The sequence below is a fragment of the Arachis hypogaea genome, chromosome 1, assembly GCF_003086295.3.
Source record: "Arachis hypogaea cultivar Tifrunner chromosome 1, arahy.Tifrunner.gnm2.J5K5, whole genome shotgun sequence".
NCBI lineage: Eukaryota > Viridiplantae > Streptophyta > Magnoliopsida > Fabales > Fabaceae > Arachis > Arachis hypogaea.
Genome location: NC_092036.1, coordinates 92,014,778 through 92,086,866, shown reverse-complemented (window position 1 = coordinate 92,086,866; position 72,089 = coordinate 92,014,778). Strand labels below are relative to the sequence as shown.

Sequence of the window (72,089 nt, the reverse complement as noted above, 5' to 3'; positions counted from 1 at the left end):
AACTAAAATGTAATGAATTAAATTAGATAACAGCAAAATGGGTTTTTGCAAAAACCTGGAAATTGAAGAACAGAGTAACAAGGCAGGGGTGAGGAGGTTACACTTGAGGGTTGGTCGCCGTGTTGCCAGAGCAATAGACCAGCGGAGGGGTGGTCGCTGTGTTGCGTCAAAGCTCGCCAGTGAAATAGAGGTTGCTATGATTCTGCATGCATCTCCGGTTCGCGAAGAGGAGGATGCGAGAAAAGAGAAGAAGAGGAAGAATGAAAAGAGAAAGGATAGGGGTTTCTCGCCGGAGGTGGTTCAGCGCAGAACGAGGAGCGCACCGCACTGTCGCCATGGAGAAGCCTGCATGGAGAAGAGCACCTCACCGTCGCCATGGAGGAGTGCACCGCGCCATCGCCGTGGAGGAGTGCACTGCACCGTCGCCATGGAGGAGCTGCTGGCACCATTAGTGTCGTTGATTATTGGAGGTGACAGTGGAGAAAGGAGAGAAACGGATTGTGCGTGGGTGTTACTAGCTTCAGTGGCTTGGTTATTTAGGGCTTAGGGTATTCTCTTTTCACGTATAAACAAATTTGTTTTTTTAAATTATTTGATAGGAAAAATAATTGGCTAGAAAATGTTTTAAAAGTTTTTTCTAAAATTTTTAACTATGAATAATTTTAGGCAACTTTTTATAAATGTTATTTGTTAAATTTTTTTGACAATCCTTATAAAATGTTGTATTTTTATTTAAAAGTGTTGTCTTAAAGTTTTTATATTGCAACATTTTGTAAACGTTGTTTTAGATATCAAAGGGAACTTTTTTTATGGGTGACCAAAAATTTTGTTATCTTTACCTTATTCAAAAGTAACTCGTAAAAAATGTTGTCTTTATCTATCTAAGGCAACTTTTGTTAAATGTTGGTTCGAATAAGGGTTACCTTAGGGAAAAAATGTTGTAGTGTTACACTTCACTTCATCTTCTTCCATCTCTTGTACTTTTCTCTAAGCTACGAGTAGCTAAACTCCCTCTCATTAGGAGAGGAAAATCTGTTGTACTTGATGGATTAATGATAGTGAATTTCTTTTCTTTTCATCTCTCTTTGATTTGCTAGAAGGAATTTTGTTTCTCAAGTCTAGTATTCAATCATCTTGGAAAAGAGGTTGAATGCTATTTGGGTTCCATGGGAACCTTGGAAAAGGAAACATGGAATCGTACTTGAAATCCCTTCTCACACTTGAGTAGATTTGGGTTTTGGGATAGATATGGTGACATGAAATCCACCCACTATTTGGATCTATGAGGATGTGTGGTATAATCAAGAACCAAGCTTATCTCTCTTTATGAGTAATTAGATCAAGGAATTGACTGATTATCAAGATTTGAGAGATTGAATAACCAAGAATTAGGGTTTAGTCAATCATGATTGCCAAGAGGTCAATGAGTTGCATAATTGGAGAAGAGATGATCTAGATTTGATCCAAAGAGAGCAACATCTCCTGATCCCAATAAATTTTTCCTATTCTTATCTTCCATATTCTTTATAGCTTTCTTTAATTTCTGCTACTACCCACTTCCCATTTACAATTCAGTCATTTATGTTTCTACAATTTACTTTCATGCTCTTTATGTTTTTGCACTTAACCGCTTTCCTTTATCTTTAATTAATTTATCATTCTGCCATTTAGAATTCTGCACTCGACAATTCCTATTGATTAGCTTGACTAAATCATTACTAAACTTGCTCAATCAATCAATCTCTGTGGGATTCGACCTCACTCTACTGTGAGTTATTACTTGAAGACAATTTGGTATACATGCGAAGGGCGAATTCATTATATTGATATAGTGAAAATTCAGTCATCAATTGTTCCGATAGTAAATCCCACGCTCAATTTGGCACCTATTTACCCCATTTTCCCTCCAAGTATTACCGGCAAATTTACCGTCAAAGAAAAGAATCCGCCAATAACGATTTGACCAAATACATTCCAAGTCAAAACAATCGGTAAATCCATTGGTAAAGCCGATGCTAATGTGTGACGGTAAATCCGATGGTACTCAGCATTTTTCTTGTAGTGTCCTCAGCTCCAGTTCGTTGTTTTCCAACGAGCTTTGTTGTACTGCTTCTCGCTTGCTTGCCGCTGCTCACCACTTGCCATCCATCATCGGCATCCTCGTCATTTTGCAGTTTCTTCCTTCTACTTATGCTTCTCTAGTGCAGATATGCTTCATTTCATTTCTAAATTAGGGTTCCAATTTTCTTTATTTTGTTGACTCTTTGGTATTTGATATGCAGATTTGTTGATTCTTTGGTATTGGTTTCTGCTTCTGTTTCTTGTTTATTACATTTGATGAGTTTGGAAAACTCTAATTTATTTGGATGATGAACAAACATTATTGAAATAACTAATTACAAAATTTTTAATTTGTTTTTTATCTAACATATGTTGATTAATAATTTTGTGCTGCAGATTTTGCATTGGGCCGAATAGTAAAGAAAAGATACGAAGCCCAGTATGAAATCAAAATTCAGCCTTTTGCAAATTATGATATGAATATTTGCTGAATTGTTTAGATGGGCCAGATTCTATTAACATTATTATTGGCCCATATTTAACTAAAGATCCAATGCTTGGTCCGAAACCGATTGAGAGAGAAAGCAAATATTTTGCTTCATGCTTCCAACGGATTCTATTTCCATCATGTGATGGATTTTAAATTCATTTAACTTGAATTAAACTTGCATTGGAAACATGAGAGAGAGTTAGCTGTTGATTTGATGGACATCATCAATGCTACACGCTACCTAAAGCAAGGGAAGTGGGAAACATAATTCACTTGATCACATTCATTAATTATTTCAAGTTTCTCTTTCTTTACTCTCATCTCTCTTTTCCTACTTTAGTTATATCAACAGAGAAAGCATGGAAGCTAAAGCTAGCCACCGAAGAGATGAAGATTCAAGCAACAAGACCATCACAATGATGGCAAAAAAAAGAAAACAAAAAATATGTTGTAGCTAAGATCTTCAACCAAGAAAGGAAAGATTTGGTGAAGAGATCTCAGCTTCTCTATACCAAAAATGGTTGATGAAGATTTCGGTCAGTAGAGGAAGATTTCTTGGAGGTATGGCTCATCTCTGCTTTTGGGTTCACTCATCACAGAAGGTAGCTAGGGTGGCTACGTGAAGGAGGAAGCAAAAGTGGAACAGGAGGAGCTGTCATCATCAAGCATGCATCAAGGGCTAGGAGTTCATGTTGGAGTGCAAGACAAGATGGAAGGCTCGAATTGATGATTGTTGGTGACCAAGGAAGATCCAGAGGTAATTTCATGTTGGTTTTAACATTCAGTTATCTCTCCTCTCTCTCTGGCCGAACTGGTTTGCATGAAGAAGAAGAAGTTTGGCTTGGTTCAACACTTCAACCGTGGAGGCTTCCCCTTCTATAAATAAGGGAGAACAACCAGGGCTTGAAGCAAGGAGAATGGAGTGATAGTGCAAGGCATAGAGTTCTCAGAGCTACCTAAGCTAACAAAAGTTCTTTTCCTTCAATGTATCTCATTTTGTATTTTTCTGTTTAATTTTGTCTGTATTGAGTCTCATGCAAAAAGGCAAACAGTGAGGTTTGTATGAAAAAGCCATAGAGCGGAAAAAGGCAAAGTGCACAAAATTAAAAGAAAAAGCCATAGATGTCCTTAGAGTTCCTTTGTACATCTGTGTTGTGTTTCATAATTTTGTTGGAATCCCCTTGCAAGTTGGGTTAACACTTAGCAGTTGAAAGCTTGGCTGTGACCAAGTCAAGTTTAATTTTGGGTTTAGATTCTGGACTTGTCCCGGATAGGAAGGGTAGTTCCTAGGGAGAATTGGTGTTTGTAATTAAAGATGATTATTGTGAAATTCCATCATTTTTGTGATGGAGACTGGATGTAGGCTGCACTGCACTTAGCAGCTAAACCAGGATATATCTGGGTGTATTTTTCTTTATCTTCTACTCCATTTCTATTTCTGCTACACAGGAGATAAAATTGGAAAATACCTCGTGCCGGGTCACGAGATAAAATAAAAAGTCTCGTGGCTAGGTATGAGACAAAAATCAAAAAGTCTCCAGAAGTTGTTTCAAAGACTAGCAAGTGTTATTAAGTGAAAAGGGGCTAAGATTCAACCCCCCTTCTCTTATTCACTGAAACCATCAATTGGTATCAGAGCTTGGTCTCAAAGAGATCAAGTTTTGCAGCTTGGAGAAAAGATCCAGAAGGCAGAAAGTAGTGGCTCAAATCTGGTTTCCTATAACCTAACAGAGGAACAGTCAAGCAACAAACCTCCTCTTTTCAATGGAAAAAACTACACCTATTGGAAGGAGAGAATGAAGATTGTTGTGCAAGCAGTAGACTACAGACTTTGGAAGATCATCCTGGAGGGTCCCGATTCCCAACCACCACAAGTGCAGAAGGAGTAATCTCTCTCAAACATGAAGCAACATGGACTGAAGAAGATAGAAAGAAGGTGGAGCTCAATGTCAAGGCTATCAATCTGCTCAACTGTGCTATCAGTTTTGAGGAATACCGACGGGTATCACGATGCACAACGGCAAAGGAAATATGGGACAAACTTCAAATCACCAATGAAGGAACCACCATAGTGAAGAAGACCCGGATAGATATGTTGAACAGATAGTATGAAATGTTTGCAATGAAAGAAGGAGAATCTATTGATGAGCTGTTCGAAAGATTCAACATCATCATTGTTGGCTTGGATGCTATGGGAATTATGTATCCTGATTCTGTGCTTGTGAGAAGAGTGTTGAGATGTCTCACTAAAGAGTAAGAAACTAAAGCATTAATCATTTCTGAGAGCAGTAGTTTAGATTCCATGACATATGATGACTTGATAGGAAACCTACTTGCTTTTGAAAATACTTATTTGAAAAAAGATTCAAAAAAGAAAGAAATTGCTTTTACATCTGTTACTAACCCCCTGGATGATGAATCCAGTGATAACTTGGTGCAAGAAATTGTGATCATCAACAATGGCGCCAAAAACTTGGTAGCGCTCTCAAACGTGAATCACACTTTGTCACAACTCCGCACAACTAACCAGCAAGTGCACTGGGTCATCCAAGTAATACCTTACGTGAGTAAGGGTTGATCCCACGGAGATTGTTGGTATGAAGCAAGCTATGGTCATCTTGTAAATCTCAGTTAGGCGGATAATAAATGGTTATGGAGTTTTCGAAAATAATAATAAATAAAGCATAAAATAAGATAGAGATACTTATGTAAATCATTGGTAGGAATTTCAGATAAGTGTATGGAGATGCTGTGTTCCTTCTGAATCTCTGCTTTCCTACTGCTTTCATCCAATCCTTCTTACTCCTTTCCATGGCAAGCTGTATGTAGGGCATCACCGTTGTCAATGGCTACTTCCCATCCTCTCAGTGAAAATGGTCAAATGCTCTTGTCACAGCACGGCTAATCATCTGTCAGTTCTCGATCATGTCGAAATAGAATCCATTTATTCTTTTGCGTTTGTCATCACGCCCAACAATCGCGAGTTTGAAGCTCGTCACAGCCATTCAATCCCTGAATCCTACTCGGAATACCACAGACAAGGTTTAGACTTTCTAGATCCTCAAAAGTGGCCGTCAAAGGATTCTATCTTATACTACGAAGATTCTGATTAAGGAATCCAAGAGATACACGCTCGTTCTAAGGTAGAACAGAAGTGGTTGTCAATCACGCATTCATAGGTGAGAATGATGATGAGTGTCACGGATCATCACATTCATCATGTTGAAGTGCAACGAATATCTTAGAATAAGAATAAGCTGAATTGAATAGAAAATAGTAGTAATTGCATTAAAACTCGAGGTACAACAGTGCTCCACACCCTTAATCTATGGTGTGTAGAAACTCCAACGTTGAAAATACATAAGTGATCAAGGTTCAGGCATGGCCGAATGGCCAACCCCCAAAGTCTAAGAACTAAACGTCCAAAGATGGATGCTAAGATAAAAGACAAAACCAAGATGTCTAATACAATAGTAAAATGTCCTATTTATATTAGACTAGCTACTAGGGTTTACAGAAATAAGTAATTAATGCAGAAATCAACTTCTGGGGCCCACTTGGTGTGTGCTTGGGCTGAGCTTGAGCTTTACACGTGCAGAAGCTTCTCTTGGAGTTAAACACCAAGTTGTAACGTGTTTTTGGCGTTTAACTCTGGTTTATGACGTGTTTCTGGCGTTTGACTCCAGAATGCAGCATGGAACTGGCGTTGAATGCTAGTTTGCGTCATCTAAGCTCGAATAAAGTATGAACGATTATATATTTCTGGAAAGCTCTGGATGTCTACATTCCAACGCCGTTGAGAGCGCGCCATTTGGAGTTTTGTAGCTCTAGAAAATCCATTTCGAGTGCAGGGAGGTCAAAATCCAACAGCATCAGCAGTCCTTTGTCAGCCTCCTATCAGATTTTTGCTCAGGTCCCTCAATTTCAGCTAGAAGATACTTGAAATAATAGAAAAATACACAAACTCATAGTAAAGTCTAGAAATGTGAATTTTGCATAAAAACTAATGAAAACATCCCTAAAAGTAGCTAGATCCTACTAAAAACTACCTAAAAACAATGCCAAAAAGTGTATAAATTATCCGCTCATCACAACACTAAACTTAAATTGTTGCTTGTCCCCAAGCAACTGAAAATCAAATAGGATAAAAAGAAGAGAATATACTATAAATCTCAAAATATCAATGAATTTTAGTTTTAATTAGATGAGCGGGACTTGTAGCTTTTTGCTTCTGAACAGTTTTGGCATCTCACTTTATCCTTTGAAGTTAAGAATGATTAACATCTCTAGGAATTCAGAGTTCAGATATTGTTATTGATTCTCCTAGTTAAGTATGTTAATTCTTGAACACAGCTACTTTTATGAGTCTTGGTCGTGGCCCTAAGCACTTTGTTTTCCAGTATTACCACCGGATACATAAATGCCACAAACACATGACTGAGTGAACCTTTTCAGATTGTGACTTAGCTTTGCTAAAGTCCCCAGTTAGAGGTGTCCAGAGCTCTTAAGCACACTCTTTTTGCACTGTTCAAGCATTCATTCAGAAAACAAAAAGTATTGTCACCACATCAATATAATTAAACTAATTTCAAGGATAAATTCAAAACTCATGTACTTTTTGTTCTTTTGAATTAGAAACATTTTTCATTTAAGAGAGGTGAAGGATTCATGGAATTATTCATAGCCTTAAGATATAGTTACTAGAAACTAATGATATGTAATAAAGACACAAACATAGATAAACATGAAGCTTAAAAACCGAAAAACAGAGAATTAAGAACAAGGAATGAGTCCACCTTAGTGATGGTGGCACCTTCTCCTTGAAGGACCAATGATGTCCTTGAGCTCTTCTATGTCTCTTCCTTGCCTTTGTTGCTCCTCCCTCATTGCTCTTTGATCTTCTCTAATCTAATGGAGAATGATGGAGTGCTCTTGATTTTCCACCCTTAATTGATCCATGTTGTAACTCAAGTCTTCTAGCAAAGTGTTGAGTTATTCCCAATAGTTGTTGGGAGAAACGTGCATCCCTTGAGGCATCTCTGGGATTTGGTGATGAGCTTCCTCATGCGTCTCTTGGGATCCATGAGTAAGCTCTCTTGTTTGCTCCATCCTCTTCTTAGGGATGGCTTGTCCTCTTCAATGAGGATGTCTCCATCTATAACAACTCCAGCTAAGTAGCATAGATGGCAAATGAGATGAGGAAAAGCTAGCCTTTCCAAGGTAGAGGTCTTTTCGGCTACTTTGTAGAATTCAAGAGAGATGACTTCATGAACTTCTACTTCCTCTCCAATCATAATGCTATGGATCATGATGGCCCGATCCACAGTAACTTCAGATCGGTTGCTAGTGGGGATGATGGAGCGTTGAATGAACTCCAACCATCCTCTAGCCACAGGATTGAGGTCTAGTCTTCTCAATTGAACCGGCTTGCCTCTTGAGTCTCTTTTCCATTGAGCTCCTTCCACACATATGTCCATACGGACTTGGTCCAACCTTTGATCAAAGTTGACCCTTCTAGAGTAGGGGCGTGCATCTTCATGCATCATAGGCAAGTTGAATGCCAACCTCAAATTTTTCGGACTGAAATCTAAGTATTTCCCCCGAACCATTGTAAGATAATTCTTTGGATTCAGTTTCATACTTTGATCATGGTTCCTAGTGATTTATGCATTGGCATAGAACTCTTGAACTATTAAGATTCTGACTTGTTGAATGGGATTGGTAAGAACTTCCCAACCTCTTCTTTGAATCTCATGTCGGATCTCCGGATACTCATTTTTCTTGAGCTTGAAAGGGACATCAGGGATCACCTTCTTCTTGGCCACAACTTCATAGAAGTGGTCTTGATGGGCTTTAGAGATGAATCTCTCCATCTCCCATGACTCGGAGGTGGAAGATTTTGTCTTCCCTTTCCCTTTTCTAGAGGTTTCTCCAGCCTTAGGTGCCATAAGTGGTTATGGAAAAACAAAAAGCTATCCTTTTACCACACCAAACTTAGAATATTGCTCGCCCTCGAGCAAAAGAAGAAAGAAAAAGAAGAAGAAGAAGAAAATATGGAGGAGAGGGAGAGAGATGTGTATTCGGCCAAGGGGGAGAAGAGAGGGTTGTGTTGTATGAAAATGAAGAAGGATGGAGGGGTTTATATAGTGAAGGGAGAGGGAGTTGGTTCGGCCATTTAGGGTGGGTTTGGGTGAGAAAGAGATTTTGAATTATGAAGGTAGGTGGGGTTTATGTGGAAGAGTGGATGGATGTGAGTGGTGAAGAGGTGATGGGGAAGAGAGATTGAGGTAGGTAGGGATCCCGTGGGGTCCACAGATCCTAAGGTGTCAAGTATTTACATCCCTGCACCAATGAGACATGTAAAATGCCCTCTGCATGCAATCCTGGCGTTTAACGCCAGATTGATGCTTGTTTCTGGCGTTAAACGCCAGTTCTATGCTTGTTTTGGGCGTTCAACGCCAGTCTGTAGCATGTTTCTGACGTTGAACACCAGCTTTCCTCAGGGTGCAATCCTGGCATTTAAACGCCAGACTGCTACATGTTTCTGGCGTTCAACGCCAGATTGCTGCATGTTTCTGGCGTTCAACGCCAGATCCATACTCTGTTCTGGCGTTTAAACACCAGTAAGCCCTTCTTCCAAGGTGTGCTGTTTCTTCTGCTATTTTTTATTCTTTTTTTTTTAACTTTAGTATTTGTTTTGTGACTCTACATGATCATTAACCTAATAAAACATAAAAGAACAATAAAAATAAAAACTGAATTAGATAAATAAAAATTGGGTTGCCTCTCAATAAGCGCTTCTTTAATGTCACTAGCTTGACAGTGGGCTCTCATGGAGCTTCACAGGTGATTAGGTCAATGTTGTAGACTCCCAACACCAAACTTTAGAGTTTGATTGTGGGGGCTTTGTTTGACTCTGTATTGAGAGAATCTTTTCATGCTTCCTCTTCATGGTTGCAGAGGAGTATCCTTGAGCTTTAAACACAAGCTAGTCCCCATTCAATTGAAGGACTAATTCTCCTCTGTTAACATCTATCACAGCTCCTGTTGTGGCTAGGAAAGGTCTTCCAAGGATGATGCATTCATCCTCCTCCTTCCTAGTGTCTAAGATTATGAAATCAGCAGGGATGTAAAGGCCTTCAACATTCACTAACACGTCCTCTACTAATCCATAAGATTGTCTTTTTGATCCGTCTGCCATCCGTAATGAGAATATGGCAGGTTGTACCTCAATGATCCCCAGCTTCTCCATTACGGAGAGTGGCATAATATTTATCACTGACCCCAGGTCACACAGAGCCTTCTCAAAGGTCATGGTGCCTATGGTGCAGCATATTGAGAATTTACCAGGATCTTGTCTCTTTTGAGGTAAAGTTTGCTGAACCCATGTATCTAGTTCACTAATGAGCAAGGCAGGTTCACCTTCCCAAGTCTCATTACCAAACAACTTGGCATTCAACTTCATGATAGCTCCTAGATATTGAGCAACTTGCTCTCCAGTTACATCTTCATCTTCTTCAGAGGAAGAATAGTCTTCAAAGCTCATGAATGGCAGAAGGAGGTTTAATGGGATCTCTATGGTCTCTATATGACCTTCAGATTCCTTTAGGTCCTCAATAGGGAACTCTTTCTTGTCTGGGAGACGTCCCATGAGGTCTTCCTCATTGGGATTCACGTCCTCTCCTTCCTCTCTAAGTTCGGCCATGTTGATTATGTCAATGGCCTTGCACTCTCTTTTTGGATTCTCTTCAGTATTGCTTGGGAGAGTACTAGAAGTAGTTTCAGTGATTTTCTTACTTAGCCGGCCCATGATGCACGGAAACTTGTCTCTCAACAAATTTCCCTTCGGCAAGTATACCGAATTGTCGTCAAGTAAAAACTCACAATAGAGTGAGGTCGAATCGACAGGGATTAACGGATTAAGCAATCAATGGTTAATTGATTATCCTATTTAGACGAATCATATTGGAGTGATGAGCAGCAGGAAATGTAAATGGCATAAAAGTAAAGAAATGCAATAAAGTGCAGAAAAGTAAAATGGCAAGAAAAGTAAATGTAAGAACTAAAAATAAAATGAACATTGGGATCAAGAGATATTGCAATCCTCTGGATCAAGTTCATTCTCATCTCTTCCTCAATCAATGCATTCATTGATCTCCTTTGGCAATCTTAAGTGATTGGATCCTAATTCCTTGGCAATCCAATCTTTCTAAGCTTGAACAATTTCCCAATTCCTTGATTTAATTGCTCATGGGAAGAGATGAAGTTTGGTCACTGATTATACCACACACATTCATAGATCAAAGTATTGAGAGGACTACATGTCACTATATCCGCCCAATCGCCAACCTAATCCAATGTGAGAGAGCATTTCTAGCATGATCTCCTCATTCCTCTTCCAAGGTTCCGAGGAGATCCAATTATGGAGAGCTTCTCTTCTAAGATAGCTAACCAATTAGATGAAGATCAAAAGCTCTCTAGTAAAATCAAGAGAAAAGAAAGAAGAAGAAGAATAAGAACTACAATTGATCCATTGAATCACAATAGAGCTCTCTAACCCAATGTAAAGAGTTAGTTGATCATTGCTCTACCAAAATAGAAAAGAAAGAAACTGCAGAAAAGTAAAGATGAAGATTAAAACTAAAATTGAAACTTCCAAATTCATAAATGAAAAGTACAAAGAAAAGAAAGAGAAGGAAAAGTGTGTGAGGGGAGGGAGTCCGAAGACCCCTCTTCCATCCCCCGGATTCCAACCTCCTTTGAATGTACAAACTAAGGACTTTATATAGGCTCTCCTAAATTACAAAATGAAATTAAAAGCAAATTACAATTAAATGAAAATTCCTATTCTAGATGCTTCTTGTGGCCTTGATTGGTTGACACATGTGGGCTTGCTTCCTTGAGGTTGGGTGGTCCTTGAAAGAGAAGTGAATCAATTTAAGGTCCAGGTGCCTAGCGTTAATGCTGCCGTTAGCCACACTAACGCTACAAGTGTGGCGTTAGTGTAAAAGTTATTGTGGCTAACGTTGCACTTGCTACCCAGTTGGTGTTTTTTGGGGCTTAAAAGATGCCTCTTGTTTGTGCTCCAATTTCATGCCCACTATAGACTATTATATATTTTTGGAAAGCTCTAAATGTCAGCTTTCTAACGCAACTGAAATCACCTCAGTTGGACCTCTGTAACTCAAGTTATGCTCCTTTGACGTAGACAAGGTCGCTGGCACAGTCGCTAGCGTTACTGGAAAACGTGAGTCACGATAACGCTAGCGATTATGGGCCTAATGTTGCTAGGTTCTGGAGCTCAAACTTAATGTCCACCCTAAACTATTATATATTGTTAGAAAGCTCTGGATGTCTACTTTCCAACGCCTTTGAAAGCGCATCATTTAGAGCTTTACAGCTCGAGTTACACTTATTAGAAGATGAAGATGTCAGTTGGCCTTACTACAGGTTGATACCATGTTCATCTTTGCACTTTCGGGGCAGATTTTCTCCCTCAAAATTAGTGTCCACCATGTAGTGCCATATATGCTTGGAAAAGATGATGGAAAATCTTGCTATTGCTGAGCCTATTTCTTCCACCATTAGGCTTTTGTTGATCTTTCCATGAGAAATTTGGATGATTTATCCATGAAGAATTATAGGTGTTTCCATAAGGTTCACCCATGTAATTTACCTCTGCTATTGCAGGGTTCTCAGGATCATAAGCTTTTTCTTCAGAAGATGCCTCTTGAGTACTGTTGGATGCATTTTGCCATCCATTCAGACTTTGAGAAATCATGTTGACTTGCTGAGTCAACATTTTGTTCTAAGCCAATATGGCATTCAGAGCATCAATTTCAAGAACTCCCTTCCTCTGAGGCATCCCATTATTCACAGAATTTCTCTCAGAAGTGTACATGAACTGGTTATTTGTAACCTTGTCAATAAGTTCTTGAGCTTCTGCAGGCATTTTCTTTAGGTGAATGGATCCACCTGCAGAATGGTCCAGTGACATCTTGGAAAACTCAGATAGACTATAATAGAATATATCCAAAATGGTCCATTCTGAAAGCATGTCAGAAGGACACATTTTGGTCATCTGTTTGTATCTTTCCCAAGCTTCATAGAGGGATTCATCATCTTTTTGTTTGAAGGTCTGAACATCCACTCTAAGCTTGCTCAGCTTTTGAGGAGGAAAAAACTTAGCCAAGAAGGCCGCGACCAGCTTATCCCAGGATTCCAGGCTATCTTTAGGTTGTAAGTTCAACAATGTTCTAGCTCTATCTCTTACAGCAAAAGGGAAAAGCATGAGCCTGTAGACTTTAGGATCTACTCCATTAGTCTTAACAGTCTCACAGATCTACAAGAACTTAGTTAAAAACTGATAGGGATCTTCTGATGGAAGTCCATGGAACTTGCAGTTCTGTTGCATTAGAGCAACTAGTTGAGGTTTCAGCTCAAAATTATTTGCTCCAATGGCAGGGATTGAGATGCTTCTTCCATCAAACTTGGAAGTAGGTGTAGTATAGTCACTAAGCATCCTCCTTACATTATTGTTGTTGGGTTCGGCTACCATATCCTTTTCTTGTTCGAAAATTTCAGTAAGATTGTCTCTAGATTGTTGTATTTTAGCTTCTCTCAGTTTCCTCTTTAGAGTCCTTGGATCAACTTCAACAAGAATGCATTTTCCCTTATTCCTGCTTATATGAAAAAGAAGAGAACAGAAAAGGAAGAGGAATCATCTATGTCACAGTATAGATATTCCTTTATGTTGGTAGAAGAAGGAAGGAATAGAAGAAGGAAAAGAGTTAAGAATCCAAACACAAGGGGGAAGATAGGTTCGAATTCTTGAGATGAAGAGAAGTGTTAGTAAATAAATAAATAAATAGAAGAAGATGAGAGGGAGAGAATTTCGAAAATAAATTTTGAAAAAGGGTTAGTGATTTTCGAGAATTAAGAGAAGAAAAACAATTAAAATTAAAATTTGAAACAATTAGTTAATTAAAAGAATTTTGAAAAAGAGGAAGATGATTTTTCGAAAATTAGAGAGAGAAAAATAGTTAGGTGGTTTGAAAAAGATAAGAAACAAACAAAAAATCAATTAGTTAGTTGAAAAAGATTTGAAAATCAATTTTGAAAAGATAAGAAGTTAGAAAAGATATTTTGAAATCAAATTTTTTAAAAAGATATGATTTGAAAAAGATATTTTAAAAAGATATGATTGAAAAAGATATTTTGAAAAAGATTTAATTTTTAAAATTAAAATTGATTACTTGACTAACAAGAAACTAAAAGATATGGTTCTAGAATTTAAAGATTGAACCTTTCTTAACAAGAAAGTAACAAACTTCAAATTTTTTAATCAATCACATTAATTGTTAGTAAAGTTTTCGAAATTTTGAAATAAAGATAAGAAAAAGATTTTGAAAATAAATTTTAAAAATTTTCAAAAATAATAGAAAAAAATAAAAAAGATTTGATTTTTGAAAAAGATTTTGAAAAGATAAGATTTTTAAAATTGAAAATTTGACTTGACTTATAAGAAATAGCTAAGTTTTAAAAATTTTTTACTAAGTCAACTCAAATTTTCGAAAATTATGAGCAAAATAAGGAAAATATATTTTTTTATTTTTGAATTTTTAATGAGGAGAGAGAAAAATACAAATATGACCCAAAACATAAAAATTTTGGATCAAAACACTTAATGCATACAAGAACACTATGAATGTCAAGATGAACACCAAGAACACTTTGAAGATCAAGATGAACATCAAGACTTATTTTTGAAAATTTTTCAAGAAAAGAAAAATATGCAAGACACCAAACTTGAATTTTCAATGCTTAGACACTATGAATGCAAAAATGCATATGAAAAACAACAAAAGACACAAAACAAGAAAACATAAAGATCAAACAAGAGGATTTATCAAGAACAACTTGAAGATCATGAAGAACACATGCATGAATTTTCGAAAAATGCAAAAATTTTGAAAACATGCAATTGACACCAAACTTAAAAATTGACTCAAGACTCAAACAAGAAACATAAAATATTTTTGAATTTTATGATTTTCTAAATTTTTTTGGATTTTTTACGAAAATTTTTTTTAGAGAAACGAAAACAAATAAAAATAAAAAAAATTATTGAAAGGTTTTTGAAAAATTTTTGAAAAGAAAATCACCTAATCTGAGCAACAAGATAAACCGTCAGTTGTCCAAACTCGAACAATCCCCGGCAACAGCGCCAAAAACTTGGTGCACGAAATTGTGATCATCAACAATGGCACCAAAAACTTGGTAGCACTCTCAAACGTGAATCACACTTTGTCACAACTTCGCACAACTAACCAGCAAGTGCACTGGTCGTCCAAGTAATACCTTACATGAGTAAGGGTCGATCCCACGGAGATTGTTGGTAAGAAGCAAGCTATGGTCATCTTGTAAATCTCAGTTAGGCAGATAATAAATGGTTATGGAGTTTTATAAAATAATAATAAATAAAGCATAAAATAAGATAGAGATACTTATGTAAATCATTGGTAGGAATTTTAGATAAGTGTATGGAGATGCTGTGTTCCTTCTGAATCTCTGCTTTCCTGCTGCTTTCATCCAATCCTTCTTACTCCTTTCCATGGCAAGCTGTATGTAGGGCATCACTGTTGTCAATGGCTACTTCCCATCCTCTCAGTGAAAATGGTCCAAATGCTCTTGTCACAGCACGGCTAATCATCTGTCGGTTCTCGATCATGTTGGAATAGAATCCATTGATTCTTTTGCGTTTGTCATCACGCCCAACAATCGCGAGTTTGAAGCTCGTCACAGCCATTCAATACCTGAATCCTACTTAGAATACCACAGACAAGGTTTAGAGTTTTCGGATCCTCAAGAGTGGCCGCCAAAGGATTCTAGCTTATACCACGAAGATTCGGATTAAGGAATCCAAGAGATACACGCTCGTTCTAAGGTAGAACGGAAGTGGTTGTCAATCACGCGTTCATAGGTGAGAATGATGATGAGTGTCACGGATCATCACATTCATCATGTTGAAGTCCAAGAATATCTTAGAACAAGAATAAGCTGAATTGAATAGAAAATAGTAGTAATTGCTTTAAAACTCGAGGTACAGCAGAGCTCCACACCCTTAATCTATGGTGTGTAAAAACTCCACCGTTGAAAATACATAAGTGATCAAGGTTCAGGCATGGCCGAATGGCCAGCCCCCAAAGTCTAAGAACTAAACGTCCAAAGATGGATGCTAAGATAAAAGACGAAACCAAGATGTCTAATACAATAGTAAAATATCCTATTTATATTAGACTAGCTACTAGGGTTTACAGAAATAAGTAATTAATGCAGAAATCAACTTCCGGGACCCACTTGGTGTGTGCTTGCGCTGAGCTTGAGATTTACACGTGCAGAGGTTCTCTTGGAGTTAAACGCCAAGTTGTAATGTGTTTTTGGCGTTTAACTCTGGTTTATGACTTGTTTTTGGCGTTTGACTCCAAAATGCAGCATGGAACTGGCGTTGAACGCCAGTTTGTGTCTTCTAAGTTCGAATAAAGTATCGACTATTAATATTTCTGGAAAGCTCTGGATGGCTACTTTCCAACGCCGTTGAAAGCGCGCCATTTGGAGTTCTTTAGCTCCAGAAAATTCATTTCGAGTGCAGGGAGGTCAAAATCCAACAACATCAGCAGTCTTTTGTCAGCCTCCTATCAGATTTTTGTTCAGGTCCCTCAATTTCAGCCAGAAGATACCTGAAATCACAGAAAAACACACAAACTCATAATAAAGTCCAGAAATATGAATTTTGCATAAAAACTAATGAAAACATCCTAAAAGTAGCTAGATCCTACAAAAAATACCTAAAAACAATGCCAAAAAGCGTATAAATTATCCGCTCATCATAACTCATCTGAAAATGAATTTGTGTTGTTTGCCAAAAAATTTAGGAAAATGGTGAAGTTCAAGGAAAGAGGCAGGGGAAGCAGCTCAAGAAAATAAAAGAAAGATTTCAGCAAGGTGACATGCTACAATTGCAAGGAGACTGGGCATTTTAAATCTGATTGCCCTAAATTAAAGAAGGAGGAGAAGCCAAATAGAGGAAAGAAAAAGGGACTGATGGCTTCATGGGAGGACTTGGAAAATGACTCAGAAGATGATGAAGAATCTGAGGCCAAGTCATAACCATGTCTCATGGCCGATCATAATGATCAGGTTTGCCTAGCATCCAAGCGGAAAGACAATATGTGGTATATGGACAGCGGATGTTCTAGGCATATGACCGGAAAGACAACCTTCTTCATAAAGCTTGGTGAATATGATGGAGGATTCGTCACTTTCGGTGATGATGGTAAAGGAAAAACAGAGGCCATTGGAAAAGTTGGTAAAAGTTTTTCTTCTTGTATAAATGATGTTCTTCTTGTTGATGGTTTGAAACATAATTTACTTAGTGTTAGCCAATTGTGTGATCTTGGCTTTGAAGTTGTTTTTAGAAAGTTTGTGTGTTTGGTTGTATGTGAAAAATCTGGGGATATTTTGTTTGAGGCTAAAAGGTGTAATAACGTATATGGATTAATTCTTAAGGACTTGAAGGATCAAAAAGTAACATGTTTTACCTCTCTTGAATCAAAAAAATGGCTATGGCATAAGAAATTGGGTCATGCTAGCATGTACCAAATTTCTAAGCTAGTTAAGAAAAACTTGGTAAAAGGAATTCCAAATATTAAATTTGATAAGGATCTTACTTGTGATGCTTGTCAATTAGGCAAACAAGTAAAATCCTCTTTTAAAACAAAAGATGGAATTTCAACCAAAAGCCTATTAGAGATGTTACACATTGATCTTTTTGGACCAACAAGAACTCAAAGTTTAGGAGGTAAACACTATGGCTTAGTGGTGGTGGATGATTACTCTAGATTCGGTTGGGTACTTTTTCTTGCTCATAAAAATGATGCTTTTCATGCCTTTGCAACCCTTTGCAAAAGAATTCAAAATGAAAAAGATTTAAAAGTTGCACGTTTGAGAAGTGATCACGAAAAGGAATTTGAAAACCAAGACTTTGAAAAATTCTGTGATGATTTTGGAATTGCTCACAATTTTTCATGCCCTAGAACACCTCAACAAAATGGGGTTGTTGAAAGAAGGAATAGAAGCCTTCAAGAGATGACTAGGGCTATGTTGTGCGAAAATGAAGTTCCAAAATTTCTATGGGCTGAAGTTGTGAATACATCTTATTATTTTTGAATAGGACCATAATTAGAAAAGGGTTGAAGAAAACTCCTTATGAGCTATGGAAAGGAACCCCTCCTAATCTTAAGTATTTTCATATTTTTGGATGCAAATGCTTTGTGCTTAATAACAAAGAAAATCTTGGTAAATTTGATCCAAAATCGTATGAGGAAATGTTTGTTGGATATTCCACCACTAGCAAAGCTTATAGAATTTACCTCAAAGAGCATAGAACCATAGAGGAATCCATACATGTATCATTTTGTAATTCTAATTCAATTCTCAGTACTGTGATAGATAATGATTCAAATTGTGAAGATGTTATCATTAAAGAAACCAATCAAGAAAATCCCAAGTTTGTTTAAAATGAAGAATCTGTCCGTCCAATTTTGTCTCGTCAGAATGGAGGAGACATTTCCATTTTGTCTTCTGAGCCAGCAAGAGAATCTGGAACAGAGCAACCCACATAAGCTCATCAAAGCTCAACACCACTCTGAAAGCCAAGAGAATGGAAGTCCATGAGGGGTTATCCTCATGACTTTATCATTGGTGATCCCTCTCAAGGTGTAACAACAAGATCCTCAACAAAAAGGCAATCCGAACCTAGCAGTTTTGCCCTCTTGTCACAAATGGAGCCCAACAATGTAAAACAAGCTCTTGAAGATCCACCATGGGTCAAAGCTATGCAAGAGGAGTTAGCTCAATTTGACAAAAATGAGGTTTGGACACTAGTACCTCATCCTGATAGTAAGAAAGTAACAGGTACTAAGTGGGTCTTTAAAAATAAACTTGGTGAGGATGGACAAGTTGTTCGTAACAAGGCTAGATTAGTAGCCCGAGGTTACGATCAAGAAGAGGGTATAGATTTTGATGAGTCTTTTGCTCCGGTAGCTAGAATGGAAGCAATTAGGTTGCTTCTTGCCTATGCTGCCCATAAGGGTTTCAAAATGTTTCAAATGGATGTTAAATGTGCTTTCCTTAATGGCTTTATTGATAGAGAAGTGTATGTGGCATAACCCCTTGATTTTGAACATAAAGATTTCCCAAATCATGTTTTCAAACTATCAAAGGCCCTTTATGGCCTTAGACAAGCTCCAAGAGCTTGGTATGAAAGGCTTAGTGCCTTCCTATTGGAAAATCACCTTCAAAGGGGTAACACGGATACTACTTTATTTATTAAAGCATCTAATGATGATATTCTCTTAGTTCAAGTTTATGTGGATGACATTTTGTTTTGATCGGCCAATTAGTCCTTGTGTGAAGAGTTTGGAAAACTCATGACTAGTGAGTTCGAAATGAGTTTAATGGGAGAGCTAACTTTCTTTCTTGGTCTCCAAATTAAACAAACTCCTAGTGGCACTTTTATTCACCAAGGAAAGTATGCACTAGAACTAATCAGGAAATTTGGCCTAGAAAATTCTAAATCGATGGGAACACCAATGCATCCTAACACTAAACTTGAAAAGGATGATAATGGGAAAGATGTGGATGAAACAAGGTATAGAGGAATGATAGGTTCACTCATGTACCTTACTTTCTCTAGACCAGATATTGTTCAAAGTGTGGGTGTATGTTCAAGATTTCAATCTCACCCAAAAGAATCCCATCTTTCAGCCGTTAAACGCATCATTAGATACATTAAGGGAACTAGTGATTATGGCTTATGGTATGCAAAATCTGATGATTTTTGTGCAGTAGGATTTTGTGATGCAGATTATGCGGGAGATCGGGTGGATAGAAGAAGCACATTGGGCATGTGTTGCTTCCTTGGAAGCTCACTCAACATGTGGTCAAGCAAGAAACAAGCCACAGTAGCTCTATCCACAGCCGAAGCTGAATATATCTCTGCCTCCGCTTATTTTTCACAATTAATTTGGTTGAAAACTTAATTAGAAGATTACAAATTAAAAATCAATAATATACCCTTGTCTTGTGACAATATGAGTGCTATAAACATTTCAAAAAATCCTGTTTTTCACTCAAGAACCAAGCACATTGAGATTAAATATCATTTTATTAGAGAACATGTGCAAAAGGGTACTATTGATATTCAATTTGTAAAATCTGAAGAACAACTTGTTGACATTTTTACAAAACCCTTATGTGAAGACAGATTCTGCACCTTAAGAAACAGTTTGGGAATGATAAAATTAAGTTCTGTTGAAAATTGTGAACTTTTTTATTCTGTTTGGTTTTGTCTCGTAGGAAAGTAGGAGACAAATGTTGAACGGGCCATGATACAGGGGGAGACTGCGCTGATATTAATTATCTTGGGCCCCACAAAAATCTCTTTGACCTTGCTCTGACTTGTTTTTTAGTTTTCCTTAATCATACTTTTGGGAAGTTGTCAAATCAAATCTTTATCCCTCCCTCATCCCTTGATTCTAGGAACTATTTTCACTTGTCTTGAATTATTATGGACTGCATTGCTATTTCCTCATTTTTCGCAGGGTCCCTCCTTGATGACAAAAGGGGGAGGAGAAGAGAAAAAGGCTGAATTAAAACTGTTATGTTTCATTGATTTGTTGCATTATTTTGCAGACCTATTTTGCTCTGTTTTATTCTCTGATCTGGCTCTATTTTGAGCACTTTGTGTTAGTGGATTAATTTCGAGTTAAACTTTGATTGTCATTTGCTCAAATGCATGTGTGCTGACTGGACCATTGTATTTTGGTGAAAAACAAATATTCTACCTTTTGTGTGTTGTTTTCATTTTTTTGCAAAACCCTTTTGATGACAAAAGGGGGAGGAATGACCGCAAAATTGAAATTGAGAGAAAACAGGGGATAAAATCCTTTGTGGATTCATGATCATCCTTGTTTCAATTATTTGTTGTGGTGATCTGCCTGATACATTTGATGCATTTGATTTACTTTTGTGGATTTGTTTGCTGCATCATGGATTAGGAATTATTTTTGGCAGTTCCTTTAAGCTTTGATATGTAAATAATTCTGAGAGTCGTTGTGTTTTGAGATGATCATGTTTGATTAAAAATGTTTTCCTTGCTATGATAATTTTGCTCTAATATGTTTACTGAAAAATATTTTCAAATGACTTGAACAGCAATTTCTTAAAACATCAAAAAAATATTTTTGATTGATATGTACTCAATTGCCTTGTGTATGTTTGAGCAGAAAATCAATTCATGATAACAAATGAGTTTTGCTTATCACTCCAATTCTGCTCATAAATTAAGCATTCAACATTACAAAATTTTATATGTTGAATAACATAGTTGCCTTAAGCTTGATTTCAAAAGTTACAGGAAAAGCTTCCCTTGGTAAAATGGCATACATTTAGGGGGAGCCTTGTAACAAATGGAAAGGGGGAGAAATACTAATCTTCAAGAGAGAGTACTCTACACTCTAATCTTTAATTTCTTTCCATTTCAATTTTTAATAATGTTTATCATCAAGGGGGAGATTGATGAGTTTGAAAAACTCTAATTTATTTGGATGATGAACAAACATTATTGAAATAACTAATTACAAAATTATTAATTTGTTTTTTATCTAACATATGTTGATTAATAATTTTGTGCTGCAGATTTTGCATTGGGCCGAATAGTAAAGAAAAGATACGAAGCCCAGTATGAAATCAAAATTCAGCCTTATGCAAATTATGATATGAATGTTGGCTGAATTGTTTAGATGGGCCAGATTCTATTAACATTATTATTGGCCCATATTTAACTAAAGATCCAATGCTTGTTTCGAAACCAATTGAGAGAGAAAGCAAATATTTTGCTTCATGCTTCCAACGGATTCTATTTCCATCATGTGATGGATTTCAAATTCATTTAACTTGAATTAAACTTGCATTGGAAACATGAAAGACAGTTAGCTATTGATTTGATGGACATCATCAATGCTACACGCTACCTAAAGCAAGGGAAGTGGGAAACTTAATTCACTTTATCACATTCATTAATTATTTCAAGTTTCTCTTTCTTCACTCTCATCTCTCTTCTCCTACTTCGGTCATATCAACAGAGAAAGCATGGAAGCTAAAGCTAGCCATCGAAGAGATGAAGATTCAAGCAACAAGACCATCACAATGATGGCAAGAAAAAAAAACAGAAAAATATGTTGTGGCTAAGATCTTCAACCAAGAAAGGAAAGATTTGGTGAAGAGATCTCAGCTTCTCCGTACAAAAAATGGTTGATGAAGATTTTGGTCAGTAGAGGAAGACTTCTTGGAGGTATGGCTTGTCTCTACATTTTGGGTTCACTCATCACAGATGGTAGCTAGGGTAGCTACGTGAAGAAGGAAGCAAAAGTGGAGCAGGAGGAGCTGTCATCATCAAGCATGCATCAAGGGCTAGGAGTTCATCTTGGAGTGCAAGGCAAGATGGAAGGCTCGGATTGATGATTGTTGGTGACCAAAGAAGATCCAGAGGTAATTGCATGTTGGTTTTAACGTTCGGTTATCTCTCCTTTCTCTTTGGCCGAACCAGTTTGCATGAAGAAAAAGAAGTTTGGCTTGGTTCAACACTTCAACCGTGGAGGCTTCCCCTTCTATAAATAAGGGAGAACAACCAGGGCTTGAAGCAAGGAGAAAGGAGTGAGAGTGCAAGGCACAGAGTTCTCAGAGCTACCTAAGCTAACAGAAGTTCTTCTCCTTCAATGTATCTCATTTTGTATTTTTCTGTTTAATTTTGTCTATCTTGAGTCTCATGGAAAAAGGCAAACAGTGAGGTTTGAATGAAAAAGCCATAGAGCGAAAAAAGGCAGAGTGCACAAAATTAAAAGAAAATGCCATAGATGTCCTTAGAGTTTCTTTGTACATCTGTGTTGTGTTTCATGATTCTGTGGGAATCCCCTTGCAAGTTGGGTTAGCACTTAGCAGTTGAAAGCTTGGAAGTAATCAAGTCAAGTTCAGTTTTGGGTTTAGATTCTGGACTTGTCCCGGATAGGAAGGGTAGTTCCTAGGGAGAATTGGTGTTTATAATCAAAGATGATTATAGTGAAATTTCATTATTTTTGTGATGGAGACTGGATGTAGGCTGCTGATGAGTGGATAATTTATACGCTTTTGGGGGGTAATTTCATGTAGATTTTAGTATGTTTTAATTAGTTTTTAATAGAATTTTATTAGTTTTTAAGCAAAAATCATATTTCTGGATTTTACTATGAGTTTGTGTGTTTTTCTGCAATTTCAGGTATTTTCTGGCTGAAATTGAGGGAGCTGAGCAAAAATCTGATTTAGGCTAAAAAAGGACTGCTGATGCTATTGGATTCTGACCTCCCTGCACTCGGAATGGATTTTTTGGAGTTACAGGAGTCCAATTGGTGCGCTCTCAATTGGGTTGGAAAGTAGACATCTAGGGCTTTCTAGAAATATATAATAGTTCATACTTTGCACGAAGATAGACGACATAAAATGGCGTTCAACGCCAGTTCCATGTTGCAGTCTGGCGTTCAGCGCCAGAAACAGGTTGCAAGTTGGAGTTCAACGCCAGAAACAGGTTACAACCTGGTGTTCAACTCCAGAAACAGCCCAAGCACGTAAGAAGCTTAAGTCTTAGCCCCAGCACACACCAAGTGGGCCCCAGAAGTGGATTTCTGCACCAATTATCTTAGTTTACTCATTTTCTGTAAACCTAGGTTACTAGTTTAGTATTTAAACAACTTTTAGAGACTTATTTTGTATCTCATGACATTTTTTAGATCTGAATTTTATACTCTTTGATGGCATGAGTCTCTAAACTCCATTGTTGGGGGTGAGGAGCTCTGCAGCGTCTCGATGAATTAATGCAATTATTTCTGTTTTTCATTCAAACATGCTTGTTCCTATCTAAGATGTTCATTCGCGCTTCACTATGAAGAAGGTGATGATCCGTGACACTCATCACCTTCCTCAATCCACGAACGTGTGCCTGACAACCACCTCCATTCTACATCAGATTGAATGAGTATCTCTTAGATTTCTTAATCAGAATCTTCGTGGTATAAGCTAGAATTGATGGCGGCATTCATGAGAATCCGGAAAGTCTAAACCTTATCTGTGGTATTCCGAGTAGGATTCAAGGATTGAATGGCTGTGACGAGCTTCAAACTCGCGATTGTTGGGCGTAGTGACAAACGCAAAAGGATCAATGGATCTTATTCCGACATGATCGAGAACCAACAGGTGATTAGCCGTGCTGTGGCAGAGCATTTGGACCATTTTCACTGAGAGGATGGGAAGTAGCCATTGAGAACGGTGACACCCTACACACAGCTTGCCATGGAAGGAACTTTGCACTTTTGAAAGTGAGGAAGCATTATGTTACAGAAATTCAGAAGACAAAGCATCTCCAAAACTCCAACATATTCTCCATTATTGCATAATAAGTAAATTCGAATTTTTCAACATCATTTACTATTTTTATTCCAACTTTGTATTATTTAATCCATGTCCTCTTGTTCATTTGCAAGTCAACTGATAATCATAATTGGTATCCTGACTAAGAATAACAAGATAGCCATAGATTGCTTCAAGCCAACAATCTCCGTGGGATTCGACCCTTACTCACGTAAGGTATTACTTGGACGACCCAGTGCACTTGCTGGTTAGTTGTGCGGATTGCAAAAGTGTGATTGCAATTTCGTGCACCAGCTGCACTGCACTTAGCAGCTGAACCAGGATATATATGGGTGTATTTTTTTCTATCTTCTACGCCATTTCTGTTTCTGCTGCATAGGAAATAAAACTGGAAGATATCTCGTGTTGGGTCACGAGATAAAAAGAAAAAGTCTCGTGACTAGGTACGAGACAAAAATTAAAAAGTCTCCGAAAGTTGTTTCAAAGACCAGCAAGTGTTATTAAGTGAAAAAGGGGCTAAGATTCAACTCCCACTTCTCTTAGCCACTGAAACCATCAACATTCTTTTTTCTTGTTGTTGTATCTTGTTGTTACTGTTGGTGTTTCTTGCATTGTTTTTTTCTTCTACTTTTGTTTTAAAACTTTTGTTGTTGTTGTTGATGCTGTGAAAATCCTTGTTGTTGATGATACTTTATTTTTTTTAATGATAATTTTATTTAAATTTATTTTAGTGCCTATAGAAACCGAAGCATAAATTTTGGATGAAGAAGAAAAAGAAGAGAAATCGAGTATTTTGGTGTAGAAAGTTGTTGGAGAAGGTTGTTTGACAAGGATATTTTGATCCGAACGATATTTTAAAACCAGGTTAAATCTTAGGGACAAGTTCGAATACAAAAACAAGTTAAAGATGAATAAAACTTTCAGCCTAAACCTTAAACACTAAAATCATACTTAACCCCTATATTTTTGACACATGTATCAACTTTCAAACAAAGTGACTAACCTAGCCGGGGAGACCACGATATATTGACCATGGTGTAAATTTTTTGTCACGAAACTTTTTCATTCACAATAATCAATTATTGAACTAGAATTTAGCTAAACATACAATCATAAATAATAATGGCTGATGAGGTAGTTAATTTTGGATGTGTCAATAATATCTTTTAGATACAAATGCCTGCACACAAGATACTAACATGCAACTTAGTAAACACATCTTCTGTGGCCAGACAATGAAAGGTGTAGCCGCCCGCAGCAATTGAATTTCGACCTTTAGAGCTTCAATTCGAACATTCATTAATTTGGATATACATATGATGAAATTATTATTCATGAGTCTAATATTGAAAAGTGATTTTCTGGCTTCACTAGTCTGCCAAACAGTGCTTTATTAAATTGATAGGAGGGCTGCCGCTTTTGCTTTAATATCATTTTTAATTTCTTATTAATAAATAATATAGTGCAAGTTTTTATTTCCATAACCACTCAATTATTGGATATAATTATTTATATTTTTTTATCTATTAATTTAAGATTTTGTGATAAGTGATTTAGTGGTATTGATGAATATTTCGGATTATCCGATTTTCCTTTGCTAGTCACCTTGAAGTATTGATGATAGAGACAATACTTAGAAGATTTTTCCGAATTAGGCTTTATTACTAGTTCAAGATATATATCATGATATTATTCATCGGTCAAGTTATTTGGACCCAAAATTTAGATACCAAATGGGACATCTATTATTATGTAAGCACGTTGAATAAACTAGCTAGTGTATGTGAGATCTTGTTATAAATAATTTATTTTTAAAAAATTGATTTATTTTAGCATCCAATCATTGAATGCTACCATTTTATGTTCAAAACATTTCTTGTCGTATGAATCACATGTTTATTGCTTACTTCAAAGGACTCTAAATTCACTTAAGATAAACAAAATAGAAGTTTGGCATGTCTATTATTAGTTGAATGAACAGTTAATTCCACTCCTGATCATTATCTCAAAGAGCAATGCTAGGAGATTAGCAACTGTTGTGATTAGTAGCCATCAAATAGCCATCAATAATGATTTAATGATGTGAGAATGGTATGAAATTTCATCTAATGACTCATCTTTTTATACTGGTTACATGCTGGCCAAAATTTAATAAAATTGTTAGTCCTCTTGACTTTTCCTATCTAAAAGATAACGGCGTGTCCTAATAAAAAAAAGTTCAATTTAACTTTTGTCCCTTAACATTTTGGGACAATGCACATACAAAATTCTTTCATAATTTATACCATTAATTCTTAATAAAAATTTATTAGATATATAGCACATTTGGGTAATGATGAGCTGAAACATCAAGTCCTATACGGTTATTGATGAGAGATTTATTTGTTTTTAAATTTAAATTGATCAGATATTTATTTATTTTTGTATATCTATTTCGTTAAAATGATGTTATTTTGATGTCAAATTGTTTAAGAATTTATTTGTTAGAATTTATTTATTTTTAAAAAAATTGATATAATATTTTTTAAAATTAATATTTTATTACTATAATACTCATTATATTAGTACTCTTTTTAAAAATTATTGAATATATGATTTAATAAGTATAAATTAATTAATAAATTATTTAAATTAAAAAATATTATTTATTATAAAATAAAATAAATAATTCTCAATGTATTTTTTAAATATATAATAAAAATTTATGCAATTAAAAACATAGAATATTAATGAAAATTGAAAGACAATTTACAAATTATAGTAAACCCATTATTTGACATATGTGGCATATATAATAATAATTATAATATTCATATTAGGTTTTGATTTGCACAAAATTTTAGAGTAATGTAGAACTTAATTTGTCCTCTCTTCAAGCTAATAAATTAATAATTATTTTAATATCTTTATAATAAAATATATTAGTAGCTAACTATTAGTACTAAATGAAATAAAACACACATATACACACATAATATATATATATATATATATATATATATATATATATATATATATATATATATATATATATATATATATATATAATATATATTAAAAATCACTGAAGAACTCAAAGTATAAAAAAAATATGATAAATCTATTAATATTATATATTAACACAAGATTAGAGACAGATGAAGATTTACTGATTTATCAATATAAATAAAGAGCGATGATTTATAATAAATTTCAAGAATTATTTATATACATAGCGATATATAACTATTTAAATTAAAATGTAAATTTATATATGTAAACATGATAATTTTATTAAAAATTGATTAACTTTTATAAAATATGTGTTAATCATCGTTGTTGACTTGATGTCACTACTCATAGCTCTTTTATCGTGTAATTTTAGCAATTCTTTTGAGTAGGTTTAGTATTTTATAAAGAATGTCACTTATTTATTGTCTAATAATGCACTTATGTATTAAGTAGTAACATATTACAGTTAGGATAGAAATATTATGGCCAATAATATATATAATATTAAAAAATTATGTAAAAAATAATATAATGTAAAATTATTATAAAAATATATCGATTGAGAATATATTTTAAAATAAAAAAATATGTATGTATTTTTTTTATTAACGAAGTGGTCAATTTTTCGTATCATAAAATTTATTGATAATAGAATTTGTGTTAAATTTTTCAGTATTTTTTTAATATAATTAAAAGATAATTAGCAATAAATTTATCTTTCATTTTATTTTTGAGTTATTCTTCACAACAGTCATAATTGAAAAAGATCTCTTAGTTGTAGTAGTTAAAGCATAGAAAATTAATACCAAATGAATTAAGAAGGACGCTCACAAGAAGAAAAAAAATCCACTTTATGAGATTTGAAAAATTTTATTTAATTTAAAAATATTAGTAATAATATTTTTTTAGATTTTTTTAATATTGTTACTTACTTTTTAGATATTAGAAATCATTAATATTTAAGTTAGATTAGACTTTTATTTATATTAAACTAAATACAAAATAAATTTTTTAAAATATTAAATCATACTTAATAATTTATTACTATTAATTTTTTTTAAAAAATTGGGGTCGGGACCTCCCCTCGCCCCCTATGTCCGTCCCTGATTACAGTCATTTTTTTAAAATTATATAAGTAATTTATTAATTATATTTTTATTTTCAGTAATATTCTTTATTTTTAATTGTATAATTTTTTATTTAAACTTTTAAAAAATATACCACGAATTATTTACTTAATTTTAAATAATATTTTTAAATTTAAATAATTTATTAATTAATTTATACTTATTCTTTTAATAAGAAATGGGACTAAAGCACAAAAAAAACTACATAAAAATGATTCTAGAAAAAAAAATATTAATAACGTCTGCTATAAAATAAAAAAATATATAATAGAAGGTAAATTAAAGAAAAAATGCCATCCTAACTACAGATTAATTCATTAAAAACAGAACATTAATATAATGAATAATATATCAATAAAAAATAAATTTAAAAATTTGTATCAATATTTTTAAGATAAATAATTGTTTAACAAATAAATTCTTAATCAGTTTGACATCAAAAATATATTGTTTTATTTCAGTAAGTAAGAAAAAATAAACTTCTAACTAATTTGAATTTAAGAATAATTAAGTCTCTAATTAATTTGACAACAACAATATGATATTTAATGTGTTAATTCATCATCTACATATCCCACCTAAACAATTTTCGTTATGAATCCATGGTAAAAATGATGGAGGTGTGGTATTGTCTCAAACCGTTAGTTAGCGTTTAGTTTATGTCTAGAGACAAAGAAATATAGACACAAATTATTAGTATATTTATATTGTGTTTGGTAAAATATTGAATAAGGCATAATAAAATTTAAAAAAAATTATATTTTATAAAAATTGATAAAAAATAAAAATATAAAAAATTAATAAAAGATAAAAATATAAAAAATTGATAAAAAATAAAATGTAAAAATTAATTGTATAAAAATTAATAAAGAATAAAAATATAAAAAATTGTGTCTAATTGATTATATTTTTATTGTCTAAATATTTAAAAAAAACACTAAATACATATATTTTATATATATTTATATACTAAACTATCTATTCAAAATTTATTTCTCAACAAACAAACAATAAATATATATTAACTTATCCGTATCTCTATATCATTGTCCTTAAAACCAAACAAGGCTTTAAAGAACAAAAACTAAATTGATTTTTTATTATAAAGAGTGCTTTGTTCTTCCAAGTGATTGCCAGAAGCCGCATTGAGTGTTCATTCTTATTAGCTGGCAAGGTTTGCCATTTAAATTAACTTCCAACGTTTTATGTATTCTTTCAGTCCAATATCTTATTAGCAACTAACTCAGACAAGAGATAATTGATAAAATATATAATTGTCAAAAAAATAGTGTTATATTTTACTTGAATGTGCTTTTTTCGGTACTGTCAATATGAAGAATATAATATATCAGTAATTAAATGATATATAAGTAATTTTATAAATGTCTAAAGAATTTAAAATTAACATATCCTAATATTAATAAGATGATTTATATAAAACCTACCTAAGCTTTCAAACTTTGAATAAAAAAAGAGTATAACTAGAAAATTAGTTTTTTAAACTTGTATTAGTCTAACAATTTTTAAAATGATTTTTTATTTTAAATTTTAAATTTTAAACTATAAATTTTAAACTCTAAATATTAATTCTAAAACCTAAATCCACCCAAAAAAAGAATTATAAAAATAGTATACAATAAAAAATGACTTGATTAATTATAAAATAATTTTTTATATTTATTCAAAAGAAAATCTTATATTATCAAAGTTAACATATAAATCGGAGCCGGATGAAGTTATATTTTAAAAAAATAATAATAAAAAAGAGAAAAGAAAAAAGAAGTATTAAAATAAAATCTGATAAGCAAAACTAGCTGCTGTACATTGATAAAACCTCCCCCTCGGTGAATCCTATCCCTAACCTAACTACTGTAGTAGGTTAACAACAATCACACTTGGATTGCATGTTGTTGTGTGTTACTAGAACATACACATATACACACGTCATGTTAGATTTATAAACACAATTAAGTTCTACTACATCTTATCATGCATGATGTACATCTAAACTACATGGATACTGGTAAAAAAAAATCACACTAATCAAACAAAAAAGATGATCGTACACACTACAAACAGATGATTTTTCTGTCCGTATAAAAGAAGACAATAAAGCAAACCTCCCCAAGCCCTCAAAATTTCTAGGTCGCGCTGTGAATAATTATCAATTTTTGTTATCTTTATCAGTAATTATATATGACACGATCCCCCCTCCCCCCCCCCCCCCCCGCCCCCGCCCCCCCAAAAAAAAAAATTCTTTCTTTTTCTACCCCTACTTTTGCATGTCGTGTTTCTGTTTCTGTATATTTTTTAACGTTAGTTATTCACTTAATTTGAAAAGACACTAAAAAAATTCACTTAATTTGAAAAATTAAACTGCCAATAGGATGAACACTTTTTTTATTCCGATTAAACTACTGACAAGACGGCATTTAAATATTGTTATAAAAAGATCAACTATTAGTTTTATTTGTTGATGAAATAAAAAATTTTGATGTGTTAAATATGTAATATTTTTTATTTTTTATTTAATAATTTAAAATTTTTAAATAAATCATTTCATCAAGATATAATATCAAAATCTTTTTATTAAAATATTTAGAGCTTAATAATTATTACTATTATTTTTCTAATACAAAAAAAAATATATGTACGATTCAAAATTAAAACATTTTAAAAATGATACTTTTATTTGAAATAATGTGTTAAATACATGTCATCCTATATTTTTATTTAAATTTAATAACTTAAGTTTTCAAATTCTTATTAGTAGTAGTAACTAGGATTTGGATCTTCTAAAGTTTGAATTTCACTTTAGAGAGTAAAGTATAATCTTCTACCCTTGAATAGTTTCTCTTTCATATTTATTTTTGGTCTCACCTATAAAATCAATGGTGAGAGATCACACTTTATTCTCTAAAGTGAAATTCAAACTTTAGAGGATCCAAATCCTAGTAACTATACTAAATATACATTAATATTAAAAATAGTTATTAAAATTAATTACCAAAATAAAATATATATTAAAGATAAATTAAATTATATATATTTATTAATTATGTTAATTATTTATTAATATAAAATAAATATTAAAATATTAAATATATATTAAAAATAAATTAAATTAAATATATTTTTGTACAAAAATATATACTAACTTATTTTAATAATTAATTTCAATATACAAATATTATTTTTATATATTTATATATAAATAGATAATAACTAATTTCTATCATTTTTTGTTTGTAATTAATGATCAATTAAAACATCTTTTTTAAAAATGTTTTTAACTCATTAAAATTCAATACATATAATTATGTTAGAGAATTGAGAATGGGAGACATAGGCACATTGTTGATATTATTATTGGATGCAAGGTCATAGTCATTCTTTCTTTCTTTCTTTCTCTTTGTCTTTTGCATCCATTCATTCCTTCTCCATCATATCCACTCAATGCTCTCGATTGCCTTCCCCGGCCCTCTCCCACTCTATTACTATATACTATCACCTTTTTTCCCACTTATTAAATTATCATCATCTTTCACCCTACTCTCTCTATCTCTCTCTTCCAGTTAGGGTTTCACTCCTCAACAAATCTGAGAGAAGCTTATCCCATTATTGCTGTTTTTGTCACGGAGGAAGAAGAAGGAAAAAAAAAAAAAAGAAGCAGGTTGTGAAAACCTTATCATCCAACAAGGGAAAGGGAATAAAGAAAAAAAAGGTACTTTCAGTTCATCTCATCAAAGAAAACCTACTATACTACATCACAAACAGGTAAAAACGAACCCTTGTTCATGTGCAGCTTCCTTCTCGGATTTATGCATAGTTCTTTTTCTTTTCCTTTTTTTTCTCTGTTTTTGTTTCTTGAATTGAAGTAAGGATTAGAACTAACAATACACAAAATGGATTTATTTTTTATTTTTTTTCTTAGGGCTTTCAATTCCCATCTTTGGTTTGAGAAGGAAAATATATATGACTTGTTTGTTGATCATGCAGCTGAATTGTTCCAGCAGAAGAAAGATCCTATGTTTCCGTGCATGTTTCCTAAATAGATAATAAGTTGAAGAAGAAAAACAAAGCTAAAAGGAGAAATTCCATTTCAGACCTGACTTTTCAGAGGATTTCATTTTTATTAATAATATTTTTTCCTATCCTTCAAGTATTTACTTTAAAAAAAAAAAAGAAGAGAGATCAGAAGTGAAAGCTTGGAAAAAATATTTTTCAGAAACAATTCAGTTGTTAAAGAAGAAGCAAAGAAAAGGCGGTTATATACTTATTACAGATAATCAAAATATAAAAAAGTGACATAACAATCTTCAAACTGATGAATATAAAGGCCTAAAGGTTCTGATTAAGATGGGACTAATAATACTATTCCGATTCCAAGGTGTCCAGAAAGTTTTTTCTGTTTCGGTATAGTATCACTGATATATTCTGCAACAAAACAATAGTAATAAAGATTCTCCAAACCCTATTTCACTAACTATTCATTAATCACAAATTCATCACCATCAAGAAAGAAAAACGACGAAAGTGAAATTAATTAAGAGGGTGCAACTGAAGTAGCTAGCACAAACCAGATCCAAATTTAAAGCTTCTTCTTACTAGAGAATGAAGTAGTAGTTGAGATAGATGTGAAGAATATGAAAAGTTTTGAAGATGATTCCTTTTTTTGCAGGGAATCAAGAAGGAGATGGCATCATCAAGCTCGTACAATTCACCTTGCGCTGCCTGCAAATTCTTGAGGAGGAAGTGCATGCCAGGGTGTATCTTTGCGCCTTATTTTCCACCCGAAGAGCCTCAAAAGTTTGCAAACGTGCACAAGATCTTCGGTGCAAGCAATGTTACCAAGCTCCTCAACGAGCTTCTGCCTCATCAAAGGGAGGATGCGGTCAACTCCCTCGCTTATGAGGCAGAAGCTCGCGTGAGAGATCCTGTTTACGGCTGCGTTGGCGCCATATCATTCCTCCAAAGACAAGTCCAAAGACTTCAGAAAGAACTTGATGCCGCCAACGCCGATCTTCTCCGCTATTCCTTTACTGACATCGCTCCGACGCCGGCTCTTTCTATGCCTCCCGGACTAACCAATGCTACTTCCCTTCAACAAATTCCCCAAAGGTTTGGGGCAAGATTTGATAACGAAGGAAGTGGATTCTATAACAATAATCGCCAATATTCACCTAATATTTATTCTTACCCTTACTCTCTTCCCTGGACCGATACCTCTTCCAAGGATATCAGCGATGGGGGCGGGTTAGGTGACGGCGATGGGAGAGGAGGTAATTTGTGAATTAAGTTTGCAGTATAATACCCTTCCATCAAGGGTTTATACTTTTTGAGGCATGGTCTAAAATGTTTCTTATGGTATAATAATATTTTATAATGTCTATTATGGTTATTATTACTCTACGTAGGCTTGGTTGTTGAAGGTTCTAGTGTTTTTTATTCTCTTAATAAATTTTATCTGGTGGGATTTTTGTTATTAATTAGTTTGTTAGAGTCCTTGATTGTATGGTATTGTTGAAGAAGTTGCGAGGATCTTAGGTAGTCTTTTCGAAATCTTTTGTGTGTGTGGCTTTCTTTAGAGCCTAAAAATAAGTTGGTAGAACATGCAATAGTAGTAATGTATGTGGCTACTAGACCCTTTTAATTTGTTTGTGTATTCAGTGCAACTCTATCTAGATAGGCATGTGCAATATCTATGAAGCGGAGTTCACAATAATATTTTCTCCACTTTCTCTCTCTGTCATTGTTTATGAATAAGAATAAAATGAGGTTAACACTACTTTGATTATATATAAAGCCTAGCTCTATGGTTTAGAGTTTTGACGCTTAGTCCACTTTTTTAACACATATTTCAGCCTGTTTTAATTCTACTCAGATCAGCTATTATTTATGGAGGACCACCCTAATTTTACTTTTCTGTTCTTTGATTAATTTTTGTTTAAGTTCTCCCTTGTATCTGAATAATTGGAAATAATTGATTTTGAAGACTATTTTCCTTAGATTTCTTACTCACCTGAGCAAGTTAGTCACAACCTATCCATTCTTGAAGTTTTCTTTACTAAATGTTGTTAAATACTTCTCGGAAAAAAAAGTAGTCCTTTTATTTCCATAAATAAGACATTTGAAACTTTTTTAGTAAACGTAAAATATTTTTTTTTTCCTGAAATTACTTGTGCTAACGTGTTAAGTTACTAAGCAGATAAATAATAGTTATAAAGTTTATATGTTTTTCTAATATAAAACATTTATTTTAAATAAATTAATTTTGAACAATAATATTAAGTTTGGGCGAAATGAGAGATTTTGAAGATAGAAATGAAGAGAATGAGAGTGAAGAAAGAATTAAGTTAAGGGAATTATATTGGAAAGTGATGATGAGGAAGGTGTCAGTAACAAACACAGACAAGATATTAAGCTTCAGTAGTTGAGCTACTCTTAAGTCTCAACATCATGTAGATGTAGTAGTAGTAGTAGTAAAAGAAGATCAGATCAGATAAGAATTGTTTGTATATGTAGACCACTTTTCATGACATTTCTATGTATATCTATATCTATATGATGGTGCCTGGTGGAAAGAACTGAACTCATGAATCAACCTAACAGGAAAAAGGAGCAGTGTTTTTCTCTCAACATTAATTTGTGTGTCCCTCCCATCTTCCCTTCTTGAATTGTAGTTTTCAATTTCATCATCATCATGATGATGTAGTACTAGATAATAATAAAAATAATAATAAATAACATCTTCTTCAATTCCCGTGAAACTGAGGCTCTTCATTTTTCTTCTATCAAAAAAGATATATATCTTTGTATCTGAAATAGTGAGCCACTGTCACTGGCTATAGATATATGTAACCTTTTTTCCACATTGAATACCATAAAAAATACTAGTTCAGCTCTTCATCTTCTCCTCCTTAACTAGGGTTTTCAGCTTTTTTGTTTCTTACTGTTTTAATAATAATTTTCAAATCCTATCCATGTCTCTGATCTACACTAGGTACCCAATTCGTAACTGTTGATACAGTGGACCCTCGTAGACTGCACCTACATTGACAACTTGCATTGAATTGCATGCATACACCAGTGTATATCTTGCTTACATTCATTAACTAATTATTATGTATATATAATTGAACGATGAACACTGCAAATAAAATTTACTAACCATTTTCCTTGCTATATTGCTTTATTTGCACAAATTGACATTATATAAGTAAAATTTAGAACCGATCATCCGAGATCACAGTCGAAGAAGGTGCAGCAGCCAAGCAAAAGAAAAAAAAAAAGTTCATGATTGAAGAAGGATGGAAATAAAATAGAGGGTTAGGGTTTTCTTCACTTTCTTTTCACAAGAAGATTAGCGAAGAAATTCTCCAAAGAAAAAGTAAGCCGTCGTTTTATAATAATAATATAAACTGACAAAGTCCAATTTTTTTGTTATTAGATAATTACTTTCTTAAAAATATTGTGTAAAGATAATATTACAGACTAACAAATTATTTAATTTATTAATTAAATTATCTAACTATTCATAACATAAAAGTTTTAGGATCAAGTAATTTTATGATTTATAATCATCAATTAATTATTATTGTTGTTTTTAATAGTATGAGATTTTATTCAATAATATAAGATTACACTTTTTTTTTGCTAATTAAGTGCACTCTTAAACTTTTTCTTCGTAATATTATTTTTAGGCAATTATATATTCGTAAAAGTAGCCACTTTATTATTATTTTGTTGGATATATAGATGACGATTTCATTGATTCATGAGAGGAGCATATAAATGGTGATGAATTGAGGGAAGGGAAGGGGGTAAGGGCCTGTTGAAGGGGTTCAGATATTGTCAGTCACTTTAGTCTCTGTGTAAGTGTAAGCAGAGAGAGAAGAGAAGACAGTGTTGTGGTGGTGTATGTGTGTAGTACTATACTGAAGGAAAGTCAGAACTACTCAGAAGTCTCCCTCTCTCAAATACACACAAAGAATATAAGTAGAGAGAAGAGAGGGACACTGCTATACTATATAGAGTGTAACAAACAGTAGTAAGAGTCACATCCTCTAATTCAAGGACCTCCAATTCATCACCCTCCCTCGAGATCATCAAAACCCTCACCTTCTTTCTCTTTTTTTCTTTTCGTAATTTTATTTTCCTCATCAACGATGTCTGTGAATTCAGTCCATTTATACTTGAGTAGAAGATTTTCTGGTGGATCAACTTATTCAAAATCATTCAATTATCTTCTAGCTTTATAACAATACCAAGTTAAAAAGGGAGTAGAGTGTGGGTTTCAGAAGTTCTTCTGAGTTGCCCTATCTCTTCTTCTGAAAGAATGAATGCAAATAGCTATTATAATTTATCAAGAATCAATCAATATCAAACAAACCCATCAATCTTCTTCACAAAGACGTGGAAAAGAAGCAAAGAGAAGGTGAAAATGAATCAAATCTGCAGTAGTGTGTGTGTATGATAGATGAGAGGTTCATGAGAGAAAAAGAAAAGAAAGAGAAAGGACAAAGCATGTGGGGGGTCCTATTCTTTTGTAATCTCTAAATTGAAGCCCCCACACACAAATTCTTTGTGTCCTGGTCGACTTAATAAGAAAGCGAAAATGGGCATGATGGGTCCAGGGGGTTCTCTCTCTTTCTCAAACATAACATAACATGTGTACTAATGTACTTATAAATAATGTAATGTTATATTCGTCAGAGACAAGGGAGAGTCTATTATGTCATCTTAATGGTGTGTGTTTACAGAGACAAGTATACGTGCACATCCATTGATGTGTCAATTTCAACTTGCATTGCATTGCGTTGCGTGTACCAACATATATTCTAACTTGAAACTTTGAATATACATATTTACATACATATATCATACCTGTCTACTTCTTCTAATCATAATCCCCATCATTAATCATTCATCGGATAACACACCACTCAAACTCTTGATAATAACTTATCACAATAACGAATAACAATATCAGATACATTTGCTTAGAATTGTTTCACACTAAATTCCTCACTTCCAAGCTCCAACCACCCCTTTGGACTGTGCTGGGTTGATTGTTTCAATAAGAGTTTTTTATTTTTAAATTCAAGCCGAAAAATTTTGAACAAGAGACTAAAATATCTGTTATTTTAATAATTAATTATATATTTTTATATATTCCATTTTTCTATATATTTTAAGAACTTAATTGTTAATTTCATTTTATTAATTAAAATGTAATTTTAATTTTTAAAAATGATTTAATCAAGATAATTTTAACAGTTATAGATTTCAATCTTAAGATATTACAGAAAATTCTTGTGAATAGGAATCATAATTATTTGGAGCAGGCCAGGTAGTCAATGACATCAAATTAGGATCCTGATATATTAGAATAAAAAGTAAATAAATTTAACTCAACAAAATTGAAATTAAATAAATTTAACTCAACGCTAAAAATTAATTCATCCAGTGAAAATTGTCTAAAAAATTATATACACTAATCCCACCAAATTTTTTTCTAAAATAAAAAGTAAGTTATTTTTTACGATATATGTCTAATAATTATTAGATAAAATTAATTGATTTATTATAATTAATTTTAATTCTTAATTTAACTTAAATTTTGATAATCTAACCAATTATTCATACTATAATTTTTTTTTGTAAATTATAAAATCATTATAGGAATCTCATATTTTTTATTTTTGTATACTATACATCTATTAATTAGTTCCAACCACAAATAAAAAAACAAACAAAAAGAAAATTCATCAAGAGATATAATTAAAAATTTTAAAATTTTAAAAAAATTTTCTGTGATAATTCTTTTTTGATGTTTCTTTTTTATTTTTTTAATCTTCTCTCTATTCCTATTAGAAAACTTCTTAAGTCTACTCTCCTTTCCCACAATTGTTTTTATTTACATACTTTGATTAATTCATTATATAACATAAGAATGAGAAAATTCACACTAATAGTAGTTTAATTTATGATTCACTCTAAAGAACATAACTTGGAAGGGATCCTTATCTGTGAGAGTCACACGATTTACATGAACATCATTGTTGTGTCTCCCAGTATATTTATAACCACCTAATAACGATGACGACGAAGTAAGGCGAAACACAATATCTTATACTCACGAAAATTATTATCACTTAATTTGTAGATTTGAAAGCTACCATTCATAATTTTTTTGTCACTATAATAATTTTAATCATGATCACCACCAACATAAATATATGGATAAAATATGATTAATTACTATGAAGAATAACTTACTTTTTATTTTAGAAGAAGTTTGGTAGAATCACTACAAGAAAAGAGAACTATTTTAATATGATTTTTTTTAACGGTCATAGTTAAGTGTAAAAATTAATATATATTTTTGACAAATATCACAAATGTCAAATTTTCTATTTTTTTTTGATAAATAAGTTGATTGTAGAAAATTACTCCTCAATTTTGACACTTATTTATTTTTAACTTACTCCATTATTCTTTTTCTTTGTTAAACTCCGTCAATTTTGGCATCACACTACTCTCAATTTAGGATCATATTACTCATTTTTCATCTTCAAAATCTCAGTTTATTCTTCCGTTTTAAGATATCATCTCATTGTTAAAAATTTTTATTGAAAATTTTTTATGGTCAATAAGTATGTCAAAATAAATAGTATTTTTGACGATTAATAAGTATCACAAAAAACATATTCTCAAATTTTTCTAACAAATTATTTTTGACGGCCAATATTTATCAAAATAAGATTTAAACGTTTTTTACAATTACTTATATGTCAAAAATACTATTTTGACAAAACTTTTATTAACATATTTTCACACTTAAAATAGTGTCAAAATTTATTTTTTTGACGAATTTTAATTTTTTTGACACATAATAAATATAAAAAATAATCTATATTATTGTAGTAAATTTACTTATTTTAATTGATGTAAAATTTGTAATACACATAAATTTAATTAAATGATCGATTATGTAAATTTTTTTATATTATTAATATATCAAATTATATAATATTATACTCTTTTATCTTCATTTATTTTATTTTATTACAATGATTAAATGTGAAATGGCATATATGATAGTGATATAGAGCAATAACAAAAGGTTCTCCACTTCTTATGATCACAACCAGCGCTTCATTTCTTCTGCGATGTTGATATGACTCGCATTGGGCAATGCCAACATGTAAAGGCTCTTCCAAAATCTCGTGTCGTACATGTCAAATATTTGACTACTGACGACGTAGCTAGCTAATTCTTTTACCTTCGACTGCTCACACCTCTCAGCAGCTCTCCCTCTTAATCTTCCAGGCCAATAGGTATGTTATATTGTCTAAAAGATGGTGATTGTTATAGTATCTAAAATGTTTGTCTAATTTATTAAAAAATTTAAAAATTAATATCTAATTTTAAAAATATAAAAATAAATAATTATTAAATATTCAAAAATTTTTATAAAAAATAAATTAAACAAAAATTAGACACCAAATTATAAACATCATAAAATTCACCATAAAATATTATATACACCATAGAATTTTAACATTGAACTGTCTACCTATATGCCTACTCCCACAAAGTTACCCTTTCTAGACTACAACTCATCATGCATTACTCTATTTTTTAGCACCATCAATTAATTAGATTTTCAAATTAATAACACATATTGGTTAATTATAATACTAAAAAAATCTAATTGTTGACAGATCATTGTATTCTAGCATGCTGTTGTGGTGGAAAGGGGAAAATTAAAAACACCGAAAACTAACAAACTTAAGCATAAGCTAATTTAATATATAGGATTAATTATTGATTAGTTTCTAATGTTTGGTTAAACTTTAATTATTGAAATGTTTTAATTTCCGTTCTATTTTTTGTCCTAATGCATGTATATATAATATTTGTAAGGATATCGGAAGATAAAAGAAATAGAGTAAACACCTAATTCGGGAATTTTGTTTTTTGTATTTCGTGAGACATGGCGGTCCTTCTGTATTTTCCGGCGTTAAAAACAAATGGAATATGTATACGTGTCACTTAACGGTGATGAACTGGCTGTTAGGTGTCTAATAAGTGTCAAGCTGTCAATTTAAAAATAGACAGAAGTTGATCTATCTCTGCCTCCCAAACAAAAACGCTGTCGTTTTAAGTGAGGGATTGAAATGGTGCGTTAGTACATGGTTTGGGTTTTCATTTAACCCTTCTTCCCTTTCTCCTAATTAAAGAATACCCAAAATCTTTTCATATTCTCTCTGAAGACGACAAAACGACGACGCTCTACCTGGCTGTGGAGCTGAGTAAGACGCTGACCGTGTTGCTGACAACGCTCCAAGTGAAGCTTCAGACGGCACCACTAACGAACTCCCTGACGACGTTGACAGAATTTTCTTGTGCAAGTCTTCGAGGTAAGTAGCAGATTATTCAACTAAAATATTAGTAACATTGTGTATTGTTTAATTAGTTTTTGGGTTGTGAGTGTTTGCATTTTTTTCTGGTTTGGTGTCGCATAACAAAGATAGAATTTGGTTAGGGTTCAATGTTACTAATTTTGGGACATTTTTTCATCAACAGATAAAGATGTTTTCCCTTTCTGCAATGAAATTCATAAATAGAAAATAGAGTTCAATAGAATTCATATATAATTTGCAAGTAGGTTCAAAATGTATCAATTTACTTGTATTAAAATCACAAACTCTAACAGATATAGTTATCTTTATTCAAATTTCAATATTTTATATATATATATACTTTCTATTAAAGTTTAAGGCAAGTATATATACCTTAGCAAATATTTATGTACTCTCGTGAAAAAAAAAGCCAGTAAATATATACCTACTTACATTGACTACATATACTCTATTAAAATCACAATTTTTTATATAAAGGTTGTAATATAAAGTATTATTTACTTTGTTTGTCTCAGATGGATAATTTTATGGTTGTTCTTGTATTTCATCATGGAAGAAGTTTTAAAAAGTGCATAAGTATCCACCCATAGATTTACACTATATTAACTTCTTTGATCTAGAAATTTTATTTAAGGAGTTAGGGTATACAACATATAAAGAGATGTATTGATTTGACAACACTGTTGATGACATGGAAGTTGGGCTATATGTTATTAAAGTTGATGCTGAAATAAATGAACTGAGAGATGCTCAGAAGAAAAATAAGGGCAACAATAAATTTTGTCTTTACTTTGATCACTCGATAGATATCCCTGAAGTTGTTGATGATGGTGTGGAGTGTGATACTGTTATGCTGAGTGAATCATCATCGTCTTCGGATGATGGATACGAGACCACAGAAGATGAGCCTTATAAGCCTCCTCCTTCTGGTTTTGAGGATACAGACAACAGTGATGAGAGTTTGGAAAAGAAAAAAAAATATTCAGAAGAAGAAGAGAGTTTCACCTAAAAAGAAAGCTAGTCATGGCCCAAAGGTTCAAGATAAACCTTACGTGAGTAAGGGTCGATCCCACGGAGATTGTTGGTATGAAACAAGCTATGGTCATCTTGTAAATCTCAGTTAGGCGAATAATAAATGGTTATGTAGTTTTCGGATAATAATAATAAATAAACAGAAAATAGAATAGAGATACTTATGTAATTCAATGGAGGGAATTTCAGATAGGCTAATGAAGATGCTATGCTCCTTTTGAATCTCTGCTTTCCTACTGCCTTCTTCCAATCTTTCTTACTCCTTTCCATGGCAAGCTGTATGTAGGGCATCACCGTTGTCAATGGCTACATCCCATTCTCTCAGTGAAAATGGTCCAAATGCTCTGTCACAGCACGCTAATCATCTGTCAATTTTCGATCATGTCAGAATAGAATCCATTGATTCTTTTGCATTTGTCATCACGCCCAACAATCGCGAGTTTGAAGCTCGTCACAGTCATTCAATCCCTGAATCCTACTCGGAATACCACAGACAAGGTTTAGACTTTCCGCATTCTCATGAATGCCGCCATCAATCTAGCTTATACCACAAAGATTCTGATCAAGGAATCCAAGAGATATGCGCCCGGTCTAAGGTAGAACGAAAGTGGTTGCCAGTCACGCGTTCATAGGTCAGAATGATGATGAGTGTCACGGATCATCACATTCATCATGTTGAAGTGCAACGAATATCTTATAATAAGAATAAGCGGAATTGAATAGAAAATAGAAGTAATTGCATTAAAACTCAAGGTACAGCAGAGCTCCACACCCTTAATCTATGGTGTGTAGAAACTCCACCGTTGAAAATACATAAGTGATGGTGGTTCAGGAATTGCCGAATGGCCAACCCCCATGAATGATCAATAGTCTCCTAAGATGAATAATGGAATAAAACCGAGACCAAAGATGTCTAATACAATAGTAAAATGCCCTATTTATACTAGACTAGCTACTAGGGTTTACAGAAGTAAGTAATTGATGCAGAAATTCACTTCCAAGGCCCACTTGGTGTGTGCTTGGGCTGAGCTTGAGCTTTACACGTGCAGAGGCTTCTTTTCGAGTTGAACACCAAGTTGTAATGTATTTTTGGTGTTCAACTCTGGTTCGTGACGTGTTTCTGGCGTTTGACTCCAGAATGCAGCATGGAACTGGCGTTGAGCGCCAGTTTACATCATCTAATCTCGAATAAAGCATGAAGTATTATATATTGCTGGAAAGCTCTGGATGTCTACTTTCCAAAGCCGTTAAAAGCGTGTCATTTGGAGTTTTGTAGCTCCAGAAAATCTATTTCGAGTGCAGGGAGGTCAGAATCCAACAGCATCAGCAATCTTTTGTCAGCCTTTTATAAGAATTTTGCTGAGGTCCCTCAATTTCAGCCAGAAAATATCTAAAATCATAGAAAAACACACAAACTCATAGTAAAATCCAGAAATGTGAATTTAGCATAAAAACTAATGAAAACATCCCTTAAAGTAACTAGATCATACTAAAAACTACCTAAAAACAATGTCAAAAAGCATATACATTATCCGCTCATCACAACACCAAACTTAAATTGTTGCTTGTCCCCAAGCAACTAAAAATTAATTAGGAAAAAAAAGAAGAGAATATACTATAAATCTCAAACTATCAATGAATATTAGTTCTAATTAAATGAGCGGGACTAGTAGCTTTTTGCTTCTGAACAATTTTGGCATCTCACTTTATCCTTTGAAGTTTAGAATGATTGGCAACTATAGGAACTTAGAATTTTAGATAGTGTTATTGATTCTCCTAGTTAAGTATGTTGATTCTTGAACACAGCTACTTTTATGAATCTTGGCCGTGGCCCTAAGCACTTTGTTTTCCAGTATTACCACCGGATACATAAATGCCACAGACACATGACTGGGTGAACCTTTTCAGATTGTGACTCAGCTTTGCTAAAGTCCCCAGTTAGAGGTGTCCAGGGTTCTTAAGCACACTCTTTTTGCTTTGGATCACGACTTTAACCACTCAGTTTCAAGTTTTTCACTTGGACCTGCATGCCACAAGCACATGGTTAGGGACCGCTTGATTTAGCCGCTTAGGCCTGGATTTTAGTTCCTTGGGCCCTCCTATCCATTGATGCTCAAAGCCTTGGATCCTTTTTACCCTTGCCTTTTGGTTTTAAGGGCTATTGGCTTTTTCTGCTTGCTTTTTCTTTTTCTTTATATTTTTTTTCACAAGCTTTTGCTATTCACTGCTTTTTCTTGCTTCAAGAATCAATTTCATGATTTTTCAGATTATCAATAGCATTTCTCTTTGTTCATCATTCTTTCAAGAGCCAACAATTTTAACATTCATAAATAACAATATAAAAAATATGCACTGTTCAAGCATTCATTCAGAAAACAAAAATTATTGTCACCACATCATTATAATTAAACTAAATTCAAGGATAAATTCGAAACTCATGTACTTCTTGTTCTTTTGAATTAAAAACATTTTTCATTTAAGAGAGGTGAAGGATTCATGGAATTATTCACAGCCTTAAGACATAGTTACTAAATACTAATGATCATGTAGGAAAGTACACAAACATAAATAACATAAAGCTTAAAAATCGAAAAAAACTGAGAAATAGAACAAGGAATGAGTCCACCTTAGTGGCGTCTTCTTCTTGAAGGACTAATAATGTCTTTGAGCTCTTTTATGTCTCTTCCTTGCCTTTGTTGCTCCTCCCTCATTGCTCTTTGATCTTCTCTAATTTCATGGAGAATGATGGAGTGTTCTTGATGTTCCACCCTTAATTGATCCATATTGTAACTCAAATCTTCTAGAGAAGTGTTGAGTTGTTCCCAATAATTGTTGGGAGGAAAGTGCATCCCTTGAGGCATTTTTGGGATTCTTGGTGATGAGCTTCCTCATGTGTCTCTTGGGATCCATGAGTGGGCTCTCTTGTTTGCTCCATCCTCTTCTTAGTAATGGGCTTATCCTCCTCAATGGGGATGTCTCCTTCTATGATAACTCCAGCTGAGTAACATAGATGGCAAATAAGATGAGGAAAAGCTAGCCTTGCCATGGTGGAGGACTTTTCGGCTATTTTGTAGAATTCAAGAGAGATGACTTCATGAACTTCTACTTCCTCTCCAATCATGATGTTATGGATCATGATGGCCCGATCCACAGTAACTTCAGATCAGTTGCTAGTGGGGATGATGGAGCGTTGGATGAACTCCAACCATCCTCTAGCCATAGGCTTGAGGTCCAGTCTTCTTAATTGAACCGGTTTGCCTTTGGAGTCTCTTTTCCATTGAGCTCCTTCAACACATATGTCCATAAGGACTTGGTCCAACCTTTGATCAAAGTTTACCCTTCTAGTGTAGGGGCGTGCATCTCCTTGCATCATAGGCAAGTTAAACGGCAACCTTACATTTTCCGGACTGAAATCTAAATATTTCCCCCGAACCATTGTAAGATAATTCTTTGGATTCTGGTTCACACTTTGATCATGGTTCCTAGTGATCCATGCATTGGCATAGAACTCTTGAACCATTAAGATTCTGATTTATTGAATGGGGTTGGTCAGAACTTCCCAACTTCTTCTTTGGATTTCATGTCGGATCTCCGGATACTCATTTTTCTTGAGTTTGAAAGGGACCTCAGGGATCACCTTCTTCTTGGCCACAACATCATAGAAGTGGTCTTGATGGGCTTTAGAGATGAATCTCTCCATCTCCCATGACTCAGAGGTGGAAGCTTTTGTCTTCCCTTTCCCTTTTCTAGAGGTTTCTCCTTCCTTAGGTGCCATAGGTGGTTATGGAAAAACAAAAAAGCTATACTTTTACCACACCAAACTTAGAATATTGCTCGCCCTTGAGCAAAAGAAGAAAGAATAGATGAAGAAGAAGAAGATATGGAGGAAAGGGAGATAGGATTGTGTTTCGGCCAAGGAGGAGAAGCGAGGGGTGTGTTGTGTGAAAATAAAGAAGAATGGAGGGGTTTATATAGTGGAGGGAGAAGGGTTAAGGTTTGGCCATATTGGTTGGGTTTGGGTGGGAAAGGGATTTTGAATTTTGAAGGTAGGTGGGGTTTATGAGGAAGAGTGGATTGGATGTGAGTGGTGAAGAGGTGATAGGGAAGAGAGATTGAGGTGATTGGTGAAGGATTTTGGGGAAGAGTGTTATTGGATTGTGTGAAGAGGAGAGAAGGTGAGTTGAGGTAGGTGGGGATCCTGTGGGGTCGACAGATCCTGAGATGATCCTGTGGGGTCCACAAATCCTGAAGTGTCAAAGATTTACATCCCTGCACCAATGAGGCGTGTAAAATGCCTTCTGCATGCAATCCTGGTGTTCAACGCTAGATTGATGCTTGTTTCTGGCATTGAACGCCAGCTTCATGCTTGTTTTGGGCGTTCAACGCCCATGTGCAGCATGTTTCTGGCGTTGAATGCCAGTTCCATGCTTGTTTCTGGCGTTCAGCGCCAGCTTTCCTCAGTGTGTATTCCTGGTGTTTAAACGCCAGGCTGTTGCTTGTTTCTGGCGTTCAACTCCAGATCCATGCTCTGTTCTGGCGTTGAACGCCAGCCAGATATTCCTTACTGGCATTTAAATGCCAGTAGGTCCTTCCTCCAGGATGTGCTTTTTCTTCTACTGTTTTTGATTCTGTTTTTAATTTTAGTATTTATTTTGTGACTCCTCATGATCATGAACCTAATAAAACATAAAAGAACAATAAAAATAAAAATAAAATTAGCAAAAATAAAAATTGGTTTGCCTCCCAATAAGCGCTTCTTTAATGTCACTAGTTTGACAGTGGGCTCTCATGGAGCCTCACAGGTGATCAGGTCAAAGTTGTAGACTCCCAACACCAAACTTAGAGTTTAGATGTGGTCTCCCAACACTAAACTTAGAGTTTGATTATGGGGGCTTTGTTTGACTCTGTATTGAGAGAAGCTTTTCATGCTTCCTCTCCATTGCTATAGAAGAACACCCTTGGGTTTTAAACACAAGGTAGTCCCCATTCAATTGAAGGACTAATTCTCCTCTGTTAACATCTATCATAGCTCCTGCTGTGGCTAGGAAAGGTCTTCCGAGGATGATGCATTCATCCTCCTCCTTCCTAGTGTCTAAGATTATGAAATCAGCAGGGATATAAAGGCCCTTAACCTTTACTAACATGTCCTCTACCAATCCATACGCCTGTCTTACTGACTTATCTGCTATTTGTAATGAAAATATGGCAGGCTGTACCTCAATGATCCCCAGCTTCTCCATTACAGAGAGTGGCATAAGATTTATGCTTGACCCTAGGTCACACAGAGCCTTTTCAAAGGTCATGGTGCTTATGGTACATGGTATTAAGAATTTACCAAGATCTTGTTTCTTTTGAGGTAAAGTTTGTTGAACCCATGTATCTAGTTCACCAATGAGCAAGGGAGGTTCACCTTTCCAAGTCTCATTACCAAACAACTTGGCATTCAGCTTCATGATAGCTCCTAGATATTGAGCAACTTGCTCTCCAGTTACATCTTCATCCTCTTCAGAGGAAGAATAGTCTTCAGAGCTCATGAATGGTAGAAGGAGGTTTAATGGAATCTCTATGGTCTCTATATGAGCCTCAGATTTCTTTAGGTCCTCAATAGAGGACTCTTTCTTGCCTGAGAGACGTCCCATGAGGTCTTCCTCATTGGGATTCATGTCCTCTCCTTCCTTCCTAGGTTTGGCCATGTTGATTATGTCTATGGCCTTGCACTCTCTTTTTGGATTCTCTTCAGTATTGCTTGGGAGAGTACTAAGAGGAGTTTCAGTTACTTTCTTACTCAGCTGGCCCACTTGTGCCTCCAAATTTCTGATGGAGGACCTTATCTCACTCATGAAACTTAAAGTGGCATTAGATAGATCAGAGACTAAATTTGCTAAATTAGAGGTGCTCTGCTCAGAATTCTCTGTCTGTTGCTGAGAAGATGATGAATAAGGCTTGATATTGCTGAGCCTATTTCTTCCACCATTATTAAAGCCTTGTTGAGGCTTTTGTTGATCCTTCCATGAGAAATTTGGATGATTTCTCCATGATAAATTATAGGTGTTTCTATAAGGTTCACCCATGTAATTTACCTCTGCCATTGCAAGGTTCTCAGGATCATAAGCTTCTTCTTCAGAAGATGCCTCTTTAGTACTGTTGGATGCATTTTGCCATCCATTCAGACTTTGGGAAATCATGTTGACTTGCTGAGTCAACATTTTATTTTGAGCCAAAATGGCATTCAGAGCATCAATTTCAAGAACTCCCTTCCTCTGAGGCATCCCATTATTCACGAAATTCCTCCCAAAAGTGTACATGAATTGGTTATTTGCAACCATGTCAATAAGTTCTTGAGCCTCTGCAGGCGTCTTCTTTAGGTGAATGGATCCACCTGCAGAATGGTCCAATGACATCTTAGAGAACTCAGATAGACCATAATAGAATATATCTATCATGATCCATTCTAAAAACATGTCAGAAGGACACCTTTTGGTCATCTGCTTGTATCTTTCCCAAGCTTCATAGAGGGATTCACCATCTTTTTGCTTGAAGGTCTGAACATCCACTCTAAGCTTGCTCAGCTTTTGAGGGGGAAAGAACTTAGCCAAGAAGGCCGTGACCAGCTTATCCCAGGAGTCCAGGCTATCCTTAGGTTGTGAGTCCAACCATGTTCTAGCTCTGTCTCTTACAGCAAAAGGGAAAAGCATGAGCCTATAGACTTCAGGATCTACTCCATTAGTCTTAACAGTTTCACAGATCTACAAGAACTCAGTTAAAAACTGGTAGGGATCTTCTGATGGAAGTCCATGAAACCTGCAGTTCTGTTGCATTAAAGCAACTAATTGAGGTTTTAGCTCAAAATTGTTTGCTCCAATGGCAGGAATTGAGATGCTTCTTCCATCAAACTTGGACGTAGGTGTAGTGTAATCACCAAGCATCCTCCTTGCATTATTGTTGTTGGGTTCGGCTGCCATATCCTTTTCTTATTCGAAAATTTCAGTAAGGTTGTCTCTGGATTGTTGTAATTTAGCTTTTCTTAGTTTCCTCTTCAGAGTCCTTTCAGGTTCAGGGTCAGCTTCAACAAGAATTCCTTTTTCCTTGTTCCTGCTCATATGAGAAAGAAGAGAACAGAAAAGGAAGAGGAATTCTCTATGTCACAGTATAGAGATTCCTTTATGTTAGTAGAAGAAGAAAGGGAATAAGACTGAAGAAGAATGAATAATCCAAACACAAGGGTGAGGATAGGAGCAGAGATTTGAGATGAAGAGAAGTGTTAGTAAATGAATAAATAAATAGAATAAGATGAGAGAGAGAAGTTTTCAAAAATAATTTTTGAAAAGGAGTTAATGATTTTCGAAAATTAAAGGTGAAATAAAATTAAAATTAAAATTTAAAACAACTAATTAATTAATAAGAATTTTGAAAAAGAGGGAGAAATTTTTGAAAATTAGAGAGGGAAAAGTAGTTAGGTGGTTTTGAAAAAGATAAGAAACAAACAAAAAGTCAATTGGTTAGTTGAAAAAGATTTAAAAATCAGATTTTAAAAGATAAGAAGATAAGAAGATATTTTGAAATCAATTTTTTGAAAAAGATAAAATTTTGAAAAAGATATGATAAAAAGATATGATTAAAAAGATATGGTTGGAAAAGATTTAATTTTTAAAATTAAAATTAATTACTTGACTAACAAGAAACTAATAGATAAGATTCTAGAATTTAAAGATTGAACCTTTCTTAACAAGAAAGTAACAAACTTCAAATTTTTGAATCAATCATATTAATTGTTAGTATAGTTTTCGAAAATAAAGATAAAATTAGAAAAAGATTTTGAAACATTAAATTAAAATTTTCGAAGAATAGTAAGAAAAATGAAAAAGAATTGATTTTTGAAAAAGTTTTGAAAAGATAAGATTTTTAAAATTGAAAATTTGACTTGACTTATAAGAAATAGCTAAGTTTTAAAAATTTTAGACTAAGTCAACTCAAATTTTTGAAATTTTGAGAAAAATAAGGAAAATATATATTTTTTTATTTTTGAATTTTTAATGATGAGAGAGAAAAACAACAAAAATGACTCACAACAAGAAAATTATGAATCAAAACACATGATGCATGCAAGAATACTATGAATGTCAAGATGACACCAAGAACACCTTGAAGATCAAGATGAACATCAAGACTTATTTTTGAAAAATTTTCAAGGAAGAAAACATGCAAGACACCAAACTTAGAAAATTTTTAATGCTTAGACACTATGAATGCAAAAATGCACATGAAAAACAACAAAAGACACAAAACAAGAAAACATCAAGATCAAACAAGAAGACTTACCAAGAACAACTTGATGATCATGAAGAACATTATGAATGCATGAATTTTCGAAAAATGCAAGAACAAGATGAATATACAATTGACACCAAACTTAAAACATGGCACAAGACTCAAACAAGAAACACAAAATATTTTTGGTTTTTATGATTTTATGATTTTTTTGTATTTTCTTTATATTTTTTCGAAAAACATATAGGAAAAAGAAAATAAGAAATTCAAAATTTTTAATAAGAATTCTAGGAATCTTTCAATGTTAGCCTAAAGCTCCAATCCAAGGGTTGGACATGGCTTAATAGCCAGCCATCTTTAGGATATAAATCAGACATACAACAACTGATATTTCAATTAACTTGCCTCTATGCTGATGATTGGAAGCCTCAGTCCAAAAGAATTAAACATGGCTTTACAGCTAGCCAGGCTTCAACATGTTAACATGAAACTCTAGAATTCATTCTTAAAAATTCTAAAGCCATAGAATGATTTATTTTTAATTAAATTTTTTTTTTTGAAAATAGGGATGAATTTTTCTTTTGAAAAATTTTTGAAAACAAAACAAAAAGAAAATTACCTAATTTGAGCAACAAGATGAACCGTCAGTTGTCTAAACTCGAACAATCCCCGGCAACGGCGCCAAAAACTTGGTGAACGCCAAGTTGTAACGTGTTTTTGGTGTTCAACTCTGGTTCGTGACGTGTTTCTGGCGTTTGACTCCAGAATGCAGCATGGAACTGGCATTGAGCGCCAGTTTACATCGTCTAATCTCGAATAAAGCATGGACTATTATATATTGCTAGAAAGCTCTGAATGTCTACTTTCTAAGGGCGTTAAGAGTGTGCCATTTGGACTTCGGTAGCTCTAGAAAATCCGTTTCGAGTGCAGGGAGGTCAGAATCCAACAGCGTCAGCAGTCCTTTGTCAGCCTTTTATCAGAATTTTGCTCAGATCCCTCAATTTCAGCCAGAAAATACCTAAAATAATAGAAAAACACACAAACTCATAGTAAAGTCCAGAAATGTGAATTTAGCATAAAAACTAATGAAAACATCCCTAAAAGTAACTAGATCCTACTAAAAACTACCTAAAAACAATGTCAAAAAGCGTATACATTATCCACTCATCAATGGACACAACTAAGAAAAAGTCTGTCCAAAAAAGGTCTTCTAAGAAGTATAAGGGCACTAGAAGAAGACATATTCTGAGAGATGCAAGGTATAATAAAAGTAAGACTGAGACTATAGGTGGTGGTTTAAGTGGCATTGGAATTAGTTTGGGTGGCACATATGGAAGTGTTGGGCCAACTGTTGAGGAATTGGATTCGGATTATGACAAGTCATATGATTATGAAAGTGAAGCACTCAACAACCCAGTGTCATCAAAGACGCAGGGAGGACTGCATACGATGCCTTTAATGAGGAAACTGAGTACGGGGAGGTTGAATTTAAAGTTGGACAAACCTTCACTACAATAGAGGCATTCAAGAGTATGCTGAAGGATTATTTCGTATATGAGGGTAAAGATGTTATATATCTAAAGAATGAGAAGCAAAGGGTCAGGGCAGCATGTGCTAGTGAAAATTGTTCATGTCTAATATTGACTTCATGGAATAGTGCACATGGATGTTTTCAAGTAAAATCATTGTTCAATGAGCATAATTGTGGGAGGATTTCAGCAGCAACCTTACTGATAGGCAGTGAGTAACATCGAAGTTAGTTAAGAGACTTCTTACTCAGCCAGACATGAAGCCAAAGCAGGCTATGGAATACGTGGTCCAAGACTACAACATCCAACTGAGTGGAAAAATGATAAGCAGGGCACTTAAGGCATCTAGGGAGGAGGTAATTGGCGACAAAGGAGCACAGAATGGTAAGATTAGGGATTACCTGATGGAACTGCATAGGAAAAACCCGGGTTCAACTACAAGATTAAATGTGATACCTCAGCCAGAGTCTCTCCCTTTGTTTGATAGACTATATATAAGCTCTGATGCTTGTAAGAAGGGCTTAATAGAAGGATGCAGGCCTTTGATTGGATTAGACGGTTGTTTTCTTAAGGGCTATTACGACGGCCAGCTACTATCTGCAGTGGGTCAAGATGGCAATAACCATTTCTTTGTTATTGCATATGCAGTTGTGCCAAATGAGTGTAAGGACACTTGGAAATGGTTCTTAACACAACTTCAACATGACTTAGGTGATAGCACGGAAAGGGGCTGGAACTTCATTTCAGACCAACAAAAGGTAGTAAAAAATAGTTGTTTCATTTCATACATTGTTATTTATTGATATGCATTGTTGGTCTGAATTGGTTTATTGGCATTTGTTATTTATTGGCATTAGTGTTAAAGGACATATTTCCAAGGGCTTTTCATAGGAACTGCGTACTACATATTTGGAAGAATTTCATTGAGCAATTTAAGGACCAACAGACCAAGCAACTTGTATGGGATTGTGCACGTTGCACCACAGAAATTGAGTTCAAGGCAGCTATGGAAAAGCTGAAACAGATCAGTGTTCTAGCTTGGGAATATCTTGATAGGTTTGATCCAGCTACTTGGTCGAAGGCATTTTTCAGTCCCGGACCCATGGTTGACAATATCACCAATAATATGTGCGAAGTTTGGAATGCTAAGATAGTGGCATACAGGGGTAAGCCAATACTGACAATGTGCGAGGACTTAAGATGTTATCTAATGCGAAAGATGGCAGCACACAAAAAGAAGCTAGAGAAACATGTTGGCGCTTTAGCTCCAGTGCAGCAAAAAAGATTGGACGACTTCATTAAGCCAAAAAGCCATAACTGGATAGCTATCTGGGATGGAGATAGTAAAAGAGTTCTTTTTGAAGTGCACTGTATAAATCACAAGGTTGGGGTTAATCTTAAAGAAAGAACATGCACATGCAATCTGTGGCAGCTAACTAGTAAACTTGTTTTGAATATTATTTTGTATTTGTAAAACTATATACTTGTTACATAAGATTGATTGCATGTGATAAATTGAATTCATGTCTATAGGTATGCCTTGTAAACATGCAGTGGTAGCCATGTCTAAGATGGGCCTTAGGCCTGAAGATTTTGTGCATAAGTGGCTTACAATGGAAGTAGTAAGAGCTACATACTCACATTGCATCAAACCGGTTAATAGTGAAGAGTACTGGGTACAATCGAATGCTCCTAATACTCTTCCTCCGCCAATCAAAAGAGCTGCTCATAGGCCAAAGATGAAGAGAAGATCAGACCCGGTTAAGAAAGAGATGAATCCAAACAAATATAGAAAAACCTTTCAAGTCACTTGCTTAAAGTGTGGTCAGCTAGGACATTACTACAAGACTTGTACCAATGCACCCCAAAGAAGGAGAGAAGGGCAAAGAAAGGGCCTTTGCAATTTGTAGAGTCAAGCCAGGCTAACACTGAGCAGGTATAATTCAACAAGTGATGATTCACTTTCAAAATATATTTAATATGCTAACTGTCCTATAAATATATGGTTAATGAATTAAGTAACTTAATTGGTTGAGCCTTGTTATGTTCCAATCTTGTGTTTTGATGATAAAACAGGTTCAGCAAACATGATAGAACAACTCAATTGCCAATGCTGAGGAAACTACATTAGATGTTGCTGTGAGTTTATGCCAATTTAGGGTCTTTATTTGGCATAACACTAATTTATTTGTTACCCTAACAGCTACCATTTATGATAGGCTAAGGCAAAGAAGAACAAAAAGAAGCTTCCTAAAACATCTACAAGAGGACAATTAGTGAACCATAGTCAAGAGGAGAAAATTAATGTCTCCCAGTTTGTACCCCAAGCAGATGAGGTAAAAAATGTTCCTAAGTTAAATTTGTAATGTTTATTTAATTTAATTATGACCTTTACTATGATCTTTTCGGTGGATAGCCTGCAACAAAATTTAACACCAACTCTGCACCATGCTTTAGAGAGAAGCAACCAATTATGAGACCCACTGCTCCAATAGCATAAAGCTCAAGTCGAATGAACCTACAGCCAACCCTATCTGTCGGTTCAGGTCAATCTACTTCAACTAACCAAGGTGTATCAACAGGAGTATCAGTTGAGACCATGGTTGCAGCAACTTCAGGGACTGCAACAAGACTTTTTAAGTTCATCCCCACTCCAGGGATTAGGCCTCCCAAAAAGAATTGAGTAGTTGACCTAGCTTTAAAAGTTTAGGACTAGGAATAATAGATAATTTGGACAATAGCTTGTTAACACTGTGTCTATTTGGGTTATCAAATTACTTGCTATGACAACTATATTGATTAGGGACCTTGTGTTGTCCTTGCTTTTGTTATAATATAATTAGATGCTAAGACATGCAACCAGTGATATAGTTGGTTGAATACTCTTTTGGATAACCATATCAGTAAGGGCTGTTATGATGATTCCCTTATTCTATTATTATGGTATCATGTGTTAAGTTTCAACTTTCAACAGATGGCTTCTTACTTTATTCAATAAATTCATAATGCCTTATTTTACTACAAAATTATGTACATTACTGCATTCTTTAAAATTAAATAAACGAACATATAAAAACAAAAGCAACTTAATTATATTTAATATTCATTCATCAAAAGTGATCAACAGCAACAAATGCCATAGCCTAAACAATTTAAGTACTTAACAACCATGATGACCATGTTTCACAATACTCCAGAAGTAACAATTGATCTCTCTAAACTACACCACTAAACAGGTTTCTAACTACAATTCTAGCAACAAATGCCAACATAACACATCCAACACTAGTACATCTAATTTGCCTAAAATTCAATCTAGCTTTCTTTAAATGAATTTCTAAGCCAACCACTCTTTCCTCTAGCTCCCTAACTTTGTTAGCATCTGCTGAAGAATGACCTTCTTTATGATTCAAATTCAGCTTTAAACCTCCAAACAAAAGAGTCTTCACAGCATCCTCATTGAATGATGCAACATAATCATCAAGCCAACAAAAGTATTTGCAATGAGGTCTTGTAGTCTACAAAATAATATTCTTTATTATGAATCTAATGAAAAACAAAATGAACATAATTTTAATTCTTCATAAACCTACCTTGAAATATGAGTATTAGTGAAAAACAAAGTGAACAAAATTTTAATTGTTAATAAACCTACCTTGAAGTGTGAGCATTGAAAGAATAGTCTGTTTGGGTTTATATCGGTTTCGGACATGAACAAAATTGCATAAACTCCACAATTACACTCTGGGGCAACCCACTTCTTCATCCACCTTGATCCCACACTCCCAGTAACTTTCAAACTCCAACCTGATTCGTTTTCAACTCTCCAACTTTGCCGATTTGATGTCGACCCATGTTCTTCACTACCAACCATGCCGTCCTAGCACTACAAGAAAATACGTCTATTGCCACGCTTTTGAAGCGTGACAAAAAGCTGAAAAAAGCGTGGCGATAGCTTTTTGCCACGCTTTTTGAGCTATCGCTACACTTTTGAAAGGGTGGCCTCTGCAAGGGTGGCGGTTGCTCTGTCACCACGCTTTTTCAAACTTACCGCCACACTTTTTTTGCCACGCTTTTTGTAAATTGTCACGTTTAAAAGCGTGGCCGTAGGTGGGAGATATGGCCACGCTTTTAAAGCGTGGCCGTATGTGAAAGATATGGCCACGCTTTGGAAGCGTGGCAATAGAGGGAGATACGGCCACGCTTTGGAAAGGTGGCCGTAGGGTTAGATACGGCCACGCTTTAAAAGCGTGGCAATAGGTTAGATACGGCCACGCTTTTAAAGCGTGGCAATAACAAGAGATACGGCCGTTAAATCACAAAGCTCACTATCATTGCTGTCATGTTGAAAAAAAAATTCTACTGAAGTTCACATATCAAATACCCAACACATTTAGAATTGTATCAAAGTTAATATTAATTATTAAGAGCTAAATCCAAAATAAACTATCTTACACCAGTAATCAAATAATTCCATTTGTAGTATCTTTCTATGATCTACTGTACCATAACCAAAATAATCATTCTAAAGACATCAATTGAAACCTAAAAGGTTGTCAAGAATTATACAATGGCATAGGAAACATGAACAATACTAAACTAGTAACACAAGGTGTATTCTGAAGTGATCAAGAAGCAGGAAATCAATTAGCCTAAGCATGTTCACCACGGAGGCGGCGAGCAAGCTGAATGTCTTTGGGCATTATGGTGACCTCTTGGCATGGATGGCACACAAGTTGGTGTCCTCAAACAAACCAACCAAGTAGGCTTCAGCAGCTTCGTGGAAAGCAAGGACAGCATGGCTCTGGAACCTCAAATCAGTCTGCAAACATAGTAAATCAATCAATAAATAGGAATCATTACATATTGAGTAAAGTATCGTTTTTGTCCCCAACGTTCAGGGTAAATCCTATTTGTGTCCCTAACGTTTAAATCGTCCTATTTGTATCCCTAACGTTTGTAAAAGTGATTCAATGTTATCCTGCCGTTAATTTCACATCATGAACACTTTAGTTTGAGTTTTAAAAATCTCTTCTTGAAGTTAGAATACAAATGTTTGGGATATAATCAATGATCCACTCCGAAAAATAGCTCATCAAAAGTTGAAACTAATTCCTACAACATTTACATAATTCACTTTTCTAGGGACATAATTGAATCTAAACACAAATAGTGGGTATAATATTAAAATCGAACACATCCAAGTGAGACCTAATTGAGAATGAATACATCCAAGTGAGAATAATTGAAAAATATAATCTGATTTATTAGTATAATTGATAGTAGGATAACATTGAATCACTTTTAAAAACATTAGGGATACAAATAGGATAATTTAAACGTTAGGAACACAAATAGGACTTGCCCCAAACGTTGGGGACAAAAATGATACTTTACTCTTACATATTTTACAGCAAAAAATAACCCAACGCACCAGGACTAAGAACTAGAAAATTTTTCATAAAAGAACTAATCCTATAACCTTGTAGCAACTTCATGTTGTAAGTAGGACTACTGAAATTAATAAAATAGTGAGCTTACCTGAATATCAATATTATTTTGTTCAAAATCCTCAAATAAAAATTTAACTTCTCCATTAGAATATAAGGATCATAAATTGTTTCAAAGCCATTTAACATTTTCTAAATTCTCTTATTAATTAAGCCTCTAAATATTAAGTTATCTTATAAGACCACTTGTCTGTGTATAATGAGATTCAGATTAATTAAAAAAGGAAGAACACAAAATACAGCACTATCATATGGAATAGTTGCAAAAGAACATGCAAGAACCAAGCATTTAACACAAGATTAGCATTAAACACCATGGTTGAGCCAACAAAATGTAGTAAGATAGATAATAAAAATAAATTAAACAGATATCAAAGGGAGGCCAACCTTAGGTGCTAGATAACAGAGTCTTCTTCTACCAGTGTCAAAGAAAAAAGAAAAATCCGATGGGTCATCATATGGAATGTAAGTAGGTTTGAAGGATGCAAAGTTCGCAAGGTACAACCAATTCGAGGATGTGATCATCACATTCTCACACTTAATATCCCCTGTAGAAATACAAGTACACTACAAAATAAAATGGGACATGCAATCCCATAATATTGACATTAGCAATTCAGATATGAAGAAAATTGTACCTAAAATCTGGCCTTGAAATAAGACTCCTTATTAGCTGAAAATAAAAAACACTCAGGAATTACATTTACTCACAGCTTTTATATCTTGTTTTACCCTCTTTATTAATGCTCTGTTGATAATAATGCTTTTCTGCTGCTCATGCATCCTGGAAATTCATTTTCCAATGTTATACTACCTTTATAAACCTATACTTTTCTGTAAGGTAAATGTTTAGGGTCTAGGGTAGGAAAAAGAACAAGAAGAGAATGAGAGGAAGGGAAAGGGAAAAAGAGTTTGAGTCTCAATAGAATTCGATGACAAATGTAATAATGAGTTGAATACCCAGTTCCATTCAATTCTACTAATAGGCCTGACTCTTTTTCGGTCGATATAACTGAATGTGGGATCATTTTCTAACTGACTTGAACAGTTAAACTAAATCTTGCATGTGGAAAGTGAGCTGCATCATTTAGTGCCCCCAAACCAAGTTGGGATTCTGCTAGTGACGTAGAGTGACATTATATTTTGACATCTCAAAAATTCAAATGTTAGTTAGAACAATAGCATACCATTTTGTCTTAAATTCTATGCAGTTTTAGATGCCACATGTTATAGAGACCTTGATCACTTTCTTCATCATTTTGTAAGGACAAAAAATATTGAAAGCTAAATAATCATCAATCAATATCTCTGCCTAAATTGGTTGGTTAACAAAAGAGTGAGGCAGAAAACTCTGAACATACTGTATAGTACATAGTCTCATTTCTATCATGCAATCGGTTGAGTATCTGCCATTTGGCCAATGCATTAGGATCAGAAGAACAAGTTCAAAATGTTAGCAATAGATATATTAAAACAGAATAGTCCAAAATTCATAACTTTACAGATAGAAAAAGAAATAGCAGTAAAAGCATCCTCTTAAGCAACCACAAGGCTAAAGAACAAGTTCAACATTGGCATTAGACCAAGGAAAGTACAAGTATATACTAAATCGTTCAATCTGTAGATTGTGAGACATAACATTTGGAGGAAGCAGTCCTCATAGATCAAGACGATCACGCTCTGTTATAGAAAAAGCTTCTCCCTAATATGATTTAGAAAATAGTAATAATAAAATAAAAACACTCCAAATGAAAATTATGTGACATAAAAAAAGTGAATACACATCATCTCCTGTCTAGAACTTAAAGACCAACTACAAAGAAATTTCGAATGAAGAAAACAGAATCTACCAGAAAATCCATTTGCATTTTCTAGTATCCCATAAAACAAGCAGGATAAAAAGGAAGTTATGAATTACGAATGGTAGCTTTTTTGAATAGCATATAAATATAAAATCAAATATAAATATAAACAAGCAGAAGATCTTAATTTCAACTTAATAAATCAATAGCATATAAATATAAAATCAAATACTATTTTTTCACCATTAACTGCATTTCTAGATGAACCAGCAATTTGATCAAAATCATTTGAGATTTCAATTCCCGAGATAACCTTTCCACCACCGTCAATTAAAGTTTGTTTTCTTTCACTTAAGGTTGTACCAGGAACTGAAATAAGTCAAAAGGGACCATAATCAGGGAGAGAGGGGGAATTAAAGATTAGAAGATTATTTGATCAAACTATAATACACATTACACGGAAAACTTGCAACCTGAAATATCATCATTCAACCCTCCATCTTTTCCTCTAAATGAGTATCCCAAAACTTCACTACTAGTAATTTTTCCATTCCATATATCCTTAAGGACAACCTGAAAGGAATACACAAAACTAGATAAATATCAATGCTGAATACCTGAGGTAGAAAGAAGACAAAATGATAGCATAATAACATTGGCCATTCAACTCGTCTGTTCATTATACCTCTTCTTCAGCAGCAGGAGCAACAAATGCTAATGGCTCTACAGAATCCAGTTGAGTCATGATAGAAATATAGAACATAACAATTCGTGATATGATAATTGAACGCGCAATCATTTTCAATAAGAATTTGAGAAATTGCCTCATCAGCCAAAGAAAATAATTGGAGAATCTCAAAAATATTAAGAATTAAGACACATCACCATTGCTTTGTCTTTTAACATTCGTACCAGGTCAAAATGAAAACAAAAGCTTAGCTGTTACATTGAATAAAAAATCAAACAGGGTCTTGAGATTGACTAACAATCCATTTTGTCTTCAAAAGACACACCAGATACAAAACCTTTTACACTAGGTAGGAAAATCCAAAAGAGAAAATCACATTTTTCTTCAAATATTTTGTGATTAAATTATTGAAAAGACCACTTATTCATCACTTAACCACTCTGATGCTCTTACAAATACCATATAAACACATGTCAAACTACCAGCCACAGCTCTACTATACATTACCCCTTGACCCTTGATGTACAATAAATTGCATAATAGATAAGATCAATTTTACAAAACAATACAAGAAAATGTAATGTTATAAAATTCAATGTGATCGAGGGGAGAAAAAATATTTCCGTGAACAAAACTGACATGTTTATTCTTTAGTCCCCAACATGATAAAGCAAAGCAACAGCAAGCTCCACCAGATAGCAATATATTTTACCAGAGGAAAAATGAATCTAGATCATGAAATTCAAATCCAAGGAAGCAATGAGTATTACATACCCCCACTGGGTTGGCAGTTGCTTTTGAGTCAACAGGTTTGGAATAAAGCCACTGCGGGGATAATGGGATGCTGCTGTCCGATGAAACTTGATCTGAAAGTGAAACCAGCTTTGTGTCAACACCAACAGCTACCACACAATGTATAAATGAGGGCAACGCAACTAGCTGTTAGCTTTAACTTCAATTCTGACATATATCAACATCTTACCTTTTGAATCATCAAGTACCCCAGCAATCCCTTTCTCCGTGCCATGTACTACGGATGCTTCATCTAACACAACCAAAAAAGTGAATGTTAGCTATCTCATTCAACTTAGAAACAAGCAATGACGCAATCTATATCGTCCACCACAGCTGGCAAATTACATAATACAGATAAATAGTGAACAAGCAAATCAAACCAACCCTCAACATCTAGAGAAGACAACCCCCTCCCCCTCAAACCCAATTAAATCAGCTTATTATTTTTAACAAAATATATAGAACAAATATCTAGATTCAGATTAATAAGAAATCTCACTCCATCTATCCCAACACAGCTTCATAGAAAACAACACAGAACCCACTCGCTCTAGCTAAAGCATTGACAGAATCGGAGGGCTTGGAGGAGAAGAGATCGTCGAGGAGATTGACCTTGCCGTCGCCCATGTTTGGTAGAGCTCGAAGGTGAACAGAGAGATGCAGAAAGAATGGAAGAAGAACGAGAAAGAGAAGAAGAGTATGAAGACGAAGATGAAGATTAAGAAGATGAAGAAGATTGTGACGAGTGGTTTGGAAGGCGAAGGGCGAAGGGTGAAGGGCGAAGGAATGGGAGGAGCTCTTCCAAGCGAGTGGTTTCGAAGGTGAAAGAGCTCGATTAGGGTTAGTGTCAATGGGTTGGGGACAGGGTTGGGGACTGGTTTGGGGGCCGGGTCACCAGGGTTTTTTTTTAAAAACTTTTTGGCCACGTTTTGTTAGCGTGGCCGTAGTAAAATCCTCTCGCCACGCTTTTAAAACGTCCCTGTTTCTCTCTATGGCCACACTTTTAAAGCGTGGCAGAAAAAAACCTTTTGGCCACGCTTTTAAAGTGTGCCAAAAGGTTATCAGGATATGGCCACGTTTTGTAAGCGTAGCCATAATGAAACCATGTCGCCACGCTTTTAAAACGTCTTTGTTTCTCTCTATGGCCACGCTTTTGAAGCGTGGCAGAAAAAACATGGCCGTTTCCCTAATCAATTGCCACCCTTACAAAAGCGTGGCCATTGATCCAAAAGCGTGGCAAAAAAAAGTGACCAAATCTCTAATCTATCGCCACCCTCATAAAAGCGTGGCCATTGACCACTTTTGGCCATGCTTTTGAAGCGTTGCAAGAAAAAAGCGTGGCCATAGGCCTTTTTTCTTGTAGTGTAGGGTTTACAGTCAAACACTGTGATACATTTTCAGAGTATATAGTGAAGTAGTGCAGCATTTGAACCTCCAATCCCTCACTTAAAATGACAGTGTTTTTGTTTAGGAGGCAGGAATAGATCGACCCCTGTCCATTTTTAAATTGACAGCTTGACACTTAATGGACACCTAACAGTCAGCTCATCACCGTTAAGTGAGATTTATACATATTCTATTTGTTTTTAACGCCGAAAAGCGTAGAAGGACCGTCATGTCTCACAGAATACAAAGACATGGACCAGAATGTACCCTTTTTTTTGGACAGGAATCACTTTATCCTTATGAAAAATGGACAAAAACCGAATTGGGTGTTTATTCAAAGAAATACTGTTTTCTCCAATGTCTGTTCCGAAGGCCACTCGCCATTGAAATTACATGGGAGCAAAATTTTCTATTAATTCCTTAACTTTTAATTTCGGCCGCTTTTATCCAATATATACTATCAAAAAAATATAATATTAATCATATCAAATAGTGATGACCACCAATCTTTTTGGGGGTTCATTGATCGAGTCAAAACAAATCTCGAAAGCAAAGGGACAACATTACTAAATGATTGACTAAGTTATATATATATATATATATATATATATATATATATATATATATATATATATATATATTAAAATTAGTTATTGTTCATACCCTGGGTCGAGCTATCCGACCTGGGATGATTGGAGATAAAGCGACTGACCTCTTCAGGTCAGACTATCCGATCTCTTCTTAACGAGCTCGGCCAAATCGACAGAAGAGCCCAGTAAAGGGCCCAAATAGAGGAGCACGACCCAAATCCTAAGGCGGCCTAAGCCTATAGAGATAAAGGCAGTTCCATTGAAAGATACACTGACCTCAACTCAAAGATAAAAGATAAGATAAGATAACTAACTTATCTTATCCAAAAGGTCACATCTCACCATTATAAATACACTGGAGCACCCAGGTATAACTCATACTCTGATTCTACTCAATACCTGCTCAATACCCTTGCTAACTAAAGCATCGGAGTCCCTTGCAGGTACCCCCCACCCTCCGGGGACAAAGGAATCAGCACCACCACCAAGTCCAATAAGTTGGACACAACAGCTCTGGCCGTCTCCCACCAGCCGGACACGTTAGCACTGACCAATACAGAAGATCTCATCCGAGATCGACCTCCAGTTTCAGGTAACCCTCGGAACATTGGTGCCGTTGCCGGGGAACCTGGAAATCATCCCATCACCATGGCGGACGACCATGACAACGACCATGATTCAGGTCTGGAGGATCGGACACCGCACAAAAACGCGGATGTAACGCTATAAAACACTCCGGAAACCAACAAAGACAAAGACTCACCAAATTCAGGGGAAATAGAAGCGCTCCTGGATCGCCTAAAACAACTGGAAAAAGAAACCTAACAACAACGGGAAATTGGAAGAGATCTCCAAAGAGAGGTGCGGTGACATCAGGAGTTGGAAGAAAAACTACAGCAATTGGAAGCCGATCTCAAATCAAAAGCCCCCCGGGCTAATCTCGAGGAAAATTCACGCAAAGAGCAAGACCCGTTCACCAGGGAAATCATGAAAACCAAAATTCCAAAAGACTTCAAACTCCCGGATATGACCCTGTACGATGGCACCACAGATCCCAACCACCACCTCAGCAACTTTAGAAGTAGAATGTACCTCACTGACGCCCCAGATGCTGTTCGCTGCAAGGCTTTTCCAACAACTCTCACAAAGACAGCGATTCGATGGTTCAACAACCTACCCCCGAAGTCCATCTCAAGCTTTGATGATTAACTAAAAAATTCCTAGCCAGATTCTCCATTCAGAAAGATAAAGCCAAGCACGCCCCCAGTTTACTAGGGATCAAACAAGAAGATCGGGAGAGCCTCCGCAACTACATGGAGAGATTCAACAAAACATGCATAGACATACAAAGTTTACCAACGGAGGCCGCCATCATGGGACTCATCAATGGCCTACGAGAGGGACCTTTCAGCAAATCTATCTCAAAAAAGTACCCAACCTCCTTAGACGAAGTACAGGAACGAGCAGAAAAATACATCAACATGGAAAAAAATGCTCGGTTTTGAGAAACCTCAAAATCAGGGGCCTCCTACCGAGACAGAGACAAGGAATCCAAGAGAAAAGAAGATCGACAAGGGGAGAAAGTCAAAAAATACCATAATTTCACTCCTCTCAGGGCATCCTTGGTCGAGATATACAAAAAAGTCTGCCATACAGAAAAAATCCCCCCAGCATGGCCACTCAAAGGCAAAAGGGGAGGAGGAAACCGGAAGGGATATTGTGAATACCATCAAGTCCGAGGACACTCCACAAACGAATGCTTTGACTTAAAAAATATCATAGAAAAATTGGTGAGAGAAGGAAAATTAGATCGATTCCTGGCCACCCGAGATGATGATCAAATAAAGAGACGAAGGGATGAGGATACCGAACGAACAGAACAATCACCTCGGACACCAGAAATACATGTCCACATGATACACGGCGGATTCACAGTAGGTGGGATCTCCAAATCCTCTCGCAAAAGATATCTCAAAGAAGTATATCATGTCGAAGGAGAGGAGAAAGCTCTCAACATTCTGGCAATTACATTCACTAAAGAGGACGCATCCGGCATTATCACAGAACACGATGATCCCATGGTTATCACCATCATATTGGCAAACGCCAACCTACACCGCACATTAATAGACCAAGGGAGTTCTGCCGACATCTTATTTAAAACAGCCTTTGATAAACTCGGCTTGGAAGAAAAAGAACTTAAAGCATATCCAAACAGCCTGTTTGGGCTAGGAGATACCCCGGTTCGACCACTCGGATACATACCACTACATACAACCTTCGGAAAAGGAGACCAATCCAGGACCCTCAAAATAGACTACATCGTAGTCGATGTAAGTTCAGCTTACAACGCTCTCATAGGACGGACAACACTCAATCAACTCGACGCAATAGTCTCGACCCCACACCTATGTATGAAGTTCCTAACCCCAAAGGGGGTAGCCACGATAAAAGCAGACCAGAAGACGGCACGTCACTGTTATAACGAAAGCCTAAACCTCAGAGGCAAAGGAGAAGAGTTCCACACAATCGAGCTGGGCGGAGTTCACCGACGAGAAGAACTTCGTCCCCAGCCAGAAGGTGAGATAGAAAAGATTCAGATCGGGGACACCTCGAAAAAAACAACCAATGTCGGCACAATCCTAAAAGGAGATTTAAAACAATTACTAATACAATTCTTGCGAGATAACGTCGATCTCTTCACGTGGAAAGCCGCAGACATGCCAGGCATAGGCCCTAAGCTAATGTGTCATAAGTTGGCAGTTTATCCAGGATCTCGACCGGTGCAGCAGAGATGAAGAAAACTTGGGCCAGAGCGATCCCAAGCTGTGGACGAGCAAGTACAGGCACTACTGGAGGCCGGATTCATAAGAGAAGTCAAATACCCGCTATGGCTAGCCAACGTTGTCTTGGTGAAAAAATCAAATGGGAAGTGGTGAATGTGCACCGATTACACCAATCTCAACAAGGCTTGTCCAAAAGATCCATACCCACTCCCAAGTATTGACGCTCTAGTAGATGCTTCCTCCGGATACAAATATCTCTCGTTTATGGACGCATACTCGGGGTACAATCAAATCCCCATGTATCCACCAGATCAAGAAAAGACCTCGTTTCTAACACCGATAGCAAACTACTGCTACATCGTGATGCCTTTCGGTCTCAAGAACGCAGGAGCTACTTATCAAAGGCTAATGAACAAAGTCTTCTCAGATCACATCGGAAAAATCATGGAAGTTTATGTGGATGACATGTTGATAAAGACACAAAGCGAAGATACATTATTATCCGACCTGACTCAAGTGTTTTACATTATAAGGAAGCACAACATGTGGCTCAATCCCACAAAATGCACCTTCGCAGTAGAAGCAGGCAAATTCTTAGGCTTCATGCTCACACAAAGGGGAATTGAAGCAAATCCAGACAAATGTCAAGCCATACTCAACATGAAGAGCCCAACCTGTGACAAAGAAGTACAACAACTCAATGGGAGGTTGGCCGCCCTATCCCGATTCTTATCAGGAGCTGCGATAAGATCTCTCCCCTTCTATGCTACTTTAAGAAAGGGAAAATGGTTCGAATGGACGACAAAATGTGAGCAAGCCTTCCAAGACTTCAAGGAGTTCTTAGGACGGCCACCTATCCTATCTCGACCACGAGAAGGAGAACCGCTCATATTATATCTCGCAGTAGGGAGCGGGCAATAGCCTCAGCACTAGTCAGAGAAGACGAAAACGGGCAACAACCCGTCTACTTCATTAGCATAGCGCTACAGGAATCCGAGCTGAACTACCAGAAAATAGAAAAATTTGCCTATACCCTCATTCTAACATCTTGACGACTCTGCCCGTACTTCCAGGCTCACACCATTAAGGTTCGAACTAACCAGCCCATAAACTGAATATTGCAGAAAATAGATCTGGCAGGCAGAATTCTACAATGGGCAGTCGAGTTATCAGAGTTTGACCTCCAATATGAAGCTCCGACGGCCATCAAATCACAGTATCTGGCCGACTTTATCGCAGAATTCACAGATGCCCTAGAAACCCCCACAGAATGGAATCTTTACGTGGACGGTTTTTCAAATAAAACTGGAAGTGGCGCAGGTGTGATAATAGAAAGCGACCAAGGAACCCAAGTTGAGCTCTCCTTCAAGTTCGGGTTCCCGGCTTCAAACAACCAGGCAGAATATGAAGCATTATTAGCCGGTTTGAAGCTGGCTAAAGAATTCGGAGCTCAAAAACTCAACATTTACAGTGATTCACAAGTGGTCACATCACAAATAACAGGGAGCTACCAAGCCAAAGATCCCACCATGAAAAAATATTTGGATAAAACCAAGGAACAGCTCGGACAAATCGGGGAGTATAAAATTTGCCACATACCCCACGAACAAAATGCCCGAGCTGATGCACTCTCAAAACTAGCCAGCACCAAACCAGGGGGCAACAATAGGAGCCTCATCCAGGAAATGTTGCAAAACCCGTCAATCTCGGAAGAAGAAAAAGTCCTGACTATAACAAGTCAGGGCCAAGGATGGATGACTCCCATAATCAACTACCTCAAAACAGGAACGCTCCCCATAGAAGAAAAGGAGGCAAAGAGGTTAAAAAGGGAGGCACAGTACTACACCATCATAAACAACATCCTGTATAAAAGAGGAATCTCAACACCTTTACTAAAATGCGTGCCGACCTCCAACACAAGGGAAGTGCTAGAAGAAATACACGGCGGCATTTGTGGCAACCATCTCGGAGCACGAGCTCTCGCCAAAAAAGTACTCCGGGCGGGATTTTATTGGCCAATTCTACAGAAAGAAGCTACAGAATTTGTAAAGACATGTCCACCATGTCAGAAACATGCCAACTTTCACATCGCCCCGCTAGAAGATCTCATTAGCGTGACCTCGCCTTGGCCGTTTGCAAAATGGGGACTCGATCTTCTCGGCCCCTTCCCACAGGGATCAGGACAAGTTAAATTCCTCATAGTAGGGGTAGATTACTTTACAAAGTGGATCGAGGCAGAGCCCCTGGCCAACGCCATTGCTCAAAGAAGCCGGAAATTATTATATAGAAACATTATCACAAGGTTCGGGGTTCCATATTCAATAACCACAGATAATGGCACTCAATTCACAGATGCAGGCTTTAGAAAACTAGTAGCTGACTTGAATATAAAGCACCAGTACACCTCTGTCGAACATCCACAAGCCAATGGACAGGCCGAAGCCGCCAACAAAGTCATATTGGCAGGGTTAAAATGAAGACTGCAAGATGCAAAGGGAGCCTGGGCAGAGGAGCTTCACAGGTACTATGGGCATATCGAACGACGCCACATTCCACCACAAAGGAATCCCCTTTCTGATTAGCATACGGAATGGAGGCAATGATTTTAGTAGAAATTGAAAAAGGATCACATAGAGTAGTCCATTATAATGAGGGAGCAAACTCCCAACTTCAGAGGGAAGAACTCGACCTACTACCTGAAATCTAGGAAAGAGCTCGGATCAGAGAAGAAGCTCTAAAACATCGAATGGCCTCCAGATATAATCAAAGGGTAGTACCAAGAAGTTTCACTGAGAACGATCTCATCTTAATCCGAAACGACATTGGAACAACTCGGCCCGGAGAAGGGAAGTTGGCAGCAAACTGGAAAGGACCCTACCGAGTCATAGAAGTACTTGGGAAGGGCTACTACCGACTGTCCGAACTCGATGGATGAGAGCTTCCCAGATCATGGCACGCCTGCAACCTAAGAAGGTACTACAGCTAGAAAAGGCAACGGATCTCACTAGTGGATGTGCTCTTTTTCCTAAAAAGGTTTTTTAATGAGGCACTATGTTGAGATCTAGGTCATGCCCGACTTAAAGGGATACGAAAATTCCCACATGTATATATTTGCATTTTTTCTTTGAATAAAGTCTATTTAGATATTCTACAAAGAATCCAAGATGCATTAATCTGAAGTATTCATCGTCCGATTATAAAGCGACAGGTCGACAGAAAGTGAAAAATAATTTCACTGCACGACCACGATAAAGATAAATCGTCCGATAAAGGTGAAAACGCGATTCACCCAAAGGACGATCTAAAGATGCCAATCACTTTCTACAAATCGGCAAAGATGAACACAGAATAATGTAAGAAGTTATCGAAAGTGATCTAAAAAAGAACCTGACGAGGTCTTACGGATCGCTAAAATAATAACTTAAGGACTAGTCGAACGAACCAAGTCAACCCAAGTTATAAGTAAACCCTGGAAAGAGGTCTGGCCAACCCTATTAAAGAGGATTACTTTAACTTAGAAAGGTCTGACAGAACAAAGTCAGCCCAAAACAAAAAGTTATACAAGTAGTCCCTGAAAGAGATCTGACAAAGATCTAAGAAAGAGGACTACAAAAAATAACTTAAAGGAGACCGACATAACCAAGTCGGACTCCTATCACTAAAAAGTTATACAAGTAGTCCCTGAAAGAGATCTGACAAAGATCCAAGAAAGAGGACTACAAAAAATAACTTACAGGAGACCGACATAACCAAGTCGGACTCCTATCACTAAAAAGTTATCAAAGTAATCCCTGAAAGAGACATGACAAAGGTCCAAGAAAGAGGATTACAAAAATAACTTAGAAAGAGGTCAACCTAACAAAGTTGATCTCCTACAAACAAGTTATAAAAGTAATCCCTGAAAGAGACCTGACAAAGGTCCAAGAAAGAGGATTACAAAAATAACTTAGAAAGAGGTCAACCTAACGAAGTTGATCTCCTACAAACAAGTTATAAAAGTAATCCCTAAAAGAGACCTGACAAAGGTCCTAGAAAGAGGATTACAAAAATAACTTGGAAAGAGGTCGACCTAACGAAGTTGATCTCCTACAAATAAAGTTATAAAAGTAATCCCCGAAAGAGACCTGACAAAGGTCCAAAAAAGAGGATTACAGAAATAATTGAAAAGGGGACCAACGCAAAAGAACTACCAAGAAACAAGTTGGACCCATAAGTCACAACCTCAAAGGATCCAAGCTACAAACAATAAAACAAAGCAATCCGAGGAGGTCGAGATACAAGATTTCAAACATCAGTGAAAAACTAAAAAGATGCAAAGTCAAAAAACTACCTCTATTACTCCACAAAAGTTATAAGGCCTTAGAACAGCGGCCATCAACACCTGCTAAAAATAGCGAGCTACGTTTTGTTTTTCAAAATAAAGTTGCTAAAACAAGCAACTAGAAACCGTCAGCAAAACAAACAAAGTTTTAAAAAGCCCACAAGCCGGGCCAACTACATAAATATCTAGAAAGAGATCAGCAAGCATCAGGAGCCTTCTTGGCATCATCAGGACAAGGAGAAGGAGGACGAGTCTGAATAGGCACGGCATCTATAGTTCCATCCTCCCGGTTTAGAACCTGACAATCCGAATTAGGTGCAACCGAAGGAACAGAAGAGGTCGACACTTTGGCAGAGGACACAGGAGGAGGATCAGCATCATCATCACCATCATCATCAGGGACAATCTTGCCATCCCTGACAACATTGTCCAGGCTGAAAGGGGTGAGATCGGCCTCGGGAGCAATGACCCGAACTTGCTCCTTCAAGTTCTCGTAAGCAGCAGTCACGCTGCCAACGCGATGACCCTAGAGCTCAGAATAATCTTCCCGGGCATTATTCAACTCCTCCCTCAGGCGCATCACCTCCCGATAAGTCGTAACGTAACTCTCCTAATGCATCAAGGCTGTGTCCTCGACCAACCTCAAAGAAGCCGCTAGTGAAAGGGAACTCGCCTTCTCATTCTCTAGATCCTTCTCCAACTTGGTCACCTTTAATTCAAGCTCCTCCTTCAGCCCCTTCATCCGGTCAAACTCCTGCTTTGCCTCCTCCATAAATTCCTTGGTAGCATGGAGAGGAAGATTTTGAGCAGTCCGGTATATAGCAGTCGCCATAAATGCCATCTGTATGTGATTTCGGGCCATAAATTCCAAATGATGAAGGATGGACACATCGTCCGTTGAGAGGGTACCATAGGGACCAATTTGCTGATCTACAAACTCAATGGCATTGAAATCAGAGGCATTGAGGTCAAAGGGCTCAACCGTCTTTTGCTTCTTAGTTGGAGGGGCAGCAGATAGAGCGGCAGAAGTAGGATGAGGATCCACCAAGCGGACCCGAGGTGTTGGGATCACCTTCTTCACCCCGGGAGAACTCGACACTGATGGCTTCTCGCGCACTTGGGAGGACCCCTCCCCAGCCGCCTTGGCAACAATATTTCTGGCAGCAGTCGCCTTCTGCGCCCTCTTAAAAGCTTTCATAGATTTGTTATTCTTCATTGCCTCTACAAATAAAACAGAAAGTTACGCTACAAGTCGGACAAGTCGGAAAGACAGCTACAAGCAATATAAACAGATAAGAAAGGAAACATAAAATACCCAGCTCAGTTTGAAGAAGAGAGGGATTGGTTAGAAATTTCTTTGTATCAAGATGGGGAGGTTGCCCGCAGTGTTCTTCCAAGACAGTCACAAAGGCTCTCTCAACCTCATCCAACATTTCCCACGTATAACGGGACACCCTCACATCCTTTTGCCATTCCAAGGGAAAAGCAGGCTCGTCATTGAGTCCACCCAAATTCGGTCACCAGTATAAAATATATATTAAAATATAAAATTATATTAAAAATAAATTAAACTATACATATATTTATATACAAATATATTAGTGACTAATTTTAATATATTAATAACATTTCATTGTTTTCTTTTTTACGGGTCTAATTTTACAGATAAAATTTTATCTATTTAAGTTGAGTGAATGGACTGGTCCCACAAATTTAATAAATTTTAACAACATTATTAACTTCTCATGTTTCAAGAACCTCCAAGCCTATACAATGCTATGCCCACAATTATGCTATAAATTCTTTCTTTAGTATTTTCGATTACCATTATCGTTGGGCATTGAGTAAATTGAAAAAGAGGAGCGGATGAATCAATTAGGAAAAAAAGAAGATTTGGAGAAGAAGATAGTTAAATTTAGGATTCGAAATTGTTAGGGTTTATTTTCTAAAAATTATTGTATAACTCAATTTTAAGTATTGAATTGATATGACTGTTATAAATTCGTTATACCTTATAACTCGACCATAAATGTTATAAATTGGTTGTCAACGACAATCATCAAAGTAAATACCAAAACATTCAAATATGTTATTATTTTTTCACTAAAGCAAAATTATTTGGAGATATAACCGTTATCCTTCACTTCAGATATAAAAAAAGGGGTAAAAAGATTGTTTGGATTATTGCAATTTGCAAAGCCTATTATTCACTTATTGACTTGAGCGTCGGAGTGTCTTTTGTAGGTACCCACCCCCTTGTTCTCTCATTGTCGACGTATAACTCATCCCGACGGAAAGCTTGTAGATACTTATTAGCGGACGAGCTATACAATGGCCAACCTCTGCAAGAACAATTGGCGTCCACCGTGGGTCTAGAGACAAAAACCATTATTTCTTTAGGTCCCAAAACTCACATACCTGTTCATGGATGACCAACCTCCTCCCACACCATATGAGCTTTTTCGAATGATAACGGAACTGCAACAAGCTAATCAGTGTATGGCGAAAGAAAACCAACGAATGCCAAATCAAATAACCGAGTTAACTAATGCTCGAGTTGAAAATAATGATAATCACAATGAGCAACCAAAGGATGATGAAGAAAATTCTAATCCAACACACATCTCTAAAACTCAAGAATCGGAGAGAGATCAACAAAACGATGAGGATGACGAATTGGACAACACTGTTGGACCATTTACGGCCGACGTAATGAATTTCAAGCTACCTAGGAACTTCGTATTACCAATCACTTTGACTATC

General features: G+C 35.5%; 2 protein-coding genes and 1 non-coding gene across 6 annotated transcripts; all 3 read left to right on the top strand.

Annotated features, from left to right (window-relative positions):
- The first annotated feature begins 12,602 nt into the window (after nt 1-12,602).
- Nucleotides 12,603-12,710, top strand: LOC112714597 (small nucleolar RNA R71). The gene has a single exon (XR_003159306.1). It is a non-coding gene; the product is annotated as a small nucleolar RNA R71 (small nucleolar RNA).
- Nucleotides 12,711-31,544: 18,834 nt separating this feature from the next.
- LOC112695968 (LOB domain-containing protein 25) lies at nt 31,545-33,750 on the top strand. 4 transcript variants are annotated; one of them, XM_072199473.1, is made up of 2 exons: nt 31,545-31,912; nt 32,188-33,750. In XM_072199473.1, exon 2 carries the CDS (start codon nt 32,885-32,887, stop codon nt 33,479-33,481), a length of 597 nt encoding a protein of 198 aa, XP_072055574.1. In that variant the 5' UTR covers nt 31,545-31,912; nt 32,188-32,884; the 3' UTR covers nt 33,482-33,750. The 4 variants fall into 4 exon arrangements, with proteins under 4 accessions (XP_072055574.1, XP_072055573.1, XP_072055570.1 ...); XM_072199472.1 differs by having other exon boundaries at nt 31,605-31,965; nt 32,870-33,750; XM_072199469.1 differs by having other exon boundaries at nt 31,607-31,912; nt 32,870-33,750.
- A 17,955-nt stretch (nt 33,751-51,705) lies between these two features.
- LOC112746608 (uncharacterized) lies at nt 51,706-53,358 on the top strand. Its single transcript, XM_025794960.1, has 3 exons — nt 51,706-52,206; nt 52,314-52,818; nt 52,982-53,358. The coding sequence occupies exons 1-3, from the start codon at nt 51,706-51,708 to the stop codon at nt 53,356-53,358; spliced, it is 1,383 nt and encodes a 460-aa protein (XP_025650745.1).
- Nucleotides 53,359-72,089: the final 18,731 nt, after the last annotated feature.

Coding starts and splice junctions, on each gene's coding strand:
- LOC112695968 (XM_072199473.1), top strand. CDS start 32,885: ATGGCATCATCAAGCTCGTACAATTCACCTTGCGCTGCCTGCAAATTC.
- LOC112746608 (XM_025794960.1), top strand. CDS start 51,706: ATGAAGCCAAAGCAGGCTATGGAATACGTGGTCCAAGACTACAACATC. Junction 52,207..52,313: donor TCATTTCAGACCAACAAAAG/GTAGTAAAAAAT, acceptor TTAGTGTTAAAG/GACATATTTCCAAGGGCTTT. Junction 52,819..52,981: donor AGTTCTTTTTGAAGTGCACT/GTATAAATCACA, acceptor TCATGTCTATAG/GTATGCCTTGTAAACATGCA.